At 40.6% G+C, this 66,092-nt stretch overlaps 4 protein-coding genes across 4 annotated transcripts in view; all 4 read right to left on the bottom strand.

Annotated features, from left to right (window-relative positions):
• Window positions 1-6,591: 6,591 nt before the first annotated feature.
• LOC134348776 (gamma-crystallin S-1-like) lies at window positions 6,592-15,597 on the bottom strand. The gene is made up of 5 exons (XM_063052580.1): window positions 15,482-15,597; window positions 14,243-14,312; window positions 13,471-13,599; window positions 7,753-7,995; window positions 6,592-6,867 (listed from the first exon to the last, which is right to left on the bottom strand). The coding sequence occupies exons 1-5, from the start codon at window positions 15,595-15,597 to the stop codon at window positions 6,592-6,594; spliced, it is 834 nt and encodes a 277-aa protein (XP_062908650.1).
• A 13,925-nt stretch (window positions 15,598-29,522) lies between these two features.
• On the bottom strand, window positions 29,523-31,801 carry LOC134348775 (gamma-crystallin S-1-like). Its single transcript, XM_063052579.1, has 3 exons — window positions 31,631-31,801; window positions 30,907-31,149; window positions 29,523-29,798 (listed from the first exon to the last, which is right to left on the bottom strand). The coding sequence occupies exons 1-3, from the start codon at window positions 31,799-31,801 to the stop codon at window positions 29,523-29,525; spliced, it is 690 nt and encodes a 229-aa protein (XP_062908649.1).
• An 11,383-nt stretch (window positions 31,802-43,184) lies between these two features.
• LOC134348454 (gamma-crystallin S-1-like) lies at window positions 43,185-55,217 on the bottom strand. Its single transcript, XM_063051869.1, has 5 exons — window positions 54,974-55,217; window positions 53,623-53,887; window positions 50,298-50,330; window positions 45,144-45,366; window positions 43,185-43,460 (listed from the first exon to the last, which is right to left on the bottom strand). Exons 1-5 carry the CDS (start codon window positions 55,074-55,076, stop codon window positions 43,185-43,187), a joined length of 900 nt encoding a protein of 299 aa, XP_062907939.1. The 5' UTR covers window positions 55,077-55,217.
• Window positions 55,218-62,379: 7,162 nt separating this feature from the next.
• Window positions 62,380-66,092, bottom strand: part of LOC134348774 (gamma-crystallin S-1-like) — a 9,039-nt gene continuing 5,326 nt past the window's right edge. Inside the window, exons 3-4 of the mRNA XM_063052578.1 lie at window positions 63,749-64,024; window positions 62,380-62,655 (exon numbers count right to left, since the gene is read on the bottom strand). Of these exons, the coding sequence (XP_062908648.1) occupies window positions 62,380-62,655; window positions 63,749-64,024 (552 nt within the window). The remainder of the gene's footprint in view (window positions 62,656-63,748; window positions 64,025-66,092) is intronic.

The raw sequence follows: 66,092 nt of genomic DNA, 5'->3' as shown, positions 1-66,092 counted from the left end.
CCATCACAGTACTGTTCCCACCACCTATAGACTCAATTTCAAGGACTCTTCATCTCATGTTCTCTATATTTATTGCTTGCTAAAACACAATCATTCTCACAACCATGGATTCGGCAGTGCAGTAGATACGGCAAAATCTGCTTGTGAATATGCACGTGTCAGCTAATTATTATTTAATCGTGAGTGTATTTAACTCCATACTTGTCATCGTAGTGCTTGTGGAGACTTGGACAGAGCACAGCAACGCTTCGTTGCCTGTTTGTTTCGGCCTTCCCTGAGAAATTAGACTGTCGAGTCAACTGACTCTGAAGACTAGTGGTATTCGTTTAATGTTCAGGTGTTCCTTTCAGCCCCAGTGGAGGCTCCGTTTTCCATTTGAGAGTTTTAGTTAATGGCCCTGTTTGGCCTAGTGTTTATTGTTTTATTTTTCCCTTTAACACTGTTTGCATTAAAGTCTGTGAACTCTCAACCTGCTTCAGAGTCTCTCACTCCACACCTGGGCCATATCCAAACCTGGTAACAACTCCACTCTTGTGACAGTTATCATGAGCACCTCTGAGGGAAGTCCTACTATGAGAGCAGAGAAATATTTGAGAGACTGAATGCTGAGATGAACCATTTGCTTGTCCTTTCTCTGGTAGCCCGTCTTTTCACAGGGCATTAAAGGTGGCAGGGTTAGGTGAGAGAGTGATGGCTTGTGATGGGGCAGGGATCAAATCTAATTGCTGAATAATGAAGCACTGTGAAGCACTGTCAAAATATCATCTCAATGGCCCACCTGGTCAGTTTTTGAAAAGATTCAAATGTAATTTCAATTGGAGTCATGTGAGGGGTTTCTCATTGTTGAATACTTTGTCTTTTATCAGCATGAAATGATTACCTTTCAATACACCTCCTTAACCACAATCAATATGTTGTGCATCACCCATAGCTACTGCGGCTAGAGCCTTGACCACTCTTAGAGATGAGTGGAAGGCCAATGGGTTTCAATCAATATTTAGCTCAAATGACCAGTACAAAGAGTATTTTGTGCATAAGTTACGGTTATCTAAGCATGTATCTACTTACTACATGAAGCAGAGAGCATCAAGCATTTTGTTTTATTTTTTGGAGTCAGACAATCATTTGTTACTGCATTATATTCAACAGAGACAGACCTGTGGACCACAATAAGATGGATGTTCTTGGCCCGTGTCTGAGTTATTTATTGGTACAGTATAAAGGAGCTTTTCGGAAGTACTGGATTCACAATGAAGAAATGCCAGAGTTTCAGGTGCAATCAGATCATCATTGATGTCAAAGCAGATGGAACTATTCCTTCAGCGTTCAGTCTCTCACATATTTCTCTGCTCTCATAGTAGGACTTCCCTCAGAGGTGCTCATGATAACTGTCACAAGAGAGGAGTTGTTACCAGGTTCGGATATGGCCCAGGTGTGGAGTGAGAGACAGTGAAGCAGGTCGAGAGTTCACAGACTTTAATGCGAACAATGTTAAAGGGAAAAATAAACAATAAACGCTAGGACAAACAGGGCCATTAACTAAAACTCTCAAATGGAAAACGAAGCCCACGTTGCGGCTGAATAGAACATCTTAACATTAAATGAATACCGCTAGCCTTCGGAGTCGCTTGACTTGACAGTCCAATATCTCAGGGAAGGCCAAAGCAGACAGGCAGCGAAGGGTTGCTGTGCTCTGTCCAAGTCTCAACAAGCACTACATCAACAAGTATGGAGTTAAATCAGAATCAGGGTTATTATCACTGGCACGTGAACTTTGTTAACTATCATGATTAAATAATAATTAGCTGACACATGCATATTTACAAACGCAATTGCCGTATCTACTGCACTGCCAAATCCATGGTTGTGACAATCATTTCTCAATTGACTCAGAATCAATTAATTAACTTCTCAAATAATATCATTGACAGATCTCATAAAATTTGTTCACTTAGCAGCAGCAGTACAATGCAATACATGATATTATAGAAAGAAAAAATAAATAAATCAATTGCAGTAAGAATATATATGGATATTAAATAGTTAAATTAAAAATAGTGCAAGAAATAAAAGTGAGATAGTGTTTATGGGTTCAATATCCATTTCGAAATTGGATGGCAGAGTGGAAGAAGCTGTTCCTGAATCACTGAGTGCATGCCTTCCGGTTTCTGTTCCTCCTTCCTAATGGTAGCCATGAGAAGAGGGCAAAGTCCTGGGTGAAGGGGGCTCTTAATAATGGACACCACCTTTCAGAGGCACCACTCCCTGAAGATGTCTTAGATACAATGGAGCCTTGAACCCAAGCTGGAGCTGACTAATTTTGCAGCCTTCTATAGCTTCTTTCGATCTTGTGCATTAGAAACACCGGCCCCCCCCGCCCCCGATACCAGAGAGTGATGTAGCCTGTCAGAATGCTCTCCACAGTATATCTGTAGAAGTTTTCAAGGTTTTAGGTGACATGCCAAATTTCTTCAAACTCCAAATGAAATACAACCGCTATTTTTCCCTATTTATCACTGTATCGATATGTTGGGACCAGGTTAGATCCTCAAAGATCTTGACACCCAGGAGCATGAAACCTCTCACTCTCTCCACTTCTGATCCCTCTATGAAATTTGGTTCATGTAGCCTCATCCTACCATTTCTGAAGTCCACAATCAACTCTTTGGTCACACTGATGTTGAGTATTATGAACGGTTTTGGGCTCCTTATCCAAGAAATGATGTGCTGGCATTGCGGAGGGTTCAGAGGAGATTCACAAGGTTGAATCCAGGAATGGAAGGTTTATCATACAAGTAATGTTTGATAGCTCTGGATCTGTACTCGCTGGAATTTAGAAGGATGAGTGGGATCTCATTGAAGTTGAAATTTTGAATGTTGATAGGCCTAAACAGAGTAGATGTGGAAAGGTTGTTTCCCATGATGAGGGAGTCTAGGATAAGAGGGCACAGCCTCAGGATAGAGGGCCGTCCATATAAAATAGAGAAATGGAGAAATTGCTTTAGCCAGGGGATGGTGAATTAGTGGAATTTATAACACAGGCAGCTGTGGAGGCCAGGTCATTGAGTGCATTTAAGGCAGAGATTGATAGGTTCTTGATTGCACACGGCATCAAAGGTTACGGGGAGAAGGTTGGGGAGTGGGGCTGAGGAGGGGAAAAAAGGATCAGCTACGATTGAATGGCGGACCAGATTTGATGGGCCAAATGCCCTAATTCTGCTCCTATGTCTTATGGTCTATGGTCTTATGCTCTGTTTTATATCCTATCTGTTCTATTGCACCTTACTTTATGATTAATGTAATGCATGAATCCATTCCAAAGTCCTTGTTTGTATCATTCAGAAATAGTCCTACTATTTGACTTAAGTGTTTCAGCTTTACTGATGATGAAGCATATAATTTCAAACCATCCATGTACAGAAGATGTAATTCATTTGGTTGCTTCTAATATCATACCATATTTTCACCCAATTCAATAAATTAGAGAGCCCAATTAAGCCTAGATAAAACCATAGTCAACTTCGAGAGATGACCTGGAAAATGCCTCAGTTTGTTATGATAATAACGGTCTTTTTTGATTGTTAATAGATCAGGTGATTATAGTGCACCAATACATCAGATGTTGTTGGAAGTTCACAAGTATTGAGTGTAGCTTATATATCTTAAGAACTTCTATTAACCATGAGTGTGGGACAGAATCAAATGCTTTTTGGTAGTCAATATAACAACATGAAAGATAATATCTGCTTTTCCTCCATGTTTGATTAGAATTACAGGATTAGATATTTACATCCTTCTTTACATCCTTTTGTACCCTTACAACATCCTTTCTGTTCTTTTGTTGTAATTACCTATGTGAGTGGTCATTAGTTACGAGACGCTAGATGTTCCAAATTTATATATAGTTTATAAACAGGTGAGAGGGCGATATTTTGATGGGTCATCTTTGCTTTCTCCTTTAGGAAAGAGACATATTTTGCCTTCTGTCAAAAATCCGGACACTTTTCCAGGATTTTTAACAAAACTGTTGATATGTGTTAATTGGTATTATTGAAGACATATAAATCTTTACACCAATTATTATGAATAATATCATGGTCACTACTTCAATAATTGTGGGGATTTTATAAAATATCTTTTAACATATCCATTGTAACTTCAGGTGTTTTCATATCTTCAGTTGTGTGAGTGTGGTGTGGAGGCAGCTTCCAGGTTGAGGTGTTTCCATGCTATTGCTGCCCTTGTCCTTTAACTTCTGGTGGAGTAATAGGGTCATGGAAGGGTACAGCACAGTAACAGGGCCTTCAGACCAATTCAGCCGTGTTGACCAATTTTCTCACCTGTGCAGGTCCTACTTGCCTGCATTGGTGCATATTTGCAATCCATGTACCTGGCTAAATGTCTTTTAAACTTTTAAATTGTACCAACCTTTACAAATTCTTCTGGTAGCTTGGTCCCACCACACTCTGTGTGAATAATGTGCTCCTCAGGTCCCCTCCTTCCCCTCTCATCCAAAATCTATGCCCTCTAATTTTAGTCTCCTCTGTTATACGCAGGATACTGCAAACCTCCAACTTATCCATGCTTCTCATGATCTTCCAAACCTCTATTATGTCATACATCAGTTTCCTTCATCTTGGGGAATTTTTATTTTTAAGGAGGTTACATCTGAGATTATTATTTCAGGCAGTTCTATGAGATTACACATACACTACAGTTATTTAGCTATGACTGTAATAGATCATTGATTTGCCAAATTCAGTGAGAGGAAATTTCACAATACCTCAGCTTTAAATAATTTTCCCATTGTCTCCTAGCTATCACAACTTACCAAAGACCCTCGGTGGTGGAAAGATCTCAACATCAGCCCAGTGATGTGGTTTGTTTCACTCTACTCCAAAGAACAAAAATGTGACTTAAATCTGGAAAGGCTCTTCTGTCCTTACATTAGCATCCTCAACAAGCCATTAGGAAGATTGTGTTTCCTATATTAGATTAGATTATTAGATTATGAGGACACACAGTCCTCTTTTATTGTCATTTAGTAATGCACGCATTAAGAAATGATACAATGTTCCTCCAGTGTGATATCATAGAAACACAGGACAGACCAAGACTGAAAAACTGACAAAAACCACATAATTATAACATATAGTCACAACAGTGCAAGCAATACTGTAACTTGATGAAGAACAGGCCATGGGCACGGTAAAAAAAGTTCAAAGTCTCTTGAAAGTCCCATCATCCTACGCAGATGGGAGAAGGAAGAAAACTCTCTTCCTGCCATGAGCTTCCAGCGCTGCAAACTTGCCGATGCAGCATCCTGGAAACACCTGACCACAGTCTGACTCTGAGTCGTCCGAAAACTTCGAGCCTCCGACCAGCCCTCTGACACCGAGCATCGAGCACCATCTCTGCTGAGCGCTTTGACCCCAGCCCTAGCCGCCAGCAGTAGGAAAAGCCAAGGATTAGGGGCCTTCCTTCTGGAGATTCTCGATCGCACAGTAGCAGCGGCAGCGAACCGGGCATTTCAGAAGTTTCTCCAGATGTTCCTCCGTGTTTCTCACATCTGTCTCCATCAAATCAGAATTGTGCATAGCCCCTATTTAACAAATACAATATCATCTCACCGGAGAGGCCGCGCGCGCTGTGTCCCGCCGCCATCTTCTCCGCCCTCTTACCTGATATTAAACTATTATACACTTTCCGTATGTCTTTCATAGTCTTGTAGTATTAAGTGTTAAGAATTTACTTCTTTACTGCCAGAACCTGTTTCTGACCTCTTCTGGACCATTTCCCCATATTCTGATTTTCCAAAACAGAAGACCAATAGAAGATATTTTTGCATCTTTAGCAAGTGGGAAGATGTTTTGAAAGATTGACTTGTCACATGCCTATCTGCAAATGGAGATTGAGGATTCAAGCAGGAGGTTCCTCACAATCAACACTCACAAGGGACTTTTATTACTAACTCTCCTTGGAAGATTCTACAGCTTCAAATCATTCCACATCAATTTCAGCTCAAACTTCCATCCTTCACAATGTGGTTCCAAACAGAATCAGAGATACACTTAAACTATCCATCAGATTTCTGTCCATGTTTTCTTGTTGTTTACACTGGTATCAGCTTCAGTCGAATTCATCATGTTTTGGGAAAGTGCTGCTTCTGTGCTGTTTAACTCCATGTCTCTATTTCTGCTGTTTATACTTTAGTGAAGTCATTTCACAGAACTATCAGAATTATGGAAATGATACAGATAGATATTTGTACTCATTAAATTCCCCAGAAATAAATTCAGAAATGGAGCTCAAAGCTTCACAATGAACAGAATAATACAAGAGGCAAAGAACAACTTTCTATTAAGTTTATATTCTTCAGCCTCCTATGAATCATCCTAATGTTATCTGTTAACTGGAACCAATTGTAATAAAATAATTCAATGTGGTCCTTAAATTATTATTACTGTTCCACAGTGAATTTCCAGTGGAATCAGGGTAAATGAATCAAATGAGCTAATAGTGTCATCAAAGGTATTTTATTACTTCCATAAATATTTCAAGAAGATAAAATCAGATTTTCAAGAGCCACTTTTAGAAGTCCCTCATGCGCCTGAAGGACCCGATCATTGAGTTGTAGCCACCCCAGTCACTGTATCTCCTGTATTCCCCGGGTCTCAGGAAGTACTGTCGGCCTCTGTAGTTGGGATGTTCATAGAAGATCCAATAACCATCCATCACCTGACAGGAGTGGATGTCACGGTAACGGAAACAATCGTAGACAGAGGGACAGTCATCCATGAATTCCATCATTTGCCCTGCAAAGTCAGGCCTCTCGTAAATCCTAATCCTGTAGTTTCCACCTCGGTACTGGAATAGGAAAAACACAGTTTTAGTAATGACGCTTTGTAGAGCATTCAAGCATTGAACACCAGTTCATAAACTGGCCATTGACTTCAATGGAAAATAAAGTCAGATACAAATTGATCATTTCACTATCTGCCTCAACAAATGGCTTTGCTGTCGGTTCTAACATAAATTAAAGGAAAGCAAAGGGGAAAATATAAGAAATTCTGGACAGAAACAGTAGAGCACAGGACAGGCCTTTTGGCCCACAATGTTGTGCCCAGCGGATTAAATTCATAAATTTAAATTTAGCTGGCTATTTAAATTAAACAGATAACTAAACTGATCCCTTCGACTTAAACAATGTCCATATCCTTCCACTTCCCTCACATCCATGTGACTAAACATCTTTTATAAGTTAGTAATGTATCTGCATCCAACATCATCCCAGGCTGCGCATTCCAGGCACCCACCACGCTGTAAAAAATGTTTGCCCCTCACATCTCCTTTGAACTTACATCATCTCACCCTAAATGCATGTCCTCTGGTATTAGATAATTTCACCACCTGTCTACTCTAAATATGACTTTCATCAACTTATAAATCTCAATCAGTTCTCTTCTCAACCTCCGCTGCTCCAGTGAAAACTGCAATATAACAGATGGTGAGAAAAGACATGAAGATTTTGGTCAAGATCTCAACAATCTCATCTCTGGTCTCTCACAATAAACTGGGATATATTAATGCTTGTTAAGAGATCCAATGTTACCTCCTCCTTTACATAGAAATCCCCTAGTATTTTAACAAACTTGGGCGTATTTAATATCCATTAGGCACTTGCTAGGCAAAATCTCCATCTTAAGAGATGAACTGCAAAGGATAAAATTCCCTAAAAAAAATTGAACTTACATATGGGTAGCTGCGACAGGACCTGATTGTGTCATTGAATCCCATCCAGCGCTGGTAGTCAGGATACTCTCCCCTGCTCAGGACATACTGGTATCCCATGTAGTTGGGTCTCTCGTACAACACCCACCAGTCACTCTCGACACGGATGGAGTTACAGCGGCTGAAGTAAGGGGAGAGGTCGGCACAGTCGGAGCTGCACTCATAGTGCCGACCCTGGAAGTTCCTGTCCTCGTAGAAGATGATCTGTGGGAAGAAACATATCTGTGTTAATAGTTGCTTGGGTGTTCATGAAGAATTCTCATTTAGTTCATTTACTGAGTAGCCCTTGCCTTTCCCATTTTGAACACAGTGAGTCTGGTAACCAGCTGAATGTTTCACAGTCTAACACGAGTTGGTATTTATATGCAGGGTAGAAAGGTCTCACTAGGCAGTTTCTTGTTATTCTGGTGACACAACATTAAACATCAGCAAAATGTAACAAAATCCTTTTTTTCATTTATTGTCAAAAAACAACAGAAAGACATTTGTTGCATCGTGGATTCTTTCAGTTGTGCTTTCTTATCATTTTAATTGTTGTTTCAATCAAACAGTTCAGGAACGTTCACAGCTGCATATCACCCAGGTCCATTCACCCGGGAAAAAGTAGCATTTTGGTTGTCTTTCTCAAGCTGCCTAAATTGAGGACATACCTTATTATTCTGCCAGGTTTGATTTGAAAATCTATCTATACTGCTTTTGCTCCACAGCACAGATCAGTCACCTCGATTCTTTCAACCAAATAAGACACACGTGATTTGTCTTCAATAATCTCTGCTGACTCACCCTTCATAACCTCATAACCCACTTGATCCTCCAAGTGAGAGTTAATATTGCCTTTCGCTGTGGTTCCTTGTAGTCTTCCCACCTCCAGCTTTCATTGTGTTTGTTTCACGTGGCTTGTTGAACATGTTGAACAGTCAAAGCCTTCCACTCTCCTGTCATTGAAGAACTGTACACATACACTCAGCATTTCAATTCCCACTGAGTTCTGGATTACCTCACCATCCTTGTGACATCCCATTCCTTGTAATTAATTTTCTAATGCGAGAAAGGCCAATAAATGGATAATTATCTCTGATAAGCTGTTGATTTATAAAAACTTGATGCGTGTGTCATTGATGAGTATGTCCCCAGAAGATCATTCATTGTCTTCCCCAAACAGGAGTTCAAGATGAACCATGAGATCTACAAACTGCTGAGGGCCAAATCAATGGCATTCAAGTCTGGTGACAAAAAGAGTTACACGAAGTCCAGGGACGATCTCTGGAAAGCCATCTCAGAAGCAAAGTAGCAATTTTGGACTTAACTTGAATCAATGAAGGATGCTCATCATCTGTGACAGGGCTTGACCATCAAAATATGGAGGAACCATCATGAACTTTCACAACTCCCAATGATCCTGTGATTTCAGTCTCTGATCCCAATGTGAAAGCACCGTCAAGAGGGTGAACCCATGGAAATCATCCACCCCAGATGGGGTTCATGGTTAAAAACCTGAGACCTGTGCTAATCAAATGGCTGGAGTGTTCACTAAGATCTTTAACCTCTCACTTCAGCAATCTGAGTGCCCTCCTGCTTCAAGCGTTCTTCAATTCTACTGCTGGCTAAGAAGAACATACTAACCTGCGTCATTGACTATTGTCCAGTAGCGCTTATACTCAGAGTGATGAATTGTTTTGTGAGGTTGGTGATGAAACATCATCTCCTGCCTAAGAAGCGACTTGAATCTGCTCCAGTTTGCCTACCAGCACAACAGGTCAACAGCAGATGGCATTTCATTGGCTCTACAACTGATTCTTGGAACATCTGCACAGCAAAGACATGCACAACAGGATTCTCTTTACTAACTGTAGCTCAGCATTCAATACCATCGTCTCCTCAAAGCTAATCAGTATGCTGCAATCCCTTGACCTCAGTACCTCTTTGTGTAATTAGATCCTTGTTTCCCTCTCTTGCAGACCCCGGTCAGTTTGAATTAGCAACATATTTTCAACCCTAATCTCCATCAACACAGATGCACCGCAAGGCTGTGTGCCCAGCCCCGTGCTCTACTCACTTTACACTGGTGATTAAAAGGCTAAGCACAGCTGCAATGCCACAGTGACGCATGCTGATGACACCACAGCAATAGACCAAATCAAAGGTGGTGATAAATCAGAAAATAGGAAGGAGATTGAAAGTCTGGCTGAGTGGAACCACAATAACAATCTCTTATTCAGTGTCAGCAAGACCAAAGAGCTGATTATTGTCTTCAGGAGGAGGGGAACAGAAGGCCATGAGCCAGTCCCCATCAATGGGTCAGAGATCAAAAGGGTCAACAACTTTAAGTTCGTTGGTGTTGATATTTCAGAGAACCTGTACTCTGCCCGGCAGAGATTATACTGAAGGTAAATCACGTTTGACTCATCTGGCTGAATTGACTGATGAAAGAATAGAGTGGGCTGATCAGTGTTGTGCAATTACGAAGAAAACACAGCAGCACCTCTACTTAGAGGTTTGCGAAGATTCAGCATGACGTCTAAAACTTTGACAACTTCTATAGATATGTTGTGGAGAGTATATTGACTGGCTGCTCCATGGCCAGGGATTGAAAAACCAATGCCTTTGAACCAAAAATTGTACAAGGTGACAAGGTGCCACACATGAGGCTGCTTCACCCACTAGGAGCCCATGGTATTTCAGGAAAGGTTCTAGCATGGATAAAGCAGTGGCTAATTGGCAGGAGGCAAAGATTGGGAATAAAGGGAGCTTTTTCTGGTTGGCTGCCAGTGACTAGTGTTGTCCCATTATGGGTCAGTGTTGGGACTGATTTTTTTTTTAATGTTATATGTCAATGATTTGGATGATGGAATTGATGACTCTGTTGCAAAGTTTACAAAGAGTATAAAGTTAAGTGCAGTGGCAGGTATTTTTAAGGTATTTAAAGGAAGTAGAGAGGCTATAGAAAGACAGACATTATGAGAATGTGCAAGGAAATGGCAGATGGAATACAGTGTCGGGAAGTGTATGGTGATGCACTTTGGCAGAAGAAATGAAAGGGTTGACATCTAAATGAAGGGAAAATACAAAAACTGAGGCACAAAGGGACTTTGGAGTCCTTCTGCAGGATTCCCATGTACCTATCTAAATGTCTTTTAAACATTGAAATTGTACTGGCCTTTACAAATCCCTCTGGTCGCTTGTTCCATTTTGCCCACCGTGCTCTGTGTGAAAAATGTGCTTCTCAAGTCCTCTCTTTCCTCTCTCATTTTTGACTCCTCTTCACAACAAAATATACTGTGACCCTCCATCCTATCCTAGCATAATTTTATCATTAGCATAATTTTAAATACCTCTGTAACGTCATCCATCAGTTTCCTACATTCAGAGGAATTTTTTATGTTTAGGGAGGTGACATCTGAGATTATTATTTTGGACAGGTCTATAAGGTTACACATACTCTACAATTATTTAGCTATGAATTTACTGAATCACCGATTTGCCAATTTCAGAGAGAAGAAATCTGTCACTAAATCAACTTTTAATAATTACCCCATTATCTTGTAGCTATGACAGCTTATCCAAGGCCCCTAGTGGTGGAGAGATCAACATCAACCTGGTGGTGTGATTTAGGGCATTATTTGTTTCAATAAGATCATCCTTCACTCCATTCCAAAGAACACAGAAATGTGACTTAAAACTGGAAAGGTCCTTCTGTCATTACATTAGTATCCCTCAACAAGCCATGAGGAAGGCTTCCCAAAGTAATGGTAATTACGGCTCTTTGCCAAAGTAAAAAGCCTTTCTCTAACATCTATTAGCTCCACTTTCAGAATTAAAACTCTTCACAGCACTCTGCTTTGATATAATTCCAGATTAACTGAAAACCACCAAAAAACATGTGGATTTGATGAGCTTCAATTTCAACTTAGATTGTGCTTCTATGTTAAACTACTTTCTGTATCTCTTTCATACTGTTATTGTATATGTGCTGTATGAGGTTATTGCTACACCACCAGAACCTGCACCTGTCCTCTGGGCTATTTCCCCATATCCCAACTTTCCAAAAGTGTTTCCATTTCCTCTTTCAATATCCCAATGATCTATTTCTATAACCTCTGGGATAGACAATTCCAGAGATCACCATCCTCTTCAAGACTTAGAGTTCAGTCTTACCACATTCTTTAGGATCTGTGTTGACTGAGGTTTCAATAATTCATGTTTATTTCTTTTTGTTAACTTTCAATAGAAGATCCTACAGCTTTAAATCATTCCACACCAATTTCAACTCAAATTCCATCTTTCACAATGCAGAATCTTAGATATGTTCAAGCTCTCCAGCAGTTTTCTGTCCATGTATTCTTGTTGTTTACCCTGGTTTCAACTGAGGTAGAATTCATCATGTTTTGTAAAAGTAAAAAATAAATTTCTGAAATATCTTGTAAATCTTCTGATCAAGAAGACATCAGCAAATATTAATTCCTTGGGTAGCATCTTCTCCAGATAGCCAATCTTTTCCATTATATCACTTTCTCTAAGTTTTTTTTGTCTTGATCGTTTTATACAAGCTGCTGAACATACGACGTGCAGTTTGCAATTTGATCAAATGATCTAGCGCTCTGCTGTGTCAGGAGAGGACCAAGAGCATGAGTTGCCTCATGGAGATCAGAGACAGGGTCCCCAAGAGAACCAAGAGCACATGCAGCTTTATGAAAAGACCAATCACAGTGCACGTGGTTATGAATGACTCCATCTTCGTGTCGAGGAAGATTGAGGTAACGAGGCCGAATTTGGAGGAGGTCAGCAGCTGCTCTCAATGAAGGCCATGGGGTCGACGACAGTCCGTAGCAGAGCTGGCGACGTGCTGGCGACATTGTTGCAGTCACTCTTCATGGAAGGTCTGAGTTTGTGTGCCGCTCTTTTCAAATGCTGAAAGGAAGATGTTTTAGATATTCCGAGATTTATCTGATTATTGGACTGTACTTTATATTGATCACCTTCAGTTTTCAGTGTTTTCTTTCTTGTTGCCAATTGGTGGTGGGTGATATGTTACTTTTTCTGAGAGGAAGGTGGTGGGGATTTGGGGACTGATGTTATTGATCATGTTTTTCTGTGTGGGCGATCTGTTTTTGTTTGTGAGAGGGTGAGTTGGGGGTTTTGATGTTATTGTCACTGTTTTTTGCTGTGGGGGGTTTAAGGGTTGATGTTATTGTCACTGATTTTTTCTGTGGGGGTAGATTAAGGGTTTGATGTTATTGTCGCTGTTTTTCTTGCGAGGGTGGGGAAAGGGGATGTGGGATTTTTGATGTTAAAGTTGCCACTTTCCAAACAACTTTCAATACAGTTCGTGTTTTTCAGCCTCCTGGGAATCATCATAATGTTATCTATCAACTGGAACCAAATATGTTAGAACAGTTTAGTGTGGTCCTTAGGTTACGATTACTGTTCAACTGTGATTTCCAGTGGAATCAGGGTAAATGAATCAAATGAGTTGATAGTGTCATCAAAGGTATTTTATTGCCTCCATAAATATTTGAACAAGATAAAATCAGATCTTTAAGAGCAACTTTTAGAAGTCTCTCATGTGCCTGAACTGTAGCCGCCCCAGTCACTGTACCTCCTGTAATCCCCAGGTCTCAAGAAGTGCTGTCGGCCTCCGTAGTTGGAATGTTCATAGAAGATCCAGAAACCATCCATCACCTGACAAGAGTGGATGTCGCGGTAACAGAAACAATCGTAGACAGAGGGACAGTCGTCCATGAATTCCATCATCTGTCCTGCAAAGTTAGGCCTCTCGTAAATCCTCATACTGTTGTTTCCACCTCGGTACTGGAATAGGAAACATAGAGTTTTAGTCATGATGCTCAGTAGATTGTTTGCTCATTATTCACTACATCTCAATGCTAATTCATAAGCTGGACATTGACTTCAATGGGAAATAAAATCAGATGCAATTTGATCATTTCACATTATCTGTCTTGATGATGCCTCCAGCTGGCATTGCTGCTGGTTCAAATTGGAGTTAAAGGAAAATACAAGAAATTCTATATTTAGAACATCGGGTATAAGAGCACAGGAACAGGCTCTTTTGCCACAGTGCTGTGTAGAACCAAATAAATTAGTACATTTAAATTTAGATGGCTATTTAAAGTAAATGGCCAACTAAACTAATCACTTCTGCTTAAACAGTGCCCATATCCTTCCACTTTCCTGACATTCATGTACCTATCTAAACATCTCTTAGCAGTCCCTAATGTATCTGCTTCTGATACCAACCTGGGCTGTGCATTCCAGCACCCACCACTCTCTGTTTAAAAAATTTGCCCCACACATCCCCTTTGAACTTACACCTTCTCTCCTTAAATGCACGTTCTTTGGTATTAGATATTTTAACTGTGGGAATAGATGTTTTCTGTATACTCTATGTCTGCTTGTCATAAACTTATAAATCTCTTTCAGTTCACTCCTCAACCTCCAGAGATGACAACTCAAGTGTGTCCGACTTCTCGTTATAGCAGATGCCTTCTAACCCAGGCAGAATCCTGATAACAAAACACAAGAAAATCTGCAGATGCTGGAAATCCAAGCAACACACACAAAATGCTGGGGGAACTCAGCAAACCAGACAGCATCTATGGAAAAGAGTACAGTCAACGTTTTGGGCCAGGACACTTCCTTTTAATTCATTTTTCTGATGTAAGAAAGACTAATCAATCAGTAATTGCCTCTGATAAGCTGATGGTTTATAAAATCAGTCCTCAACGAATGTGTCCCACAAAATCATAAAGTGTCTTCCCCAACCAGAAGCCCTGGCTGAACCATGAGATCTGCGATCTGCTGAGGACCAGATCGGAGGCATTCGAGTCTGGTGACCGAGAAAGTTACAAGAGGTCGGGGTACAATCTTGGAGTGACATCTCAGGAGCAAAGTGGCAATTCTGAACTAAAATTGAACCAATGAAGGATGCTCGTCAGCTGTGGCAGGGCTTGAATGCTAACACTTCCTACAAACTGAAATCAAGCGACAGTGATGGCAACAAGACTTCGCTTTCAAGTGAGCTCAATGTCCTCTATGCTCACGTTGACCATCAAAGCATAGAGTAATCATCACGAACTCCCACAACTCATGATGTCCCTGTGATTTTAGTCTCTGAGGCCAACATGAGAGCATCCGTCAGGAGGGTGAACCCATGGAAATCATCAGCACCAGTTGGGGTTCCCAGCTGAGTACCTGTGAAGATCAACTGGCTGGAGTATTCATTGAGATCTTTAACCTCTCGCTGCAGCAGGCTGAGGTACCAACCTTCTGCAAGCAGGCTTCAATTATACTGGTAGAAGAACATGCTAACCTGCCTCTCAATGACTATCGTCCAGTTGCACTTAATGAAATTTAGTATGTTGTTTCCTGCTTGACATTCCTGCCTCCTACCTCCACAGGGTAGTTGATGGTCCTCCAGCCAGTTTCCTTACACTCAGCTACCTGGTCTGAGTACTTCAGCCTCTTCCACTCTTAGGCAGCCTTCACTCCTTCCTCCCATGGGATGGCTAACTCAATGAGGAGGACTATCTTGGCAGATGTGAACCACAGGACTATATCTGAGCGGAGAGATTTGGTGGTGATTTCCATGGGAAACCGTAGCTCTCTGTCGAGATCTGCCTTGTAGAGAGGAGTCCTGAACGAGATCTTGGGCAGATGCATTCAACACTCTTACCAATGATAACAAATCAGACAAGTTGTTGGCCCGCTGGGGAAAGGCTGCTTCTCGCGTCCTTCCTGCAGGATTCTAGGATCTCCACCAGCTTCTTTAGGACCTGGTTGTGCTGCCATCGGTAGTGTCCTTGGGACAGCACTGACTTGTATCCTGCCAGGATGTGTTGGAGGTTGGCGTTAGTGGTATGACACAGAGGGCAGCTACCCTCACTGCAGAACCTCTGGTGAAGATTTCAGGAGCAGGGCAAGGTGACATAGGTTACCCTGATGAGGAAGCTGAGTCTGGCTTGTGGGATCTTCCACAGGACAGGCCAGCTGAATGACCTGTTGAAGGTGCCTCCCATGTTGTCTAGCTTTCCTGGCGGCCCTGTGCCACTGCCTTCACCCCATAACGCTCCTGCTCTGTCCTTATCACCTCCTCCATTACCATGGCTTTCCTCTCTTTCTTCAAGGCCTTGGACCACACATGTTCTGCCTTCCCCCAGCCAGGTCCTGCTTGTCCAGCCTGGACTCTTCCGACAATTTCTTGGTGTTGCAACCTGCTGATAGCCTGGTCTACTTCAGCTTGAGCTCTCCATTTACGGCCAGTATGGATTGGGGCATTGGCATTCCTCACCAGTGGGTCAGTGGACTCTTCAACTCAATGACCAGTAGCGTTTTCTCCTGCTTATACCCCAGGCTGATGGATCTCAATAGCAGCTGCAACATGTTCTTCCCAAAGAGGTCAGTGTCCGAGAAACACCAAGGCAGCCCCAGCCATTTCTGGATGTACAAACTGACTATCCCATCCATCCTACTGGCAGTTAGTTAGGGAATATTACACGTTTTCAGGAGACCACATCACCCTTTGGTACAATGTGAACTTTATACTTTCCGGGTAGTTGACTCTGGTCAATTCTGACCAGGCCCTCTACGAGCTGTTTCTGCGCTACTTTTCCCATCTGCCTATCAGAGAGCTCTGTGGTGTACTGCCTCCCAAGGCTTTGGATGGGATTCCTGGCCAACAATGGGACTTTCTCGCCCCCTAAACGAAGGTGATTTTGTCACCTTTGACACCTGTTCAGAGGGATGGGCTTAGTGACTTGCCCATGATACTTGTCCAACCTCTTCAGCAGTCTTCTTGTGTATGCAGCTGCCTGAAGAATGTTTGTGACATCACTTCTCAATGGAAATCTCTGTCCTGACTGTAGCTTTATCCCTCCAACCACCTGCCTTGCTCCAATAAGGACAATCTTGAAGGCTGCCACAAACAAGATGGGAGAGATGGGACACCCCATTGCAATGCCTACTTCGAGATGCTACAACTCCGTTGTAAAATCTTAAGAAAAGCCCATCTGGAGGTCACTGAAGTAATCGTAAACCATGCCTCTAATATAATCAGAAGTGTAAAAGAACTCCATCATAAAGTTCATGAGCTGGTGAGTCACAGATCCATATGCATTCCCAAAATCCAGCCACTCAACGTGTCAGTCAACTTTCTCACTCTTAGCTCATTGGATCTGGTCCCATTTCAATGATGGATGCTCCACACATCCTGGGAAGCCTGGAACTTCTGCCTTCTGGCAGCTCGTGTCAATGTATCCATTGCCCATGAGGTAGCTGGCCATCCTCTTAGCCACAACCAAGAAGATTTTTCCCTTGACGTTCAGCAGTGCAATGGTCCTGAACTGGTTGTTGGAACTGGAGTTCTGCTCTTTGCGGATGAACACCACCACAGTTCTTTGCCCCTCTGATGGGATGCGCTGATTTTCCAGAGGTTCTCATATGGTTCCACATGATCTTCAGCACACAAGGGCAGATTATGTAGTGCCTGTAAGGAATTCCATTTAGACCTGGTGCTAACACTGACCTTTTTGATGACTTCTCTGACTTCACTTAGCTTGGTGGAGGGGTCAAACTAGACAGTAATCCAAGGGAGGTTTTCCTTGCTGGATCACTGTACTGGCCCCTGATGTACTGCACCAGCTCCTCTTTGGTGGCTTTCAGCTTCCTGTTCTTTCTATCCTCCATCTGCTGTTGGGTGTACTTGAAGGGATTCTTGAAGAATCTATCTCCCTCTGTCTCTCTCTCACTCACTCACACTCTCTCTCTCTCACACTTTCTCTCTCTCTTTCTCACACTCTCCCTCACTCTGTCTCTCTTTCTCTCTCTCACTCTCTCTCTCTCTCTCTCTCCTTCTTAATCCTTCTAAATGTGCTCTGCCCTTCACAGCCTGGATAGCTCCATTCCACAACAGCTTCAAACCCACTTTCTCCTCCTGTGTTGCTTTCTTCCAGTTCTTCGCAGCTGGTGCTGCCTTTGTACGGGCTGCTCTACGTCCTTCTCTCTTCTTCCCTTTTCTCTTGGAGCAGTGAATTGCTTGACGCGTCAACTTCACCAAGACTAGCCTTACATGCCTCATAGAGGAAGCCTCTAAATGAGTTAAGCGTATCTTCCACTCGCTGAGTAGCGCATGCTCTAGGATCACACTGAGATCCATGTCCAGCCTCTGCCACTTGCCTATTGATCTTGTAACTCTTCCCGGGTTCTTCCCTCAGCTTTGCAGCGTGGCTCCGCAGATGGGTGGGTGTCAGTTCTGTTTGTGTGCCTACACATAGGGGGTTACCTTCATTATTGGGCCTTTTTCCCCTACCAACAAATCACCTCCAGCAATGTTGGATCCTTCAGCTGGTTGTTTTCTACATTATTTTGAGTTCCTCTTGTCTGATCTGTCCAGCAGTGCAAGATTGCTGTTGGCCTTTCTTGCTGCACTTCATTCACCCCCGATGGATTCGTAGTCCTTTTATGTGTCGACACATTTGCCCACCCACATGTGCACTTCCAAAGGATCCTTATCTCATTGTCTATATTCGTTCCGGCTGTTGTGGTGTAATCGATCCTTTTCGACCCATCTTTCATTATGCCTCTCAGACGGCCTTCGGATTCTCTTCTCTTATTTGGCTTCATAGTCATTTGATTGGTGTCTCCACTACAAGAAACTAGTGGGTTGGGTAACTAACTGCCCACTCCTACAGTCATCCAGACTTTCCTGGACATCCTCCAGTCTTCCCTGGACTCTTCCTATCTTTTCATAGTAGACGCTAGATACCCAGAAGTTTCAATGAGATTTACAGGAATATGTTGTTTCCTGCTTGGCATGGCTGCCTGCCCCACATCCAACTTTGCCCTTAGGTCAGCTGCAGGGTCATCAGCCGGGGACCACCACTCACTGATGTCTCACTCTCTTAGCCCTGGTACCTCTCTTGGTGGCGGAGCAGTGACAAAGACGTCTCCCTACTCACCCCCTGCAGCTTCCAATGGGGTTAGTCGGTCCCCCAGTTTCATCCTTCCTGCTCAGCCACAGCCAAAAGCTGCCCTTTTCTGGCTCTTCAGCCAATGCTCTGATAGCCCTTCTGAACCTCATTCCAGTCACTGCCATATTACAAGTAACCTTGTCGTCGATACGCCAATGAAGCCCTAACATCCCACCTCCACAGGGTAGATCCTTACATTCAGCTGCCAGGTCAGAATATTTCAGCCTTTTCTGTTCGTGGGCAGCCTTCACTCCTTCCTCCCATGGGACGGCTAACTGCCTTGGCAGCCCTGGACCACAGTGATAAGTCTAGATGGTGAGATGTGGTGGTGATTTCCATGGGGAACGGTAACTGTCTGCCGAGATCTGCCTTCATGTTCCACTGCTTGCCTGTGGAGGGGAGCCCTGAAGGAAATCTTGGGCAGATGCAATCTGCACGCTTACCAACCTTAACAAATGGGATCACTTGTCCCACTGGGTCGTCCACAATGATGAAGTGTGTTGAGAGGTGAATGATTCAACTCAACACGGATATGGACCCACTGGAATTTGCCAATCGCCACTATAGGTCTACGGCAGATGCAATCACAATTGCTCAGCTTTAGAACACCTGGGCAACACAAATATTGATGTCAGGATGCTGTTCATTGACTATAGCTCAGTATTTATCCTGTAATATTATATACGGATGGATAGACTTAATCTTGTCATAACGTAGTTTGTGCAAATCTGGCTCTAAAACTGGATCAGGCTTGTAATTGTAGTAAGGTGTGGTGTCTTTTAAGTTTGTTTCTGTTTTCTCTTGGCATTTTCTGCATTAATGGTCGTGATTTACTGGTCTTTTATTATGTATTTTGATAATTTCTTGTGTGTATGCCTCAAGGAACTCCTCAGATCATGCAGATGGACAAGGATAGATCTGGTCCTAGGGTTGAGGTTCTTAACTGGAAGAAGGCCGAATTTGAAGAAATGAGAAAGGATCTGAAAAGCGTGGATTGGGACAGGTTGTTCTCTGGCATGGATGTGATCGGTAGGTGGGAAGCCTTCAAAGCAGAAATTTTGAGAGCGCAGAATTTATATGTTCCTGTCAGGATTAAAGACAAGTTGAATAGGAATAAGGAACCTTGGTTCTCAAGGGATATTGCAACTCTGATAAAGAAGAAGAGGGAGTTGTATGATGTGTATAGGAAGCAGGGAGTAAATAAGGTGCTTCAGGAGTATAAGAAGTGCAAGAAAATACTTAAGAAAGAAATCAGGAGGGCTAAAAGAAGACATGAAGTTGCCTTGGAAGTCAAAGTGAAGGATAATCCAAAGAGCTTTTACAGGTATATTAAGAGCAAAAGGATTGTAAGAGATAAAATTGGTCCTCTTGAAGATCAGAGTGGTCGGCTATGTGTGGAACCAAAGGAAATGGGGGAGATCTTAAAAAGGGTTTTTGTGTCTGTGTTTACTAAGGAAACTGGCATGAAGTCTATGAAATTAAGGGAAACAAGTAGTGAGATCATGGAAACTGTACAGATCGAAAAGGAGGAGGTCCTTGCTGTCTTGAGGAAAATTAAAGTGGATAAATCCCTGGGACCTGACAGGGTGTTCCCTCGGACCTTGAAGGAGACTAGTGTTGAAATTGCAAGAGCCCTGGCTGAAATATTTAAAATGTCGCTGTCTACAGGTGAGGTGCCGGAGGATTGGAGAGTGGCTCATGTTGTTCTGTTGTTTCAAAAAAGATCGAAAAGTAATCTGGGAAATTATAGGCCAGTAAGTTTATCATCGGTAGTAGGTATGTTATTGGAGGGAGTACTAAGAGACAGAATCTACAAGCATTTGGATAGACTGGGGCTTATTAAGGAGAGTCAACATGGCTTTGTGCGTGGTAGGTCATGTTTGACCAATCTATTGGAGTTTTTCGAGGAGGTTACCAGGAAAGTGGATGAAGGGAAGGCAGTGGATATTGTCTACATGGACTTCAGTAAGGCCTTTGACAAGGTCCCGCATGGGAGGTTAGTTAGGAAAATTCAATCGCTAGGTATACATGGAGAGGTGGTAAATTGGATTAGACATTGGCTCAATGGAAGAAGCCAGAGAGTGGTGGTAGAGAATTGCTTCTCTGAGTGGAGGCCTGTGACTAGTGGTGTGCCACAGAGATCAGTGCTGGGCCCATTGTTATTTGTCATCTATATCAATGATCTGGATGATAAAGTGGTAAATTGGATCAGCAAGTTTGCTGATGATACAAAGATTGGAGGTGTAGTAGACAGTGAGGAAGGTTTTCAGAGCCCGCAGAGGGACTTGGACCAGCTGGAAAAATGGGCTAAAAAATGGCAGATGGAGTTTAATACTGACAAGTGTGAGGTATTGCACGTTGGAAGGACAAACCAAGGTAGAACATACAGGGTTAATGGTAAGGCACTGAGGAGTGCAGTGGAACAGAGGGATCTGGGAATACAGATACAAAATTCCCTAAAAGTGGTGTCACAAGTAGATAGGGTCGTAAAGAGAGCTTTTGGTACATTGGCCTTTATTAATCAAAGTATTGAGTATAAGAGCTGGGATGTTATGATGAGGTTGTATAAGGCATTGGTGAGGCCGAATCTGGAGTATTGTGTTCAGTTTTGGTCACCAAATTACAGGAAGGATATAAATAAGGTTGAAAGAGTGCAGAGAAGGTTTAGAAGGATGTTGCCGGGACTTGAGAAACTCAGTTACAGAGAAAGGTTGAATAGGTTGGGACATTATTCACTGGAGCGTAGAAGAATGAGGAGAGATTTGATAGAGGTATATAAAATTATGATGGGTATAGATAGAGTGAATGCAAGCAGGCTTTTTCCACTGAGGCAAGGGGAGAAAAAAACCAGAGGACATGGGTTAAGGGTGAGGGGGAAAAATTTTAAAAGGAACATTGGGGGGGCTACTTCACACAGAGTGGTGGGAGTACGGAATGAGCTGCCAGACGAGGTGGTAAATGCGGGTTCTCTTTTAACATTTAAGAATAAATTGGACAGATACATGGATGGGAGGTGTATGGAGGGATATGGTCCGTGTGCAGGTCAGTGGGACTAGACAGAAAATGGTTCGGCACAGCCAAGAAGGGCCAAAAGGCCTGTTTCTGTGCTGTAGTTTCTATGGTATGGTTTCTATGGTTTCTTCCATGGAGGGCCATATTTTTTCACTGGTTAACATTTTCTTCTGTAGTGATAATTTTTCCTCTATCTGGGTTGTGCTTTCACTTAATTTTAGTGGTACACATCTTTTAACAGAATTGCATGTGCTCACGTGGAGTGCTGCATCCTGTTTCTGTTGATGAAAGTATATCCTCCGAAGTTTTATTTGACTGTTGTGACTGTTTTATGTCTGTTATTCCTCTTCCTCATTCTGTCCCACAAGTGTGTTTGAGTGTACACAGTGTTTTCCAAAATTTGTCATTTCAGTGCCTATTTTTCTTTGTAATTTTTCCAAATGGGTTTTGGATCAAGATATTATGCCAAAAGAATATGTTAAAATTGACATAGTAAAAGTGTTTATTGCCTTTGTTGTATTTTTTACTGTTGAGCTCTGCTTAGCAGAGGTTCTTCAGCCATGAAGTAAATTCTTTCGGAAGGTTTCCCTTTAACACACTGTAATACTTAGATGTTTCAAAGTCATCCAACGGTTGTACTGTATCCTGTTGCTCTGTTTTCCATTCTGCCAGCTCTGTTTGCACCTTTCTTTATGATTAATGTTCTGCATTTATCCAGTCCAAAGTTCTTCTTTATATCTTTTGAAAATAGTTCTACTATTTGACTTAATTTCTTTAGCTTTACTAATGATGGAGCGTATAATTTCAACAAATCATCCATGTACTAGAGCTGTGTTAAAGCATAACTTGTTTTTTCCTGATTTGCTACCCTATTTTCATCCAATTCAGTAAATTAGAGAGCCCGTTTAAACCTAGATAAAACCATAAACGGCTTAGAAAAATGCCCTGAAAGATGTCTCCATTTATTTTGATAAAAACGGTTCTTTTTCGGTTGTAAATAGATAGGGTGATTATAGCACACCAAAGCTTCATCAGATGTTGCAGGAATTTCAGAAGTATCGGGTGTAGTTTATATATATTAAAACTTCTATTAACCATGAGTGTGGGACAGAATCAAATATAACAACATGAAAGACTTCTGCTTTTCCTCTGTGCTTGAGTAGAATTACAGGATTTATTATCAGATGTTATTTACATCCTTTCATACACTTACAGCATCCTTTCTGCTCTTCTGTAGGTATACTTGTGTGATTATTTATGTGAGTATCAATTAATTACAAGATGTTAAATGTTACAATTTTATATATAGTTTGTAAACAAGTGCTAGGACAACATTTTGAGGGTCATTTTAGCTTGCTCCTTTAAGTAAGAGACTTGTTTTACCTTCTGTCAATAATTTGGACACGTTTTCAGGATTTTTAGAAAATTGTTGATATGTTTTAATAGTTACGAATGAAAGTAAGTAAATTTTATATCAATAATTATGTAATATCACAGTGACTACTTCAACAATTGTGGGCATTTTACAATTCTCAGGTGTTCATGAAGAATTCTCATTTAGTTCATTTACTGAGTAGCCCTTGCCTTCCCCATTTTGAACACAGTGAGTCTGGTAACCAGCTGAATGTTTCACTGCCTAACACAAGTTGGTATTTATATACAGGGTAGAAAGGCCTCACTAGGCAGTTTCTTGTTGTTCTGATGACACAACATTAAACATCAGCAAAATGCAGCAAAATCCTTTTTTCCATTTATTGTAGAAAAACAACAGAAAGACATTTGTTGCATTGTGCATTCTTTCAGTTGTGCTTTCTTATCATTTTAATTGTTGTTTAAACCAAACAGTTCAGGAACATTCATAGCTACATATCACCCAGGTCTATTCACCTTTGTCTGAGTAGTAGTTTGGTTCTCTTTCCCGAACTGCCAAAAGTAAAGCCGTACTTCATTAAACTGACAAACATCTTTTGAAAATCCATCTATACAGCTTCTGCTACACAACACTGATCAGTCACCTCTATTTTTTCTTCAGCCAATTCAGTTGTGATTTGTCTTTAATAATATCTGCTGCCTCTCCCATCATAACCCCTTGATCCTCCAAGTGAGAGTTAATATTGTCTTTCACTGTGGTTCCTTGTAGTTTTCCCACCTCCTGCATTCATTATGTTTGCTCCACTTCTCTTGTTGAACACGTTGAACAGTCAAAGCCTTCCACTCTCCTGTCAGTGAAGAACTGTACACACACACTCAGCATTTCAGTCGCCTCCACATTCTGGATTTCCTCACTACACTTGTGATATCCCTTCCTTTCAATTCATTTTTCTGATGTCAAAAAGATCGATCTATCAATAATTGCCTCTGATAAGCTGGTTGTTTATAAAAGCAGTCTCATACGATTGTGTCACCACAAAATCATTCAGATATTTCCCCATATGGAAATGCTGGATGAATCACTTGATCTGAACTCTGCTGAGGGACAGATCAGAGACATTCATGTCTGGCAACCAAGGAAGTTCCAAGAGTTCCAACTGCAATCTCCGGAAAGCCATCCCATGAGCGAAGTGGCGATTCTGGGCTAAACTCAAACCAATGAAAGATGCTCAACAGCTGTGGCAGTGCTTGAATGCTATCACTTCTTACAAAGTGAAATCAAGGCTTCACTTCCAGATGAGCTCAATGAATTGTATGCTCGCTTTGACCATCAAAATAAGGAAGAACCATCCTGAAGTCCCACGATTCCCAATGACCCTGTGTGTTTGGTCTCTGAAGCCAACATGAGAGCATCCTCAGGAGGGTGAACGCATGGACATCATTTGGCCCAGATGCGACACCTGGCCAAGTACTAAAAACCTGAGCTGATCAACTGGCTGGGTGTTCCATGAGATATTTAACCTCTTGCTTCAGCAGTCTGATGTACCCATCTGCTTCAAGCAGGATTCAATTATACTGGTGTATAAAAAGAACATGGTAACCTGCCTCAGTAACCATCATCCCAGTAGCACTTACATCCTCTGTGATGAAGTGTTTAGAGTGGTTGATTATGAAGCATATCAACACCAGCCTGAGAAGTGACTTGGATCTGCTCCACTTTGTCTTTCAGAACAACAGGCCACAATAGATTCCAATCCATTGGGTCCTCACTCAATTCTGGAACATCTGGACAGCAAAGATGCATACATCAGAATGCTCTTTATTGACTACAGATCAGCATTCAATACTATCATCCCCACAAAACTAATCAATAAGCTCCAAGACATTAGCCTCAATACCTCCTTGCGTAATTGGACACTTGGTTTCCTCATTTGCAGATCCCAGTCAGTTTTGATTGGCAACAATTTCTGCTCCACAATCTCCATCATCAAAGGTGCACCACAAAGTTGTGTGCGTAGCCGCCCTGCGATACTCGATTACAATGATTCAACTTGACAGCTGAGACTCTGACAAATTTCTGTAGATTGACTGGCTACATCACAGCCTGGTATGGAAACACCAATATCCTTGAATGTAAGGTCCTACAAAAAGTATTGGATACAGGCCAGTCCATCATAGTAGAGCTCTCTTCACCAATAAGCACATCCACACAGAGCTCTGTCACAGAACAGTAACATCATCACCAGTGACCCCACCAACCTCTCTTCTTACTGCTGCTCTCAAAAAGAAGGTACAGGAGACTCAGGACGGACACCCCAGGTTTAGAAACAGGTATTAATCCTCAAGCATCAGGCTCTGCAACTACCAAACTGTTTCCACAACCTATGGACTCACTTTCAAGGACTCTTCATCTCATTATCTCGATATTTATTGATTATTTATTAAACATTACTTTTTTTTCTCAGCTCAAGCTGGTAAAACCTGAGGTACAAGGACTCTCCAAGCACTATCATTTCTCAGTTGCTGCGAACTTCCGGACTATTCTATGGTTTAGTATTAACATCATAGATATTGCCGTCTTGCCCAAGTTGTTTAATACAATTCTGTGGTGACCTTACGATGATACCAATTGTAGATATTACCAGTGGGATAATGTATGAACTGTTGATGATCCATAGGCATTCAACTTCCTCTTTTAATTCAGCATATTTCTGTTTTACTTCACTATTGATTTCTGTATGTTATGTGTATTTGGAATATCTGTATCTGCTAAGTAAGTTGATTATGATTATGATTATGAGGACACGCAGTCCCCTTTTATTGTCATTTAGTAATGCATGCATTAAGAAATGATACAATGTTTTTCCAGAATGATATCATGAAAACACATGACAAACCGACTTAAAAATTAACAAAAACCACATAATTATAACATATAGTTACAGCAGTGCAAAGCAATACTGTAATTTGATAAGAACAGACGAAGGTACAGTAAAAGTCTCAAAGTCTCTCGAAAGTCCCATCATCTCACGCAGATGGTAAACCTCCAGCGCCGCCAACTTGCCGATGCAGCATCCTGGAAGCATCTGACTACAGTCCGACTCCGAGTCCGTCCGGAAACTCCAAGCCTCCGACCAGCTCTCCGACACCGAGCACCGAGCACCATCTCTGCCGAGCGCTTCGACTCCGGCCCCAGCAACAGGCGATACGCAAAGCCGAGGATTTGGGGCCTTTGTCTCCGGAGATTCTCGATTGCACAGTAGCAGCGACAGCGAAACAGGCATTTCAGAAGTTACTCCAGATGTTTCTCTGCGCTTCTCACAGCCGTCTCCATCAAATCCAGATTGTGCACGGCCCCCTAGTTACACATAATTGATATTCATTCAGAACGGCCGTGCGTGCTGCATCACATCGCCATCTTCTCCTCCCTCCCAGTTCTTCTAGTTTGTTTACCCTGCACTATTATATCTGGTCAGAAATTGGTCAGAATATAATTTTTCAACCTCTGACTCCGAAACTGGAAAAGACTTGATTTAAAGTAAAGTATGGTGTCTTTCATATTTTGGTGAATGATGTTTGCTACTTGATTGTGCCTGTGTAAGGTATCAGATTGAGTTAAATTGCTGTAGGATCCTGTAATATGTTCGATTGTTAGGTTTCTCTTGGCATTTTCTGCTTTTACTGTCTTGAATTTGTTAGTCTTTTATTATGCTGGTTTGTTAATTTTTTGTGTTAACTACCTGGTCCTGTATTGTCACAAGGACTCCTTCCAGTTCTGCAAAGAGGTCTCCAACGCAGAGCCAGGCATTTGTCGCTTCCTTGTCGACATCTTGTCTGCTCGGATCATGGGATGTCTTCCATGGAGCATCATGCTCTTCCTATGGATAACTTTCTCTTCTATAGTGAACATTTCTTAATTTATCTGGGTTGTGCATTCATTTAAGTTTAGTTGTGTGTACTTCTTATCAGAATTACATATGCTCACATAGAATACTGAATCCTGTTTTCACTGATGAAACTATATCCTTAGTAGTTTTATTCCATCTGTTGTGTAAAGTTTTTACATCTGATATTCTTCTTCCTCCTTCAGTCCTAGGCTGTGTTAGCCTAAGTGCGCTCAGATGCACATAGAGTTTTCTAAGATGTTTTATTTCAGTTCTTGTTTTTCTTGGTAAATTATCCAGATCGGATTTACACCAAGATATTATGCCAAAACAATACATTAATATGGCTGCAGCGAAAGTGTTCTTTGCCTTTGTTATATTTTACTATTGAGCTCTAAAGGATTTTCTTAAGTCTTGAGGTAAATTTTATCGAATGTTTCACTTTATTTCACTATGATCTGTTCTCTTTGCTTGTTGATATCCCAAATACTTACATATTTCATAATTATCCATTGGTTGTATTGTATCCTGCTGCTCTGTTTTGTATTCTATTAGCTCTATTGCATTTTACCTTACGTTTAATGCGCTGCATTAATCTAGTCCGAAGTTCACGTTTATATCTTTTGAAAATAGTTCTGCTATTTGAATTAATTTTATTTGAATTAATTGTTTTGGATTTACTGATGAAGGAGCGTATAATTTCAAATTGTGCATGTATAGAAGGTGTATCATGGTGTAATTCGTTTGGTTGTTTTGGATTTGATACCATATTTTCACCCAATTCATTAAATTAGAGCTAGACAAAACTATAGTTGGCTTACAGAGTCATCCTGGAAAATGCTTCACTTTATTTTGATACAGTGGTTGTATTTTTTTCGGTTATTAATAGATAAGGTGATCGTAGTACCCAAATGCTTCATAAGATGCTGAAGGATTTTCACAAATATTGGATGTAGTTTATGCTGTATATATTAAGAACTTCTACTAACCATGAGTGTAGGACAGAATCAAATGCTTTTTGGTAGTCTGGATAACAACATGAAACATTTCTGAATTTCCTCCAGGCTGGATTTAGAATTACAGAATCTATTACCAGTTGTTCTTTATATCCGTTCGTACCCTGACAGCATCCTTTCTGATCTTCTGAAAGGCCGTAGTGGTTATCTAAGTGAGTGGCAATTAGTTGAGATGCATATGAATTTGTAAACAAACAACAGGACAATATTTTGATGGGTGATTTGTGATTTCCTCTTTACGTAAGAGGGAAGTTTTAAGAAAACCATTGATATGTGTTAATAAGTATGGATGAAGGCAAGTAAATTTTTTATACCAATAATAATGAATATTATCACTGGTGGTACTTTTCCAGTTGTGGGTATTTTTATAACTGCATCTAACATATCCATTTTAACTTCAGGTGTTTTCATATCTTGTGAAAATAGTTTGGCTTGGAGGTAACTTCCAGGTGGAGGTGTTTCCATGCTGTTGCTACCCTTATCCTTTTCGCTGGTGGAGGTTGAGAGTTTGGAAGGTTCTCTCCAGGGAGTACTTGGGTCATGGAGTTATACAGCACAGGCTTTTCAGCCCATGTCAGGCATGTTGACCAATTTGTTCACCTTTATCAATCCTACTTGCCTGCATTGATGCATATTTGCAATCCATGTACCTGTCTAAATGTCATTTAAACATTGAAATTAACAAATTCCTCTGATAGATTGTTCCACATACCCACTATGCTCTGTGTGAAACGTGAGCTCTTCAGGTCTTCTCTGCCCTCTCTCATCCTAAACTATGCCCTCTAATTTTATACTCCTCTACAATGTGCAGGATACTGCGACCCTCCACTTTATCCAGGTATCTCATGTTGTAAGTGTCTTACAGCAGTTTCCTTCACTCTGGGGGAAGCTTTATCTTTACAGTGGTTACTTACTTCATATAAAACTACCATGGTTTTTGTGTATTTCATGGTTATCTGGAGAAGACAAACATCAGAGTTGTACTGTCCATGCATACATTAAAAATAAAATGAAGCTTTGAAGCTTAGAAAAGTGCCATTTTCTGTGCTTTTTAACTCATGTCTCTACTTATGTTATTAATACTTTTGTGAAGACATTTCACAAAACCATCAGAATCATGGAAATCATAAAGATAGATATCTGTACTCATTAAATTCATGGGAAATAAATTTTAGAAATGGAGCTCAATGCCACACAATAGACATAATAAAACAAGAGGAGAAGGACAACTTCCTATTCAGTTTATATTTTTCAGCCTCCGATGAATCATCACAATGTTATCTGTTAACTGGAACCAACTCAGGTAAAACAATTTAATGTGGACCTCAGATTATAATTACTGTTTTACAGTGATTTTCAGTGGAATCAGGGTAAATGAATTAAATGAGCTGATCGTGTCATCAAAGGTATTTTATTAACTCCATAAATATTTCAACAAGATAAAATCAGATTTTCAAGAGTGACTTTTAGAAGTCCCTCATGCGCCTGAAGGACCCAATGGTTGAGTTGTAGCCGCCCCAGTCACTGTATCTCCTGTATTCCCCGGGTCTCAGGAAGTACTGTCGGCCTCTGTAGTTGGGATGTTCATAGAAGATCCAGTAGCCATCCATCACCTGACAGGAGTGGATGTCACGGTAATGGAAACGATCGTAGACAGAGGGACAGTCTTCCATGAATTCCATCATCTGCCCCTCAAAGTCAGGCCTTTCGTAAATCCTCATTTTGTAGGTGCCGCCTCGGTACTGGAATAGATTTTAAAAAGCAGTTTTACTCATGATATTTGAGAGATCATTCACTCATTGTACACGACATCTGAACATCAATTCATAAACTGAACATTGACTTCAACGGGCGTTAAAGTCAGATACAAATTGATCATTTCACTTATTATTTGTCTTAAAGATGCCTCCAACCAGCATTGCTGCTGGTTCTAACATATGGTAAAGGAAAACTCAGGGAAAAATATGAGAAATTCTGCATTTAGAACATAAACAGAGAACAGGTAGAGCATAAGAACAAGCCCTTTGGCCTACAATGTTGTGCAAAACCAACTAAATTAGTAAATCTAAATTTAGTTGGCTATTTAAATTAAATGGCCAACTCAACTAATCCCTTCTGCTTAAACAATGTCCATACCCTTTCACTTCCCTCACATTCATGTGTGTAACTAAACATCTCTTAAATCCCCCTATTGTGTCTGCTAACACCAACCCGGTCAGTGGTTGCCAGGTACCCATCCCTCTCTGTGTAAAAGCTTGCCACTCACATCTTCTTTGAACTCACACCCACTCACCTTATATGTATGTTCTCTGGTACGAGATATTTTAACCCTGGGAAAAAGATCCCATTTGTTTACTCTATCTACGCCCCTCATAATCTTACAAAGCTCTGTCAGGCCTTCCCTTAGCCTCCACCACTCCAGAGAAAATAACTCGGGCTTGTCCAACCTCTTGTCATAGCACATGCTGTCTAAACTGGGCTAAACTGGGCATCATCCTGAAAAGCCTGCTCGGCACCCTCTCCAAACTCTTGATATCATTCCTATAACGGTGTGACCAAAACTGCATGCAAAAATCCAGATGGTTGGAAAAGATGTGAAGATTTTAGTGAATGTTCCAGTTATCCAATGTCTTGCCTCTCTCAATAACCAGAGGTATATTTCATTCGGCCCTGTAGACATATCCACTTGAATGGTCTTTAAGAGACTCAACACTATTTCCTCATTTACATTGAAATACCCGGGCATACTAATGCACTCAGACATATTTGATACATATTAGGTACTTGTTGGGCAAATTCTCCATTTTCAGAGCCAAACAGTAAAACATCCGAACAAAAAATGAAACTTACATATGGGTAACTGCGACAGGATTTGACACAGTCATTGAATCCCATCCAGCGCTGGTAGTCAGGATACTCTCCCCTTCTCAGGACATACTGGTATCCCATGTAGTTGGGTCTCTCGTACACCACCCACCAGTCACTCTCGACACGGATGGAGTTACAGCGGCTGAAGTAAGGGGAGAGGTCGGCACAGTCGGAGCTGCACTCATAGTGCCGACCCTGGAAGTTCCTGTCCTCGTAGAAGATGATCTGTGGGAAGAAACATATCTGTGTTAATAGTTGTTCAGGTATTCATGAAGAATTCTCATTTAGTTCATTTACTGAGTAGTCCTTGCCTTTCCCATATTGAACACAGTGAGTCTGGTAACTAGCTGAATGTTTCACTGCCTAACACAAGTTGGTATTTATATGCAGCGTAGAAAGGCCTCACTAGGCAGTTTCTTGTTGCTCGGGTGATGCAACATAAAACATCAGCAAAATGTAGCAAAATCCTTTATTCTTTGTTGTAGAAAAACAGCAGAAAGACATTTGTTGCATCGTGGATTCTTTCAGTTGTGCTTTCTTATCATTTTAATTGTTTCAACCAAATAGTTCAGGAACAATCACAGCTACATTTCATTCAGGTCCATTCACCTAGGTCAGGTAGAATTTTGAATTACTTTCACAAACTGCCTAAACTGAGGAGTAATCTTGTTAAACTGACAAGTGTCTTTTAAAACTCCATCTGTACAGTTTCTGCTACACAACACTGATCAGCCACCTCTACTCTTTCATCAGCGAATTCAGCCAGATGAGTTAAATGTGATTCACCTTCAATAATCTTTGCTGCCTCTCCCTTCATAACCCCCTTGATCCTCATTTCACAGTGGTTCCTTGTAGCTTTCCCACCTCCGACATTCATTATGTTTTCCCCACTTCTCTTGTTGCACGCATTGAAGTCAAAGCCTTCCACTCTCCTGTCAGTGAAGAACTGTACACATACACTCAGCATTTCAATTACCTCCACATTCCAGATTTCCTCACTACACTTGTGATATCCCATTCCTTTTAGTTCATTTTTCTGATGTGAAAGAGGTCAATAAATCAATAATTGCCTCTGATAAGCCGGTGGTTTATGAAAAACAGTCTTAGACAAGTGTGTCTCTACAAAATCATTCAGTGATGTCCCCAAATAGAAGCGCTGGATAATCCCTGAGATTGGCAATCTGTTGAGGGCCAGATCAGAGACATTCATGTCTGGCAACCAGGAAAGTTACAAGAGGTCCAAGTACAGTCTCCGGAAAGCCATCTCACGAGCAAAGTGGCAATTCTGGGCTAAACTCAAACCAATGAAGGATGCTGAACTGCTGTGACAGTGCTTGAATGCTATCACTTCTTATAAAGTGAAATCAAGCAACAGGGCTTCAATTCCTGATGAGCTCAAAGTCTTCTGTACTAATTTTCGTCCATCAAAATATGGAAGAACAATCATGAACTCCCTCAAGTCCTGACAACCCTGTGATTTCAGTGTCTGAGGCAAATGTGGGAGCATCCTTAAGGAGGGTGAGGCCATGGAAATTATCTGGCCCAGATGGGGCACCTGGCCAAGAACTAAAAACCTGTGCTGATGAACTGGCTAGAGTGTTCCACCAGTTATACCAGTGCCTAAGAAGAACATAATAACTTGCCTCAATGATTATCATCCAGTAGCACTTTCATCCACTGTGATGAAGTGTTTTGAATGATCATCATGAAACGTTTCAATTACTGCCAGTCAGTTTGGACTGGCAACAAATTCTCCTCCACCTTCACCATCATCAGAGGTGCACCTGGCCCCCTGCAATACTTGATGGAAGGATTCAGCTTGACATCAGAAACTCTTACAAATTTCTATAGATTGACTGGTTGCATCATGGCCTGGGTTGGAAACACCAATATTCTTGAACATAAACATACAAAAAGTAGTGGATATGAGCCAGTCCATCCCAGGTAAAGCCCTCCCCAGCAATGAGTACATTTACATAGAGCTCTGTCACAGGAAAGCAGCATCCATGATCAGAGACCTTCCACCACCCATGTCATGCTCTCTTCGTACTGATGTTCTCTAGAGGAAGTTACAGGAGCCTCAAGATTCACACCACCATGTTTAGGAACAGTTATTAATCCTAAAGCATCCGGTTCTTGAACCACTGAGGATAACATCACTTGTCACGTCTCTGTACTGCTCCACAACCTATGGACTTGCTCTCAAGGACTCTTCATCTCATGTTCTTGAAGTTTATTGCTTATTTATTAAATATTACTTTCTTTTTTCTGCTCACGCTGGTAAAACCTGAGGTACAGGAATTGCTGTGCACACTCATTTCTTAATTGCTATGAATTTTCGGACTATTCGAGTGGTGTTTAGTACTGTGACTTTCTGGAACTTCAATCACAGATATTGTCATCTATCCCTAATTGTTTAATGCAATTCTGTGGTGACTTTGGGATGTACCAATTGTAGATTAAGAGGAATGGATAGAGTGGACAGCCAGCGCCACTCCCCCAGGGCACCACTGCTCAATACAAGAGGACATGGCTTTAAGGTAAGGGGTGGGAAGTTCAAGGGGGATATTAGAGGAAGATTTTTTACTCATAGAGTGGTTGGTGTGTGGAATGCACTGCCTGAGTCAGTGGTGGAAGCAGATACACTAGCGAAATTTAAGAGACTACTGGACAGGTATATGGAGGAATTTAAGGTGGGGGGTTATATGGGATGCAGGGTTTAAGGGTCGGCACAACATTGTGGGCTGAAGGGCCTGTACTGTGCTGTACTGTTCTATGTTCTATATTACAAATGGGATAATGAATAACCTATTCATAGTCCATAGGCATTCAATTTCCTCTTTTAATTCAGCATATCTCTGGTGTTTTAAACTTATTGATTTCTGTAGGTTATGTGTGTTTAGAATATCTACATCTGGTAAGCAAGTTGTTCGAGCTTGTTTATCTTGTATTATTATATCCGGATGGTTACTATAGATTGTCCTAGCATTAATCACAAATTGTTCAGCATATAATTTGTCAAACTCTGACTCTAAAACTGGATAAGACCAGATTTATAGCAAGGTATGGTGTCTTTTATGAGTTTGTACTCTAACGCAAGATTTCAGTGAATTATATTTGCCTTTTGATTGTGCCTGTGTAAGTAATCAGGTTGAGTTAAACTGCTACAGGATCCTGTAATTTGCTGGATTGCCTCTGGTTTCTCCTGGCATTTTTTGCATTAATTGTCTTGAATTTGTTGTTTTTTATTATGTATTTTTGATAATTTTTGTGTTAACCACCTGGTCCAGCATTTCCACAAGGAATCCTTCTGTTTCTGGGAAGAAGTCTCCAACTCAGAGTCAGGCATTCAACGCTTCCTTGTCGACATCTACTTTGCTCATATCATGGAGAGGTCTTCCATGGAGGGTCATGCTGTTTCATTGGTTAACTTTTTCTTCTATAGTGATAATTCCTTCATTTATGTTCATTTGTGTGTACTTATGAGAATTACATATGCTCGCATGGAACGTTGGATCCTGTTTACATTGATGAAACTGTATCCTTAGGAGTTTTAACTGACTATTGTGTAAACTTTTTATGTCAGTTATTCCTTTTCCTCTTTCTCTCCTTAGTGTGTTCAAGGGTCAATAGTGTTTTCTAAAGTTTCTCATTTCAGTTCTTATTCAATACATCAATATGGCTGTAGTGAAAGTATCTATTACTCTTGTTATATTTTACTATTGAGCTCTGTTTGAAAGATTTTCTTAAGCCTTGAAATAAATTCTGCTGAATGTTTTCCCTTTATTTTGCAATGTTCTGTTTTGTTTGCTTGTTGGTATCCCAAATACTTACATATTTCATGGTTATCCATCACTTGTATCCTGCTGCTCTGTTTTATATTCTATTAGCAATATTGCAACTTTCTTTATGTTTAACATTCTGCGCTTATTAGTCCAAAGTACATGTTTATATCATTCGAAAATAGTTATACCTTTTGAATTAATTGCTTTAGCTTTACTGATGAAGGGGTATATAATTTCAAATTGTCCATGTATAGGTGTGTCAAGGTACAATTCATTCGGTTGTTTCTGATTTGAATTATTTTCATCAGATTCAGTAAATTAGAGAAGGGTTTAATGCTGGACAAAAACCTAGTGGGCTTAGAGTCAAGCTGGAAAATGACTCGCATTATTTTGATAACAGTGGTAGTTATCTTTTGGTTGTTAAAAGATAGTACACCAATGCTTGATCAGATGTTGAAAGAATTTCACAAGTATTGGGTATGGTTTATATATTTTAAGAACTTCTATTAAACATGACTGTGAGACCAAATCAAATGCTTTTGGTAGTCTCAATAACAACATGGAAGTTTTCTGCATTTCCTCCAAGCTTGACTTGGAATTACAGAATTTATTATCAGTTGTTCTTTGCATCCTTTCTGCTCTTCTTTAAGTATATAGTGGTTATCTAAGAGTGGAAATTAGTTGTGAGATGCATGATGTGACAATTTGTATATACTTTGTCAACAAGTAATAGGAAAATATTTTGATGGATCATGTGTGATTTCTCCTTTAGGTAAGAGATAAGTAGTAACTTCTGTCAAAAATTCGGACACTTTTTCAGGATTTTAAGAAAATTGTTGACATGCGTTAATAGGTACGAGTAAAGGCAAGTACATTTTTATACCAATATTTATGAATATTATCACTACTGGTATTTTTTCCAGTTGTGGTTGTATTTATAACCACGTTAAACATATCCAGTGTAACTTCTGGTATTTTCATATCTTCACGAGTGAGTGTGGCATGGAGGCAACTTCCAGATGGAGGTGTTTCCATGCTGTTTCTGCCCTTGTCCTTTTCGCTGGTGGAGGTTGAGAGTTTGGAAGGTTCTCTCCAAGGAGTATTAGGGTCATGGAGTTATACAGCACAGTGACAGGCCCTTCAGCCCAACTCAGCCATGTTGACCAATTTGTAAACCAGTGCAGGTTCCACTTGCCTGCATTGGTGCATATTTGCAATCCGTGCACCTGTCTAAATGCCTTTTAAACTTTGAAATTGTACCAACCATTACAAATTCCTCTGGTACCTTGTTCCATATACCCACCATGGCCTGTGTGAAAAATGTGCTCCTCAAGTCCTCTCTTTCCCCTCTCATCCTAAATTGACTCAAATTGCATCCTTCACAATGCGGACTCATACAGAATCATAGATAGGTTTTTTTTGTAATTTATTTTTTATTGAATTTCATCATCAAACAAACATTTCCATAAAATGTGTTTCAGATACTGTACATATATATTATATAAACATATTTGTCACAAATCTCCACATAATATTTATCTGAGGTATACACTTATAGAAAGGAAAGATAGAACAATCGAAAGAAGAAAACTATGTACAAAGTAGGGAGTGATTTTTTTTAACAACATATTCATTGACTTGTGAGAATAAGATCAGGCCTATGAGGTGGTATATAGTTAAACCATTTTTCCAGTATGAATAAAATTGTTCCAACTTATGTTCAACAGATGCTGTTATCTTCTCCATTTTGTAAATGTCCATTGTAATTTCCATCTATACATTTAAAGTTCGGCTCTCCTGAGATAAACATTTCCTGGGAAGGGTCTTTTTACCAGCCACCAGCAGTACATTCATTAAATATTTATCTCTTTTCAATCATTCTTGAAGTATATACCCAAAATATATGGTCTTACTCTCTAAGGGTATTTCACATTTAAAGATGTCTCGTAGGGCATTATGTATCCCACTCCAATAGTCTTTGATAACAGGGCATTCCCAGAAAATATGATAATGGTTTGCATTTTGATTTCCACAATTTCTCCAGCAAGCAGGGGGATTACTATTATAATGGGATTTCTGAGAGGGTGTAATAAAATATCTTATCAAGTTTTTCCACCCGAGCTCCCTCCATTTCTGTGAACTGGTACACTTCCATTGATACCTCCATATTATTGTCCAGTCTTCCTCAGATATTATTATCCCTCCTTCCTTCTCCCATTTTGTTTTAACGTATGAAGTCGAGTGTGTTTTAAGATTTGACAAACCCTTATAAACGCTTAAAATTATTCTAATACTGTTGTCTGAATTATATGCTTTTCTAAATAGCTCTATCAGACATGTACTTGCCTTGGTTACATTTTTAACCGTCCTATTAACATACGGTTGCATCTGTAAATACCGGTAAAAGTCTTGTTTTTCTAGTAAGTGTTTTAAATCTAGCATCCAGTTTATTCAGCGTAAAATCTGAGTCATATGCACACCATTTAAGAATTGCAATGTCTCTCTCTAGTTTATATTCTTTTATAATAATTTTCCATATTTTAAGACTTCATTCACCCACAGATTGTCAATATTATTTATGTAACTTTGTAGGTTGTTATTAGCCAAAATTGCCTGTATGGGGATGGAAAGTATCCTCTCCTCAATGTTTTTCCATTGTGCGTCATATGATGGGTTGGACCAGCATATCACTGCTCTCAACTGTGCTGCAAAATAGTAATCTCTAAGAGAAGGTAGGCCCCATCCCCCCTTTTCCTTGGATAATTGCAAAGTTTTGAGATGAACCCTAGGCCTTTTACCTTGCCATATATATCTTGATAGCATTTTGTTCCATTCATTGAATTGATTTTGGTTAATCTCTATTGGTAGGGTCTGAAAGAGACATAGTAGTCTGCGCAGTATATTCATTTTAATAGATGCAATCCTTAAACTGAGACCAAGAAAAGGAATTAGGTTCCATCTTGTTATATCTTCCTTATTTTTTTATATATAGGCTGATAATTGCATTCTGATAATCTTGACAAATCTTTTGGCATAGTGATGCCCAAATATTTGACAGACTCTGTTTGCCATGCCCAAGGATATCTACTTAAAATTTCTCTTGGTGGGCTTTAGTTATATGAAAGTAGGTGGGTTTTATCTATGTTGATCTTGTATCCTGATAATTGGCCATATTGTTCAAAGGATTGCATCAATTTAGGTAAAGAGTCTGTTGGTTGCCCTAGATAGATCAAAATGTCATCCGCATAACAGGCCAATTTATGCTCTGTCCCTTTAGTAGTAATTCCCCTGATATCTTCATTTTGTCTGATGTATTGAGCTAATGGTTCCAGATATAATGCAAAGAGTAGCAGTGACCATGCACAACCCTGTCTTGTGCCCCTTTCTAGGGTAAAACTATTAGATAAATATCTATTCATTTTAATCCTGGCAGTAGCATTGTCATATAGAGCCTGAATAGTTTTAATAATTGTGTCATGTAGACCAAATCTATGTAAAACTCTGTAAAGAATATTCCAATTAACCGAATCAAATGCCTTTTTAGCATCCATGCTTATCACTATTGCTTCAATTTCATTTTTTTAAATATGTTCCATAATATGAAGTGTCCTTCGTATATTGTCTTGTGTTTGGCGTTGTTGTATAAAACCTGTCTGATCATTATGTATCACTGTGGGTAGAAACTCTTCTAATCATTTGGCCATGGTGGAAGTAAATATTCTATAATCCACATTAAGAACAGATATTGGTCTAAATGACCCAGATTCCATTTTATCCTTGCCTTCTTTCGGTATAGCTGAGATTATTGCCTCCTTCCAGCTGGGTGGCATTTGCGCCTTTCTCAGGGCCCAGTTCAGTGTGGCAGTAAAATAGGAATTAACTCACTTCTAAACTCTTTATACCACTCTGCCGTGTAAACAACTTATCCTGGTGACTTGCTTAATTTAAGCCTACTAATTACAGTTTTTAGTTCAGCTTCAGTTATGTCAGCCGTCATTGTTCTATTTTGTTCTTTCCTTAAGTGGGTAACTCTAAAGAATTCAGGAAGGTGTCAATTTGGGTTATGCTTCCTCCTGGAACTTCGGAATATAGAATTTTGTAAAACATTTCAAAAGCTTCTTGAATTTCACTTAGCTTTTTTTTATCACTTTTGTTCTTGGATCCCTTATTCTATGAATCGTATTTTCTGCTATCTTTTTTTCCAGTTTCCACGCCAGTATTTTCATAGATTTAGATCCACTTTCATAGTGTCTCTGTTTCAGAAACAATAATTATTTTCTAATTTCTTGAGTAGCCAAACTGTTAATTTCATTTCTATTTTTTAAATTTCGTCTAGTGTATCCTGTGCCAAACTCAATTTGTGTTTTTTTCTAGTTCCTTCAGCTTATTTTATATTTCCTCTAATGTTTTATTCCTTTTTTTTTCTTTTATGAAGATATCGCTATAATTTTCCCTCTTAAGACAGCCTTCAGAATATCCCATAAAATGGGAGGTGAAACCTCTCCATTATCATTGAATTCTAAGTAAAGACCAATTTCTTTTTTAATTTGTTCCTTAAAATAGGGATCATTGAGTAGACTTGAATTTAGTTTCCAAATAGTATTCTTTGGTTGTAGGTCAAAATCAACAGATAAATATATAGGTGCATGGTCGCTTACATCTGTTGTCCCAATTCCACAGGTGATTATTTTGTCTCTATCTTTTCCAAATGTTATGAAATAGTCTACTCTTGTATATACGGAATGAGGGGCAGAATAATGAGTGTAATCCCTTCTGTCGGGGAGAAGGTCCCTCCATATATAAATTAGACCAGCATCCTCAAAAAGAGTGTTAACTTCCTTATGTAAGGACTTTGTTTCATAAGTTTTTCTACTGGAAGAGTCTAACTTTAGTTGTAATTGTAAATTTAAGTCTCCCCCACATATCAAGAGACCTTCTGTTTCCATTACCATAGTATTAGTAATTTTCTGGAAGAAACTAATATCACTTCCTGGGGGTGCGCATATATTCAATAAAGTAACTGTATTTCCATCTATATTCCCCCTTACCAGAATATATCTGCCCTCCTTATCTCCCATTTTGAATACTTTTTCAAAATTTAGCTTACTTGAGATGAGAATAGCAACTCCTCTTCTATGTCCTGATTTATGAGGGGAAAAACAAATTAGTGAACCCCTTTCTCTTTAATTTTCCATGCTCATTATCACTTAGTGAATTTCCTGTAAATATACTACATGGGCTTGTTCTTTTTTTCATTTTTGACAGAATTTTACTGCGCTTGACTGGATTGAACAGCCCATTGACATTAAAAGAAATGAATTTTACTTTGTCCTTAGCCATGTGTATTTATCTGTTAGTATATCATTGAAATTTGCAGAATATAACTTAATCGATCTACCCCCTGAACAAATAAGAGCCAAGAAACGTGAATAATTAAAAAAAGGTAACGAAGGTGTGATTCCAAGGCTGGGGTCTCTAGATGACCCTGGGTTGAGCTAGAAGAAAAGGGATAGCCCCTCCTACCTGTGGGTTGAGGGCCCCCGCTGCAGTACCAATAAAAGTAAGTAAAAAAAAACTATGTCCATTAAACAGAAATTATTTCCCTGTGTATTCCTCCCATTTCTCATTTAGGTGGGGAAAAAGGAATGAATAAATGACTTTTAAAAAATTGAGTAATATAAAATCCACATTATAACATGTATTTCTCGAGATAAGTATATCACTGTCTATTTTTACTTCCATTTAGTTTATCAGCACTTTTAAAGTTAGCCAAACCTTATGGCTCTTCTGGAGGAGGTGAGGGCTGCTCTCGGGGAACTGACGGTCTCTTCCTAATATCCTTCTCTCGTCCTACTCCCGTCCCCTGCTTTATAGGTTCTCTATTTCCCAAGCAGATCGGGATAACTGCTCAGCCAGACTTTCCCTTGGTTTGACCAGGCTAATGGGCAGTCCTCTATTGTTCATGTCTGTAATTGCCTACTCCACTGTCTGGTATAGTCGTATCCCTTCTTGGTAAAATACCTTCAGTTTAGCAGGGTACGGGGTTTGGAATTTAATCTTTTCTTGCTTTAATATTCGTTTCGCTTCAGAATACTTTTTCCGTTTCTGTAGGACCACCGGAAGGTAATCATGATCTAAGTATATTAACTTCCCGTTCCAAAAAACCCTCTCCTTACCCCAGGCCCTTTGTAGAATCTCCACCTTGCTCTTGAATCGAAGAAATTTAAGTACAATTGAGCGCGGTTTACTTTATCCGTCTCTGGGAGGCTGCCGGACGAGCGAACGATGTGCCCTCTCAATTTCAATCTCCATAGTCTGGGGAAGCTCCAGCACTTCCCTCAGCAGCTTGTCTACAAAGTCCATCATCGACAACCCCTCCGCTCCTTCGGAAACATTATAAATCCCGATATTTTTCTGTCGCAGTCTTCCCTCCTGGCCAAGCAATTTACTTTCCTGTTGATTTAATATTTTTATCGTCTTACTTAGTATCTGTTCCAGGTTTTGCACGCGATCTTCCACCTTTTCAATTCCAGTCTCTGCCACCGCTATTTTCTGATTGACATTGGCGAGCTCTGACTTGGTATCATTGAGTTGCTGTTTTATATAGTTTTGGACTTTCAGCTTTGCCGCCACGCGTAGGTGTAGGAGGGCCATGCACTGCACCTCTCTCTTCCATCAGCTCCGCATTCTTTCTCCCCATTCTTGCCCCCCTTATCAATTCAGATATTTTCGAAAGATCTTGTATTTGATGGATTAACGGGGCAAAATATGCGTTTTTCCGGAGGGGCTGTTGATTTAAGCTGCCATTCTGAACGATGACGTCCCCGGAACCCAGAGTCATAGATAGGTATAAAGTATCTAGCAGGTTTCTGTCCAGGTCATCATGTTATTTACACCAGTCTCAACTCTGGCAGAATTCATCATGTTTTGTAAATGTAAAAATAAAACTTGTCAAACATTTTGTAAATCTTCTGGTCAAGGAAGCATCTGTGAACAACAATTCCCCAAGAGACATCTCAAAAATAGCCAATCTTTTCAGTTATTTCATTTTCTCCACATCTTCTGTGTGCTCCTTTTATCTTCATTGCGTTACAGAAATTGCCTGTGACATGCAGTTTGGAATTCCATCAAATGATCTGGCACTCAGCTGTGTCCGGAGAGGACCGAGAGAATGAGCTGCCTCATCAAGAGATCTGGAGAAAGAATCCCAAAGAGAACCAAAAGCACAAGCAGCCTCATAGAAAAGACCGAAGGTGGGGCATGTATGTTCACAAGCAACTTCATTTCGAACCATCCAGGAAGATTGAAGCATGGAGGCAAATGCGGAGGTCAGGGCTTACACTCAATGGATGTCATAGGGTCAACAGCGGTCAGTAGCTGGATCAGTGGCATTCAAACCCAGAGTTGTGGTCGTTCTTCACAGAAAGACTGAGTTTGTGTGGCCACTCTCCTCAAAGTGCTTAAGAGAGGATGTTTTAATATTTGGAGATTTATGTGATTATTGGACCGTACGTTATATAGGTCTCCTTCAGTTGTCAGTTTTCTTTCTTTTTGCCTATCAGTTGATATTTTACTTTTTCTGAGAGGAAGCAGTTGGGATTTGATTCAGGTACTGATGTACTTGTTGGTGATTTTCTGTGTGGGCAATCTGTTAGTTTTTTGTGAGGGAGAGAGTTTGAGGGTTTTCATGTGATTGTTACTGATTTTTTGCAAGAGTTGGAGATGGGGTTTTGATGTTATTGTCACTGTTTTTCTGTGAGGGAGGGGGTCAAGGGTTTGATGTCATTGTCACTGTTTTTTTTTTTGCAAGGGCTAGGATTGGGGGGTTTGCAGTTTTTGATGTTCCAGCTGCCATTTTCCATGTGGCTGATCCGTTAGTTTTTTTGTGTGGGGGGTGGTGTGGGGGGTTTGGGTTTGCGAGTATTGCTTTTTTTTCATGTTACATACAGAGAGTTGATGTCTTTTCCTTCAAAATGACCTTTGGTTCTTTGGTATTTCATGGTTATCTGGAGAAGATGAATATCAGAGTTGTATTGTGCAACCATACTTCAACAATAAAATGAACGTTTGAAGCTTTGAAAAGCGTTGCTTCCTGTGTTGTTCCAATCCGAGTCACTTAACTAAACCATCAGAATCATGAAACTCATAAAGATAGATATTTGAACTAATTTAATTCACTGGAAATAAGTTCAGAAATGGAGCACAATGTCACACAATGGACACAAAGGCAAAGAACAACTTTCTGTTCATTTTAGATTTTTCAGCCTCCGATGAATCATCATAATGTTATCTGTTAACTGGAACCAACTCAGGTAAAATAATTTAATGTGGACCTCAGATTATGATTTCTGTTATACTGGGACTTCCAGTGGAATCAGGGTAAATGAACCAAATGAGCTGATTGTGTCATTAAAGGTATTTTATTACCTCCATAAATATTTTAACAAGACAAAATCAGATTTTCAATAGCAACTTTTAGAAGTCCCTCATGCGCCTGAAGGAGCCGATCATTGAGTTGTATCCACCCCAGTCACTGTATCTCCTGTATTCCCCGGGTCTCAGGAAGTACTGTCGGCCTCTGTAGTTGGGATGTTCATAGAAGATCCAGTAACCATCCATCACCTGACAGGAGTGGATGTCATGGTAACGGAAACGATCGTAGACTGAGGAACATTCGTCCATGAATTCCATCATCTGTCCTGCAAAGTCAGGCCTCTCGTAAATTCTCATCCTGTAGTTTCCACCTCGGTACTGGAATAGGAAACACAGAACTTTAGTAGTGGTCTTTTGTAAATCATTCACTCATTCTACACTACATCTGAGCACTATTTTACAAACTAGACATTGACTTCAATGGGAAATAAATTCAGATGTAATTTGATCATTTCATTAATTATTTGCCTCAAGGATGCCTCCAACCGGCATTGCTGCTGGTTCAAACAGAAGTTAAAGAAGAAAACAGCAAAAATAAATATGAGAAATTCTGCACTTAGAACATAGAACATAGAACAGTAGAGCACAGTTACAGACTCTTTGGTCCACACTGTTGTGCCCAACTAATTAAATTAGAAAATGTAAAGGGTTAGTTGGCTATTTAACTTAAACGGACAACTAAACTAATCCCTTCTGCTTAAACAGTGCCCATATCCTTCCACTTCCCTCACATTCATGTGCTTATCCAAACATCTCCTAAAAGTTCCAAATGTATCTTCCTCCATCATCACTCCGGGCAGTCCATTCCAGACACCCACCTCTCTCTGTGTAAAAAACTTGCTCCTCACATCTCCTTTGAACTCACACCCTCTCACCTTATATGTTTGTCATCAGGTATGAGATATTTTAAACCCGGTAAAAGATACTGTCTCTCTACTCTAACTATGCCTGTCATAAATCTCTATCAGATCTCCCTCTGAAACTCCACCACTCCAGAAGAAAACAACCCAAGTTTTTCTGATCTCTCATTATAGCACAATCTCTCTAATCCAGGCAGCATCCTGATAAGCCTTTTCTGCATCGTTTAAAGTCTCACCATCATTCATATAACAGTGTAAAACTGCATGCAATACTCCAGATTTGTAGGAAAGATGTGAAGACTTATCCACCTTATTGCTCTTTAAGAGACTCAACACTACTTCCATTTCACATCGAAATGCCCGATGGGAGGAGAAGATGACACTGCGACGCCGCTTGCAGCGGCCACTCCAGTGATGATGATGTCTGTTATCTGTCAAGCAGGGTGCCGTGCACAATCCTGATTTGACGGAGGCAGATGTGAGAGCACGGAGGAACATCTGGTGAAACTTCTGAAATGCCTGTTTCGCTGCCGTTGCTACTGTGTGATCGAGAATCTCTGGAGGGGAAGGCCCCGAGTCCGCGGCTTTACTTGTTACTCGGCGGCCGGGGCAGGGTCGAAGCGCTCGGCAGAGATGATGCTCGGTGCTTGGTGTCGGAGGCTTGAAGTTTTCGGACGGACTCAGAGTCGGCTGCGTTCGGGTGCTTCCAATGCATCGGCAAGTTTGCGGTGCTTGGAGTCCATGGCAGGGAGAGTTTCTCCCTTCTACAGTCTGCGTGAGATGATGGGGCTATCGCGACTTGAGACTTTTTTTTACCGTGCCCATGGTCTGCTCTTTATCAAATTATGGTATTGCTTTGCACTGTTGTAACTATATGTTATAATTATGTGGTTTTGTCAGTTTTAGTCTTGGTTTGTCCTGTGTTTCTGTGATATCTCTCTGGAGGAACATTGTATCATTTTTAATGCATGAATTTCTAAATGACAATAAACGAAGACTGAGTGTCCTCATAATCTAATCTAATCTAATGTTAATACACACAGGCATATTTGAAACCCATTAGGCACTTTCTGGGCAAATTCTCCATCTATAGAGACAAACTGAAAAAAGTCAAGTGCCCTGAAAAAAAATTGAAACTTACAGGTGGGTAACTGCGACAGGACTTGACACAGTCATTGAATCCCATCCAGCGCTGGTAGTCAGGATACTCTCCCCTGCTCAGGACATACTGGTATCCCATGTAGTTGGGTCTCTCGTACAACACCCACCAGTCACTCTCGACACGGATGGAGTTACAGCGGCTGAAGTAAGGGGAGAGGTCGGCACAGTCGGAGCTGCACTCATAGTGCCGACCCTGGAAGTTCCTGTCCTCGTAGAAGATGATCTGTGGGAAGAAACATATCTGTGTTATTAGTTGCTCAGGTGTTCATGAAGAATTCTCATTTAGTTCATTTACTGAGTAGCCCTTGCCTTTCCCATTTTGAACACAGTGAGTCTGGTAACCAGCCGAATGTTTCACAGCCTAACACAAGTTGGTATTTATATGCAGGGTAGAAAGGCCTCACTAGGCATTTTCTTGTTATTCTGATGACACAACATTAAACATCAGCAAAATCTTTTTTTTTCATTTATTGTCAAAAAACAACAGAAAGACATTTGTTGCATCGTGGATTCATTCAGTTGTGCTTTCTTATCATTTTAATTGTTGTTTAAACCAAACAGTTCAGGAACATTCACAGCTACGTATCACCCAGGTCCATTCACCTTGGTCAAAGTAGAATTTTGGTTCTCTTTCCCAAACTGCCTAAGTTGAGGATACACCTTATTCAACCGACAAACATTTTTTGAGAATCCATCTATACAGGTTCTTCTACACAACACTAATCGCCGCCTCCATTCTTTCATCAGTAAATTCAGCCAGATGAGTCAAACATGATTTGTCTTCAATATTTACTGCTGCCTCTCCCTTCATAATCCATTTGATCCTCCGTGTGAGTTAATATTGCCTTTTGCAGTAGTTCCTTGTAGTTTTCCCACCTCCCGCATTCATTATGTTTGCTCCACTTCTCTTGTTGAACACGTTGAACAATCAAAGCCTTCCACTCTCCTGTCATTGAAGAACTGTACACATACACTCAGCATTTCAATTACCTCCACATTCTGGATTTCCTCACTACCCTTGTGATATTCCATTCCTTTCAGTTCATTTTTCTGATGTGAAAAAGGTCAATAAATCAATAATTGCCTCTGATAAGTCAGTGGTCTCAGATGTGTGTGTTTCTACAAAATCAGCCAGAGATTTCCCCATATAGAAGTGTTGGATGATTCATATCCGCAGTCTGCTGAGAGCCAGATCAGAGGCATTCATGTTTGGCAAACAAGAACGTTACAAGAGGTCCAAGTACAATTTCTGGAAAGCCATCTCACGAATGAAGTGGTAATTCCAGGCTAAACCTGAATCAATGAACGATGCTCAACAGCTATGACAGAGTTTGAATACTATCACTTCTTACAAAGTGAAAGGAAGAGGATGGCCGCAGTGATAGGGCACTCTATAGTTAGGGGGTCAGTCAGATGATTCTGTGGACGCAGGAAAGGAACACGGATGGTAGTTTGCCTCCCAGGTGCTGGGGTCCGGGATGTTTCTGATCATGTCCACAATATCCTGAATTGGAAAGGTGAACAGCCAGAGGTCGTGGTACATATTGGTACCAACGACACAGGTAGGAAAAGGGAGGAGGTCCTGAAAACAGTCTATAGGAAGTTAGGAAGGAAGTTAAGAAGCAGCACCTCAAAGGTAGTAATCTCAGGATTACTGCCTGTGCCACGTGACAGTGAGTATAGAAGTAGAGTGAGGTGGAAGAATAATGCGTGGCTGAGAGATTGGAACAGGGAGCAGGGTTTCAGATTTCTCAATCATTGGGACCTCTTTTGGGGCAGGCATGACCTGTACAATAAGGATGGTTTGCACTTGAATCTGAGGGGGACGAATATCCTGGCGGGGATGTTTGCTAATGCTACAGTATTAGGGAGAGTTTAAACTAGAATTGCTGGAAGGTGGGAACCAAACTGAAGAGATGGAGGAAGAAGTGTTTGGCTCACAAATAGAGAAATCTTGTAGGCAGTATAAGAGGGAAGATAGGCAGGTGATAGAGAAGGGATGCGCTTAGATTGATAGTTCGAGATGTTAATGCAAGGAGTATCATAAACAAAGCGGATGAGCTTCGAGCGTGGAACAGTATTTGGAGCTATAAAGTTGTAACCATTAAAAAGACTTAGATGGCTCAGGGGCAGGAATGGCTACTTAGAGGGCCAGGCTTTAGATGTTTCAGAAAGGAGAGGGAGGGAGGCCAAAGAGGTGGGGGTGTGGCACTGCTGATCAGAGATAGTGTCACAGCTGCAGAAAAGGAGGAAGTCATGGAGGGATTGTCTACTGAGTCTCTGTGGGTGGAAGTTAGAAACAGGAAGGGGTCAATAACTCTACTGTGTATTTTTTATAGACCACCCAGTAGTAACAGGGGCATCGAGGAACAGATAGGGAGACAGATTCTGGAACGGTGCAATAATAACAGGGTTGTCATGATGGGAGATTTTAATTTCCCCAATACTGATCGACATCTCCATAGAGCAAGAGGTTTAGCTGGTGTGGAGTTTGTTAGGTGTGTTCAGGAAGATAAGCCTACAAGAGGAGAGGCTGTACTTGATTTGGTATTGGGAAATGAACCTGGTCAGGTGTCAGGTCTCTCAGTGGGAGAGTATTTTGGAGATAGTGATCACAATTCTATCACCTTTACCATAGCATTGGAGAGGGATAGCAGCAGACAAATTAGGACATATTTAATTGGAGTAAAGGGAAGTATGAAGCTATCAGGCAGGAACTTGGAAGAATAAGTTGGGAACAGATATTCTCATGGAAATGTATGGCAGAAATGTAGCAAATGTTCAGGAGATATTTGCATGGGGTTCTGCATAGGTACGTTCCAATGAGACAGGGAAATGATGGTAGGTACAAGAACCATGGTGTACGAAGGTGGTTGAAAATCTAGTCAAGAAGAAAGGAAGAGCTTACGAAAGGTTCAAAAAACTAAGTAATGTGAGAGTTCTAGAAAATTATAAGGCTAGCAGGAAGGAGCTTAAAAATGAAATTAGGAGAGCCAGAAGGGGTCATGAGAAGGCCTTGGCGAGCAGGATGAAATAAAACCTTAAAGCATTCTACAAGTATGTGTAGAGCAAGAGGATAAGATGTGAGAAAATAGGACCAATCAAGTGTGACAGTGGAAAAGTGTGTATGGAACCAGAGGAAATAGCAGAGGTACTTAATGAATACTTTGCTTCAGTATTCACTATGGAAAAGGACTTTAGTGATTGTAGGGATGACTTACAGCAGACTGAAAAGCTTGAGCATATAGAAATTAAGAAAGAGGATGTGCTGGAGCTTTTGGAAATCTTCAAGTTGGATAAGTCACCGGGACCAGATGAGATATACCCCAGGCTACTGTGGAAGCTGAAGGAGGAGATTGTTGAGCCTCTGGTGATGATCTTTGCATCATCAATGGGGACATGAGACTTTCCGGAGATCGGTGGGTTGCAGATGTTGTTCTCTTATTCAAGAAAGGGAGTAGAGATAGTCCAGGAAATTATAGACCAGTGACTCTTACTTCAGAGGTTGTAAGTTGATGGAGAAAATCCCGAGAGGTAGGATTTATGAACATTTTGAGAGGCATAATATTATTTGGAATAGTCAGTATGGTTTTGCCAAAGGCCGGTCGTGCCTTATGAGCCTGATTGAATTTTTTGAAGATGTGACTAAACACATTGATGAAGGTAGAGCAGTAGATATAGCATATATGGATTTCAGCAAGGCATTTGATAAGGTACCCCATACAAAGTAGGGAGGCATGGGATCCAAGAAGACCTTGCTTTGTGGATCGGGAAACGGCTTACCCACAGAAGGCAAACTGTGGTTGTAGATGCGTCAGATTCTGGATGGAGGTCGATGACCAGTGGTGTGTCTCAGGGATCTGTTCTGGGACCCCTACTCTTCGTGATTTTTATAAATGACCTGGTTGAGGAAGTGGTGGGAAGAATTAGTAAATTTGCTGATGACACAAAGGTTGGGGGTGTTGTGGATAGTGTGGAGGGCCATCAGAGGTTACAGTGGGACATTGATTGGATGCAAAACTAGGCTGAGAAGTAGCAGATGGAGTTCAACACAGACAAGTGTAAGGTGGTTCATTTCGGTAGGTCAAGTATGATGGCAGAATATGGTATCAATGTTAAGACTCTTGGCAGTGTGGAGGATCAGAGGGATCTTTGAGTCCGTGTGCAAAGGACACTCAAAACTGTTGCGCAGTTTGACTGCGTGGTTAAGAAGGCATACAGTGTATTGGCCTTCATCCACTGTGGGATTGATTTCAAGAGCTAAGAGGTAATGTCACAGCTGTATAGGACCCTGGTCAGACCCTACATGGAGTACTGTGCTCATTTCTGGTCACCTCACTACAGGAAGGATGTGGAATCTATAGAAAGGGTGCAGAGAAGATTTACAAGAATGTTACCTGGATTGGGGAGAATAGGTTGAGTGAACTCAGCTTTTTCTCCTTGGAGAGACGGAGGATGGGAGGTGACCCGATAGAGGTGTATAAGATGATGAGAGACATTGATTGTGCAGATAGTTAGAGACATTTTCCCGGGGCTAAAATGACTAACACGAGAGGGCACAGTTTTAAGGTGCTTGGGAGTAGGTACAGAGGAGATGTCAGGGTTAGTTCTTTATGCAGTAAGTGGTGAGTGCATGGAAAGGGCTGCTGGCAACAGTGGTGGAGGCGGACACAATAGGGTCTTTTAAGAGACTCTTGGAGAGGTACGTGGAGCTTCGAAAAATAGAGACTATGTGTGACCCTAGGTAACTTCTAAATTAAGTACATATTCAGCACAGCATTGTGGGCTGAAGGGCCTGTATTGTGCTGTAGGTTTTCTATGTTTCTATGTTCCATGTAAGAACCATCACAAACTGCCACAACTCCCGATAACCCTGTATTTTCAGTCACTGAGGCCAACGTGACAGCATCCGTCAGGAGAGTTAACCACAGAGATCTTCTGGCCCAGATGGGGAACCTGGCCAAGTACTGAAAACCTGTGCTGATCAACTGGCTGGGTGTTCACTGTGTGAGATATTTAACCTCTTGCTTCAGCAGTCTGAAGTACCCATCTACTTCAAGCAGGATCCAATTATGCAGTGGTCTAAGAAGAACATGGTAACGTGCCTCAATGACCATCATCCAGTAGCACCTACATCGAGAATGATAAAGTGTTTTGAGTGATTGATTATGAAACATTCTTGTTACTGCCTGAGAAGTGATTTGGATCTGCTGCAATTTGTCTTTTGGAATAACAGCTCCACAGCAGACTCCAGTCCATTGGCTGTTAACTCAATCCTGGAACATCTGGACAGCAAAGATGCATGCATCAGGATGCTCTTTATTGACTGCAGCTCATCATTCAATACTATCATCCCCTCAAAATGAATCAATAAGCTTCAAGACCTTGGCCTCAATACTTCCTTGAGTCATTGGATACTCAGGTTGACCTCAGTCAGTTGGTTTTGTGTTCTATATGCTCTATTGCACCTTTCTTTATCTTTAATGTTCTGCACTTATCCAGTCCAAAGTATATTTTTACATCTTTCAAAAATTGTTCTACTGTTTGAATTAATTGCTTTAGCTTTACTGATGAAGGAGTGTATAATTTCAAATTGCCCATGTATAGAATGCGTGTCAAGGTGTAATTTATTGGGTTGTTTCAGATTTGATGTCCTATTTTCATCCATTTCAGTAAATTAGAGAGTGGGTTTAAAGCTAGACAAAACCATAGTAGGCTTACAGTGAAGTCCTGGAAAATGCCTCACTTTATTTTGATAATGGTGGTTCTTTTTTGGTTGTTAATAGATAGAGTGATTATGGTACATTAATGCTTCATCAGATGTTGAAGAAATTTCACAAGTATTGGGTGTAGTTTACATATTTTAAGAACTTCTTTTCACTATGAGTGTGGGACATAATCAAATGCTCTTTGGTATAGCAAAATCAAAAATGTCTGTGTTCTCTCACTTTGATTTAGAATTACAGAATATACTATCAGTTGTTCTTTACATCCTTTTGCATCCTTACAGCATCCTTTCTGCTCCTCAGTAAGTATATAGTGGTTATCTAAATGAGTGGTGATTAGTTGTGGGATGCATACGATTTTGTACATCATTTGTAACCCAGCAATAGAACAATATTTTGATGGTTCATTTGTGTTTTCTCCTTTAGTTAAGACATAAGTTGTAACTTCTATCAAAATTTCAGGCATTTTTTGAGATTGTTAAGAAAATTGTTGACATGTGTTTAATAGGTATGAATAAAGGCAAGTAAATTTTTATACCAATAATTATGAATATTATCACTGTTGGTACTTTTCCAGTTGTGGGTAATTTTTATAACTTCTTTTAACATATCCAATGTAACTTTAAGTGTTCCCATGTCTTCAATTGTGTGAGTGTGGCTTGGAGGCAACTTCCAGGTGGAGGTGTTTCCATGCTATTGATATCCTTGTCCTTTTCTCTGGTGGAGTTTGAGAGTTTGAAAGGTTCTCTCCAAGGAGTATTAGGGTCTTGGAGGTATATAGCACAGTAACAGGCCCTTCAGCCCAACTCAGCCATGTTGACCAATTTACTCAGCAGTGCAAGTCTCACATGCATTGGTGCATATTTGCAATCCATGTACCTGTCTAAATGTCTTTTAAATTTTGAAATTGTACCAACTTTTACAAGTTCTTTTGGTAGCTTGTTCCATATACCCCATTACACTCTGTGTGAAAAGCTAGCTCCTCATGTCCCTCTTTTCCCTTTTGTCCTCAGTCACCTCAAATTTCATCCTTCACAATGCAGACCCACACAGAATCATAGATATGTTCAAATTCTCCAGCAGATTTCTCTCCATGTCATCTTGTTGTTTACACTAGTTTCAAATTTGGTAGAATTCTTCATGTTTTGTAAAAGTAAAAAGTTAAATTTGGAAAATGTTTTGTAAATCTTCTGGTCAGGATGTAATGAACAAATACAAACGTTTGTAATTCCTCAGGTGACTTCTTCCAAATTACCAACTTCTTCAATTATTTCACTTTCTCAACATCTTCTGCTTGTTCTTTTTGTCTTTTTTTGTGTTACAGAAATTGCCTGTGACGTGCAGTTCGGAATTCAGTCGAATCATCTAGAGCTCTGCTGTGTCGGGAGAGGACTGAAAGCATAAGCTGCCTCGTCAGGAAGACCAGAGACAGGATCCAAAAGGGGACCAAGAGCACAAGAAGCTCCGTCAAATAGACCAAGGATGGGGCACATTTATCAGTGACTCCATTTTGAACCATGAGGAAGATGGAAGCATCAAGGCAAATGCAGAGGAGGTCACCGAATGCTCTCCATAGAGGCCACAGAGCAAATGTTGGTCAGTAGCTGGATCAAGCAGCATTCGGACCCAGCACTGCAGTCGCTCTTCACAGAAGGACTGAGTTCGTGCAGCCGCTTTCCTCAAATGCTGAAGGCAGGTCTTTCCTCAATATTCTGAGATTTATATGATTATTGGATTGTATGTTATATTGGTCTCCTTCAGTTTTCAGTGATCTCTTTCTTGTTTCTGATTGGCTGACAGTCAAAATTTTACTTTTTCTGAGAGGAAGCTGTTGGAATTTGGGGACTGATGTTCTTGTTGGTGTTTTTCTATGTGGTGTTTTTCTTTTGTTTTTCTCTGTATGTGAGTGGGTGAGGGATTTGATGTCACAGTCGCTGATTTTTTTGCAAAGGAGAGGGTTGGGGATTTGATTTTATTGTCACTGTTTTTTTTCTGTGAGTAAGGGTGTTAGTGGTTTGATGCTATTGTCACTGTTTTTATGTGCAAGGGAGGGGATTAAGGGTTTGTGGTTTTTGATGTTCCAACTGCCATTTTCCACGTGGGCATTCTGTTAGTTTTTGTGTAAGGGTAGGGGTTTGTTTCTTTTTCTTTTTCCTCAGTGGGGAGAGTTAATGTATTTTCCGTTAACAAGATCCCTGTTTTTTTTGTATTTTCTACCTATCTGGAGAAGACAAATATCAGAGCTGTATTGTGCATGCATACTTTGACAATAAAATGAACTATTGAACCTTTGAAAAGCATTGCTTTCTGTGCACTTTCAATCCACGTCTCTAACTCTGGTGTTTCATTTCTTGTGAAGTCATTTCACAAAACCCTCAGAAGAATAGAACTCATAAAGGTAGATATTTGTACTCAATAAATTCACTAGAAATAAATAAAAAATGGAGCTCAGCACCTCACAATGAACACAATAACACAAGAGGCAGAGAACAGCTTTCTATTAATTTTATATTTTTTAGCCTCTTATGAATCATCATAATGTTATCTGTTAACTGGAACCAACTGAGGTAAAACAATTTAATGTGGTCCTCAGATTATGATTACTATCCCGGATTCTGTCCAGTGGGATCAGAAGAAATGAACCAAATGAGCTGATAGTGTCATCAAAGGTATTTTATTGCCTCCATAAGTATTTCAACAAGATAAAATTAGATTTTCAAGAGCAACTTTTAGAAGTCCCTCATGCGCCTGAAGGACCCGATCATTGAGTTGTAGCCACCCCAGTCACTATACCTCCTGTATTCCCCAGGTGTCAGGAAGTACTGTCGGCCTCTGTAGTTGGGATGTTCATAGAAGATCCAGTAACCATCCAGCACCTGACAGGAGTGGATGTCACGGTAGCGGAAACGATTGTAGACAGAGGAACAGTCGTCCATGAACTCCATCATCTGCCCTGCAAAGTCAGGCCTTTCGTAAATCCTCATTCTGTAGTTTCCACCTCGGTACTGGAATAGGAAACACAGAGTTTTATTCATGATGTTTTATAGAGTATTCACCTATTTTACATGACATCTCAAAACTTATTCACAGAATGGTGATCGACTTCAATGGGAAATAGAGTCAGATGTAATTTGATCATTTCATTAACTATATGCCTCAAATATGCTTCCAACTAGCATTGCTGCTGGGTCAAATGGAAGTTAAATAAAAAGACAGTAAAAATAAATAGGAAAAATTCTGCATTTAGGACATAGAACATAGAGCATAGGAAAAGGTCCTTGGGCCCGCAATGTTGTGCCCAAACAATTAAATTAGTAAATTTAAATTTAGTTGGCTATTTGAGTTAAATGGCCATCTAAACTAATCCCTTCTGCCTAAACAATGTCCATATCCTTCCATTTCCCTCACATTAATGTGCCTATGTAGCCATCTCTTAAAAGTCCCTGACATACCTGCCTCTCATAACAGCCTAGGCTGCTCATACCACCACCCACTTCATTCTGTGTAAAAAGTTCTCCCTCACATCTCCTTTGAACATACACCCTCTCACCTAAAATGTATGTCCTTTAGTATGAGATATTTAAACCCTGGGAAAAGATACTGTTCGTCTACTACATCTATGCCTCTCATAATCTTATAAACCTCGAACTCCGCTGCTTCAGAGAAAAATAATTCGAGTTTGCTCAACCTCTCATTACAGCACATGCCCTCTAAACCAGGCAGCATCCTGAAAAGCCTTCTCTGCACCCTGTCCAAACATTCAACATCATTCCGATAACGGTGTGACCAAAATTGAATGTAATACTCCAGAGAGCTAGAAAAGACGTAAAGATGTTGATCAAGGTTCCAACTATCCCATCTCTTGCCTCTCTCAATTACCAGGGATATATTCCATCAGGCCCTGGGAACATGTCCACCTTAATGCTCCTTAAGAAACTCACCACTACCTCCTCCTCCACCTTGAAATGTCATTGCAATTTAAGACATTCAGGCATTTTTTGATAACAGTTAGGCTCTAGCAAGGCAAATTCTCCATTTTCAGAGCCAAACTGAAAATAAATCAAATCCCCTGAAAATTTGAAACTTACGTAAGGGTAGGTGCGACATGACCTGATTGTGTCATTGAATCCCATCCAGCGCTGGTAGTCAGGATACTCTCCCCTGCTCAGGACATATTGGTATCCCATGTAGTTGGGTCTCTCGTACAACACCCACCAGTCACTCTCGACACGGATGGAGTTACAGCGGCTGAAGTAAGGGGAGAGGTCGGCAGAGTCGGAGCTGCACTCATAGTGCCGACCCTGGAAGTTCCTGTCCTCGTAGAAGATGATCTGTGGGAAGAAACATATCTGTGTTATTAGTTGCTCAGGTGTTCACGAAGGATTCTCATTTAGTTCATTTACTGAGTAGCCCTTGCCTTTCCCATTTTGAACACAGTGAGTCTGGTAATCAACTGACTGTTTCGCTGCCTAACACAAGTTGGTATTTATATGCAGGGTAGAAAGTCCTCACTAGGCAGTTTCTTGTTGTTCTGGTGACACAACATTAAACATCAGCAAAATGCAGCAAAATCCTTTTTTTTCATTCATTGTAGAAAAACAGAAAGACTTTTGTTGTATCATGGATTGTTACAGTTGTGCTTTTTAAATTGTTGTTTAAATGAAGTTGTTCAGGAACATTCGCAGCTGCATATCACCCAGGTCCATTCACCTAGGTTAAAGTAGCATTTTGGTTCTCTGTTCCAAACTGTCTGAATTGAGGATACACCTTATGAAACTGACAAACATCTTTTGGGAATCCATCTATACAATTTCTTCTACACAGCACTGATCAGCTTCTTCTTCAGCCAAAGAAGTCAATCATGATTTACTTTCAATAATCTCTGTTTTCTCTCCTTTCAGAACCCATTTGATCATCGAAGGGAGAGTTAATACTGCCTTTCGCTGTGGTTCCTTGCAGTTTTCCTACCTCCGGAATTCAGTTTGTTTGCTCCACTTCGCTTGTTGAACACGTTAAACAGTCAAAGCTTTCCACTCTCCTGTCATTAAGAACTGTACACATACACTTAGCATTTCAATTACCTCCACATTCTGAATTTCCTCACCATCATTGTGATATTCCATTGCTTTTAATTCCTTTTTCTGATGTGAGAAAAGCCAATCAATCAATAATTGCTTCTGATACGCTTGTGGTTTATCAATACAGTTATCGATGAGTGTGTCCCCACAAAACGATTGAGAATCTTCCCCAACCAGGAGCCCTGGCTGAACCATGAGATCTACAATCCACTGAGGACCAGATCAGAAGTATTCAAGTCTGGTGACCAAGAAAGTTACGAGAGGTCCAAGTGCAATCTCTGGAAAGCCATCTCACGAGTGAAGTGGCAATTCCATGCTCAACCTGAGTCAATGAAGGATCCTCAACAGCGGGACTTGAATACTATCACAAAGTGAAATCAGGCAACAGGGCTTCACTTCCAGATGAGCTCAATGTCTTCAATACTCACTTTTACCATCAAAATATGAAAGAACCATCACAAAATCCCTCAACTCCTGATGACCCTGTGATTTCAGTCTCTGAGGTCAACATGAGAGAATCCCTCAGGGAGGACGAACCCACAGAAACCATCTGGCCCAGATGAGGCACCTTGCCAGATGAACTGGCTGGAGTGTTCACTGAGATATTTAACCATTCGCTTCTGCAGTCTGAGGTATCCATCTGCTTCAAGCAGGCTTTAATTATACTGGTGCCTAAGAAGAACATGGCAGTCTGCCTCAATGACTATCATCCAGAAGCACTTAAATCTGCAGCATCAAAGTATTTTGAGAAGTTAATTATGAAACATTTCAATTGCTGCCAGAGAAGCGACTTGGATCCACTTCAATTTGCCTATTGGCACAACAGGTCCATAACAGATTCCATTTCTTTAGTACTTCACTCAATCCTTCAACATTTGGACAGCAAAGATGTATATAGCAGGTGCTCTTTATTGACTACAGCTCAGCATTCAATACCATCATCTCCTCAAAACTAATCAATAAGCTTCAAGACCTTGCCCTCAACACCTCCTTGTGCAATTGGATCTTCGATTTCTTCACTTGTAGACCCCAGTCAGCTTGAATTGGCAACAATTTCTCCTCCACAATCTCCAGCATCACCGGTGCACCACAAAGCTGTGTGCCTAGCCTCCTGCAATACTCGATTGTGAAGATACGGCTTGACATCTAAAACTTCGACAAATTTCTCTAGATATGTGGTGGAGAATATCTTGACTTGTTGAAAATGGTTTTGTATGGAAACACTAATATCCTTGAATGTAAACTACTACAAAAAGTAATGAATGCAGCCCAATCCATCACAGGTAAAGCTCTTCCCACCAGTGAGCACAGATACATGGAGCTTTGTCATAGGAAAGCAACATCAATCATCAAGGACCCCTACCAACCAAGCCGTGCTTTCTTGTTACTGCTGCTATCAGGAAGAAGATTCAGGTACCTCAGGACTCACACCAGCAGGTTCAGGAACTGTTATTAACTTTCAAGCACCAGTGGGGATAACTTCACTCAACTCACTTGCTGTATCACTGACCAGCTTCCACAACCTATGGACTCACATTCAAACACTCTTCATCACATGGTCTCGATACATATTGCTTATTTTTAATTTTTTTTTCTTAGCTCAAGCTGGTAAAAGCTGAGGCACGGGCATAGCCAAGCACACTCATTTCTCAATTGCTATGAACTTTCGGACTATTCTAGTGGTGTTTAGTATTGTCGCTTTCTGAAGCTTTCGTAGATATTGTCATCTATCCCTAATTGTTTAATGCAATTCTGTAGTGGCTTTGGGAAGATACCAATTGAAGATATTACTAATGGGATATATACTCATGATCCACAGTCATTCAATTTCCTCTTTTCATTCAGCATATTTCTGGTGTTTTTCACTTATTGATTTCTGCATGTTATGTGTGTTTGGAATGGCCATATCTGCTAAGTACTGTATGGTGTTCTAGCTTGTTTATCCTGTATTATTACATCCACACTGTTATTATGGATTGTCCTATCAGTAACAACGAATCAGTCGGAATAAAATTTATCGACCTGTGACTCTAAGACTGGATAAGGCTTGATTTATAGTAAGGTGTGGGGTCCTTTATGAGTTTGTATTTTAAAGCAAGATTTTGGTAAATTGTGTTTGCCTCTTGGTTATCCCTGTGTGAATAATCTGATTGCGTTAAAATGTTACAGGATCTTGTAATATGCTGGATTGTTTCTGGTTTCTCCTTGCATTTTCTGCTTCTGTTGTCTTGAATTCTTTGGTCTTTTATTATGTATTTTTGATAATTATTTGTGTAATCAAACTGCTCCTGTAATGCCACAAGAAATCCTTCTATTTCTGGGAAGAGGTTTCCAACACAGAGTCAAGTATTTTATGCTTTCTTGTTGACAACTGGTCTGCTCAGATCATGGGGATGTGTTCCGTGGAGGGTCATGCTCTTCCATTGGTTATCTTTTTCTTCTATAGTGATATTTTCTTCATTTATCTGGGTTTGGCATTCATTTAAGTTTAGTCGTGTGATTACTTATCAAAATTGCATATGCTAACATAAAATACTGAACCTTGTTTTCATTGATGAAACTATACCCTCAAAAGTTTTATCTGACTTTATTGATAAAGGAGTATATAATTTCAAATCGTCCATGTGTCATGGTGTAATCTATTTCTTATCTGGTACCCTATTTTCATCCGATTCAGTAAATTAGAGAGCAGATTTAAAGCTAGACAAAACTATAGTGGGCTTACAGAATCACCCTGGAAAATGCCTCAATTTATTTTGATAATGGTGGTTGTATTTTTTTTTTGTCTTGTTAACAGACAAAATGCTTCATCAGATGTTATAGGAATTTAACAAATATTGGGTGTAGGTTATATATATAAAGAACTCCTATTAACCATGTGTCTGGGACAGAATCAAATATAACAACATGAAAGACTTCTGCTTTTCCTCCAGGCTTGATTTGGAATTACAGAATCTATTATCAGTTGTGCTTTGCATCCTTTCATGCCCTTACAGCATCCTTTCTGCTCTTCTTTCTACCACTGTAGGTATATAGTGGATATCTAAGTGAGTGGAAATTAGATGTGGAATGCATACAATTTTTGTATATAGTTTGTAACCAAGCAATACTTTGATAGGCCATTTGTGATTTCTCCTTTAGATAAGAGGTAAGTTTTAACTTCTGTCAAAAATGTGAGCCCTTTTTCAGGACTTTTAAGAAAATTGTTGACATGTATTAATAGGCATGGATGAAGGCAAGTTTATTTTTAATGTCAATAATTATGAATATTATCATTGCCAGTATTTTTCAAGTTGTGAAAAATATTTTTATAACACCTTTTAACATATCCATTTTAACTTCAGCTATTTGCGTATCTTCAAATGTGTGAGTGTGGCTTAGAGGCAACTTCCAGGTGGAGGTACTTCCATGCTGTTGCTGCCCTTGTCCTTTTCGTGGTGGAGGTTGAGAGTTTGGAAGGTTCTTTCCGAGCAGTATTAGGGTCATGTTATACAGCACAGTAACAGGCCCCTCAGCCCAACTCAGCCGTGTTGACCAATTTGCTCACCTGTGCAGGTCCTACTTGCCTGCATTGGTGCATATTTGCAATCCATGTACCTGTCTAAATGTCATTCAAACGTTGAAATTTTCCCAGCCATTACAAATTCTTCTGGTAGTCTGGTCCATATACCCACCATGCTCTGTGTGAAAAATGTGCTCCTCAGGACCCCTCTTTCCCCTCTCATCCTAAATCTATGTCCTTTAATTTTAGACTCCTCTACCCTGTGAAAATTACTGTGAGCCTCCAACTTATCCATACTTCTTATGACATTAAAAACCTCCCTAACGCTATCTATCCATTTCCTTCCTTCTGGGGAAATCTTAATGCTTAAGGAGGTTACATCTGAGATTATTATTTCAGCCAGTTCTATGAGATGACACACACACTACAGTAATTTTGCTACGACCTTACTAGGTTGTTGATTTGCCTATTTCAGTGAGAAGAAAATTTTCAGCACCTCAACTTTAAGTAAATGTCCCATTATCTTATTATGACAACTAGTCCAAGGCCCCTAGCCTTGGAAACATCTCGACATCAACCCGGTCATGTGGTTTGGGACGTGATTTGTTTCAATTAGGTCATCCTTCACTCTACTCCAAAGAAAACAGAAATGTGACTTAAATCTGGTAAGATTCTTCTGTCCTCACATTAGCATCCCACAACAAGCCATTAGGAAATCTTCCCAAAGTAATGGTAATTGCTGCTCTTTGCCAAACCAAAAAGCCTTGCTCTAATATCTAATGCATCCACTTTCAGAATTAAATCCTTTCATAGCAATATGCTTTGATTTAATTCCAAGTTTACTGAAAACCAGCTAAAAGATATGGATTTGATGAGCTTCAATTTCAACTCAAATTGTGCTTCTATGTTAAACTATGATACACTTTCTGTATCTCTTTCATACTGTTAAATATTAAGTGGTAAGAAGTTATTGCTACACTAACAGAGTCTACTCCTGTTCTCTTCTGAGCCAATTCTGCATATCCTGATTTTCCAAAAGAGGTTCCACTTCTCCTTTTAATATCCCAATGATCTGCTTCTACAACAGTCTGGGATAGACAATTCCAGAGAATCATCATCTTCTTCAACACCCTGTCTCTGCTCCTGTCCCTGTCCCTGTTTCTGTCTTATTACATTCTTTAGGAAAAATTTTGACTGAGGTTGAGGTTTCAAAAATTCAAGCTCATTTCTTCTTTTTGTTAAATTTCTTCAGAAGATTCTGCAGCTTCAAATCATTCCATATCAAATTCGATTCAAATTCCATCCTTCACAATGCAGACCCACACAGAATCATAGGTATATTCACAATATCCAGCAGATTTCTATCCATGTCTTCTTGTTGTTAATACCAGTCTCACTTTGGTAGAATTCATCATGTTTTGTAAAAGTGTAAAGTAAAATTTGTGAAATGTTTTGTAAATATTCTGGTCAAGATGGCACCAATGAACAATTCCTCAGGCGACATCATCAAATAGCTAATCATGCTAATTATTTCACTTTCTCATCGTCTTCTGCTTGATCTTTCTGTCTTGGCTGTGTTATGGAAACTGCTGGAGCCCATAACTGTGGAGTTTGGAATTGGATCAAATTATCTAGCTCTGTGCTGTGCCTGGAGAGGACCGAGAGCGTGATCTGCCGCATCGAGGTCAGGGGCAGGGTCCCAAAGAGCACAAGCGTTCTTGTGGAAAAGCCCGCAACTCTATTTTGAGGTATTGAGGAAGATTGAGGAGGAGGTCAATGGTCACTCTCAAGAGAGGCCATGAGGCGACGCCGGTCAGTAGCCAGCTCGGCGGTGTTCAGAACCAACGCTGCAGACACTCTTCATGGAAGGTCTGAGTTTGTATGACCGCTCTCCTCAAATGCCTAAGGGACGATGTTTTCAATATTCTGAGATTTATGTGATTGTTGGACTGTACTTTATGTTGGTTGCCTTCAGTTTTCAGTGTTTTCTTTCTTGCTGCCGATTGGCAGGCAGCTGGGATATGTTATTTTTTGTGAGAGGAGTTGGGCATTTGTGGACTGCTATTTTTGTCGGTGGTTTTCCAAGTGAGCAATCTGTTACTGTTTTGTATCCGAAAGAGGGAGTTGGAGGTTTCGATTATATTGTCGCTAATATTTTTGAGAGGGAGGGAAATGGGATTTGATGTCGTTTTCGTTGATTCTTTTGTGAGGGAGGAGCTTGCGGATTAATGCTATTGTTGCTATTTTTTGCAAGGGCTGGGAATTGGGGTTAGTTTTCTGTTTGTGGGAGGGTGTTTCTGGGTTTACAAGTTTTGTTTCTTTTTCTTTTTCCTGCCAGGTGGGGGTAGGTGATGTCTTTCTTTTCAACTATTCACTTGGATTTTCTGAATTTCATGACTATCTGGAGAAGACAAATATCAGAGTTCTATTGTCCATGCATACTTTAACAATAACATGAACCTTTGAACCTTTGGAAATTGCTGCTTTCTGTGCTGTTTAACTCCAGGTCTCTATTTATATTGTTCATACTTTTGTGAAGTCCTTTCACAAAACCATTAGAATCATGGAAATCATAAAGATAGATATTTGTACTCATTAAATTCACTGGAAATAAATTCAGAATTGGAGCACAGTGCCTCACAATGAACGCAATAACACAAGAGGCAACGAACAACTTTCTATTCAGTTTATATTTTTCAGCCTCCTATCAATCATCATAATGTTATCTGTTAACTGGAACAAACTGTGGTAAAACAATTTAATGTGGTCCTCAGATTATGATTACTGTCCCGGATTCTGTCTAGTGGAATCAGGGTAAATGAATTAAATGAGCCGATCGTGTCATTAAAGATATTTTATTACCTCCATAAATATTCCAACAAGATAAAATCAGATTTTCAAGAACAACATTTAGAAGTCTCTCATGCGCCTGAAGGACCCGATCATTGAGTTGTAGCCACCCCAGTCACTGTATCTCCTGTATTCCCCAGGTCTCAGGAAGTACTGTCGACCTCTGTAGTTGGGATGTTCATAGAAGATCCAATAACCATCCATCACCTGACAGGAGTGGATGTCACGGTAACGGAAACGATCGTAGACAGAGAGACAGTTATCCATGAATTCCATCATCTGCCCTGCAAAGTCAGGCCTCTCGTAAATCCTCATCCTGTAGTTTCCACCTCGGTACTGGAATAGGAAACACCGAGTTTTAGTCATGATGTTCAGTAGTTTTTTTGCTCATTAGTCAGTACATCTCAATGCTAATTCATAGACTGGACATTGACTTCAATGGGAAATAAAATCAGATGCAGTTTGATCATTTCACTTATTATCTGTCTCAATGATGCCTCCAACATGCATTGCTGCTGGTTCAAAAAGGAGTTAAAAGAAAACACAGCAAATAATATGAAAAATTGCATTTTGAACATAGAACATCGGATATAAGAGCACTGGGACAGGCCCTTGGGCCCACAATATTCTGCCCAATCAATTAAATTAGTAAATTTAAATTTAGTTGGCTGTTTAAATTAAATGGCCAACTAAACTAATCCCTTCTGTCTCATCAATGTCCATGTCCTTCCACTTCCCTTACATTCATGTGCCTATAGAAGAGTCTCTCAAAAGCCCCTGATGAACCTGCCTCTAACGTCACACCGGTCAACACATTCCAGGCACCCACCCCTCTCTGTGTAAAAGACTTGCCTCTCACATCTCCTCTGAACTCACAACCTCTCACCTTAAATGCATGTCCTGTGATAGGAGATATTTTAACCCTGGGAAAAATAACTTTCTGTCTACTTTATCCGTGCCTTCCATAAACTTATGAACCTCTATCGGATCTCCCCTCAACCTCCAGGGAAAACAGCTCAAGTTTGCCCAACCTCCCAATATACGACATGCCCTCTAAACCAGGCAGCATCCTGATAAGCTTCTGCTGCACTCTCTCCAAAATCTAAACATTCATGTAATGGTATGATCAAAATTATATGCAATATGCTGGATGGCGAGAAAAGACAAGAAGATGTTGGGCAATGTGCCAAGAATCTCATCTCTTGCCTCTCACAATAAGCTGGGGTATATTCCATCTGGACTTAGGGCCTACCTACCATAATGCTCAGTAAGAGACCCAACACTGCCTCCTGCTTAACCTCAAAATACCCAAGCATATTAATACATTTGGACATATTTAACACCAATTAGACACTTGCTTGGCAAATTTTCCATTTTCAGAGCCAATCTGCAAAAGATCAAATCGCCTGAGAAAAATATTGCAACTTACGTATGGGTAACTGCGACAGGACCTGACACAGTCATTGAATCCCATCCAGTGCTTGTAGTCAGGATACTCTCCCCTGCTCAGGATATACTGGTATCCCATGTAGTTGGGTCTCTCGTACAACACCCACCAGTCACTCTCGACACGGATGGAGTTACAGCGGCTGAAGTAAGGGGAGAGGTCAGCAGAGTCGGAGCTGCACTCATAGTGCCGACCCTGGAAGTTCCTGTCCTCGTAGAAGATGATCTGTGGAAAGGAGCATATCTGTGTTAATAGTTCCTCGAGTATTAATGAAGGCTATTAATTTACCTCACATACAGAAGAGTCCTTGCCTTTCCCATTTTAAATGCACTTAGTCTGGTAACCAGCTGAATGTTTCACTGACTAACACAAGTTGGTATTTATATGCAGGGTAGAAAGGCCTCACTAGGCAGTTTCTTGTTATTCTGATGACACAACATTAAACATCAGCAAAATGTGACAAAATCCTTTTTTTCATTTATTGTAGGAAAAAACAACAGAAACACATTCTGGATTCTTACAGCTGTGCTTTCTTATCATTTTAGTTGTTGTATAAACCAAACAGTTCAGGAACACTCACAGCTATATTTCACCCAGGTCCATTCACCTAGGTCAAAGTAGCATTTTAGTTCTCTTTCTCAAGCTGCCTAAATTGAGGGCATACCTTATTAAAATGACAAACATCTTTTGAAAGTCCATCTATACAGCTTCTCTGGCCAACACTGATCAGACATCTCTTCAGCCAGATGAGTTAAAAGTGATTTGTCTTCAATAATATTTGGTGCCTGTCCCTTCATAGCCCACTTGATCCTCCAAGTGAGAGTTAATATTGCCTTTCACAGTGGTTCCTTGTAGTTTTCCCACCTCCAGCATTCATTATGTTTGCTCCACTTCTCTTGGTGAACACGTTGAACAGTCAAAGCCTTCCACTCTCCTGTCAGTGAAGAACTGTGCACATGCATTTTAATTACCTCCACATTCTGGATTTCCTCACCACACTTGAGATATCCCTTCCTTTTAATTCATTTTTTTATGTGAGGAAGGCCAATAATAAGCCTCAGATAAATTGTTGATTTATAAAAACAGTTGTCGACAAGCGTGTCTACACAAAAACATTAAGCGTCTTCTTCAACCAGGAGCCCTGGATGAACCATGAGATCGACAATCTGTTGAGGGCCTGATCAGAGGCTTTCAAGTCTGGTGACCAAAAAAGTTACCAGAGATCCAGGCCCAATCTCCAGAAAGTCATCTCAGGAACTAAGTGGCAATTCAGGACTGAACTTGAATCAATAAAGAATGCTCATATGCTGTGGCAGGGTTTGAACATTATCACTTCTTATAAAGTCAAATTATGCGACAGAGGTGACAAGAAGACTTCATTACCAGATGATCTCAATGTCTTCTAGGCTCACTTTGACCATCAAAACGCGGAGGAACCATCACAAACTCCTACACTCACAATGACCTTGTGATTTCAGTCTCTGAGGCTGACATGAGAGCATCCGTCAGGAGGCTGAACCCATGGAAATCATCAGCCCCAGGTGGGGTACCTGGCTGACCAGCTAGGATCAATTGGCTGGAGTATTAAATGAGATCTTTAACCTCTCGTTTCTGCAGTCTGAGGTACCAACCTGCTTCAAGCACCCTTCAGCTATACTGGTTTCAAAGAAGAACATGCTAACCTGCTTCAATAACAATTGTCCAGTCGCTGTTAATCAGATTTACAGGTAGATGTTGTTTCCTGCTTGTCCTGGCTGCCTGACACACATCTAACTGTGCCTTAGCTCAGCTGCCGGGTCATCAGCCGAGGATGTTTCACTCCCTTAGCCATGGTACATCTCCTGGTGGAAGACCAGTGGCAGGAATATCTGTCTGCTACCCCCTGGGTTTAGTTGGTTCCACGATTTCTGTCTCTCCTCCCCAGCCAAAAGCTGCCCTTTTCTGCCTCTTCAGACAACTCTCTGGTGGCCCTCCTGAGCCTCACCCCAGTCACTGCCATGCCACAAAGTAACCTTGTCGTCGATGCGCTGACACCTTACCACCACAGGATAAATTATGGTTCTCCAGCCAGCTTCCTCAATTCAACCTCTTCCACCCATGGGCAGCCTCCATTCTTTCCTCCCATGAGCTGGTTAACTCAGTGAGGAGGATGGTCTTGGCAGCCGTAGACCACAGTACAATGTCTGGGTGAAGAGAGGTTTTGCTTATCTCTGAGGGGAACTGCAGCTGTCTGCTGAGATACTCTCATGTTCCTCTCCTTGCCTGTGAAGAGGAGTCTTGAAGGAGCTCTTGGGTGGATGCATTCAGTACTCCTACCAGCCTCAAC

The sequence above is a fragment of the Mobula hypostoma genome, chromosome 6 (assembly GCF_963921235.1).
Source record: "Mobula hypostoma chromosome 6, sMobHyp1.1, whole genome shotgun sequence".
NCBI classification, from domain to species: Eukaryota; Metazoa; Chordata; class Chondrichthyes; order Myliobatiformes; family Myliobatidae; genus Mobula; species Mobula hypostoma.
The sequence above is the reverse complement of the archived record's forward strand: the minus strand, read 5'-3'. Positions and strand labels throughout refer to the sequence as shown.

Coding starts and splice junctions, on each gene's coding strand:
- LOC134348776 (XM_063052580.1), bottom strand. CDS start 15,597: ATGGCAGCACAACCAGGTCCTAAAGAAGCTGGTGGAGATCCTAGAATC. Junction 14,313..15,481: donor TGTCTGATTTGTTATCATTG/GTAAGAGTGTTG, acceptor TTTTGTTATCAG/GATTCTGCCTGGGTTAGAAG. Junction 7,996..13,470: donor GCGACATCCACTCTTGTCAG/GTGATGGATGGT, acceptor TTCTTCCCACAG/ATCATCTTCTACGAGGACAG.
- LOC134348454 (XM_063051869.1), bottom strand. CDS start 55,076: ATGGGATACCAATATGTCCTGAGCAGGGGAGAGTATCCTGACTACCAG. Junction 50,331..53,622: donor TTCAGGCGCATGAGGGACTT/CTAAAAGTTGCT, acceptor GAATGTTTCATA/ATCAATCACTCAAAACACTT. Junction 43,461..45,143: donor CCTGTCGCAGTTACCCACCT/GTAAGTTTCAAT, acceptor TTCCTATTCCAG/TACCGAGGTGGAAACTACAG.
- LOC134348775 (XM_063052579.1), bottom strand. CDS start 31,801: ATGAATGTCGGAGGTGGGAAAGCTACAAGGAACCACTGTGAAATGAGG. Junction 31,150..31,630: donor AGTGTTGTGTAGCAGAAACT/GTACAGATGGAG, acceptor TTCTTCCCACAG/ATCATCTTCTACGAGGACAG. Junction 29,799..30,906: donor CCTGTCGCAGTTACCCATAT/GTAAGTTTCATT, acceptor AATCTATTCCAG/TACCGAGGCGGCACCTACAA.